At 39.2% G+C, this 72,089-nt stretch overlaps 1 protein-coding gene and 1 pseudogene across 1 annotated transcript; both read left to right on the plus strand.

Moving 5' to 3' along the window:
- Positions 1-4,270: 4,270 nt before the first annotated feature.
- On the plus strand, positions 4,271-23,168 carry LOC134483081 (zinc finger protein 665-like). The gene is made up of 3 exons (XM_063277721.1): positions 4,271-4,285; positions 5,065-5,191; positions 21,148-23,168. Exons 1-3 carry the CDS (start codon positions 4,271-4,273, stop codon positions 23,166-23,168), a joined length of 2,163 nt encoding a protein of 720 aa, XP_063133791.1.
- A 7,352-nt stretch (positions 23,169-30,520) lies between these two features.
- Positions 30,521-42,416, plus strand: LOC134483082 (zinc finger protein 501-like; annotated as a pseudogene).
- Positions 42,417-72,089: the final 29,673 nt, after the last annotated feature.

A 72,089-nucleotide genomic window follows, 5' to 3' on the forward strand; every position in this document is an offset into this window, starting at 1 on the left:
GGCTTAGTCCCTGGAAGCTCTGGTTGCTTGGCATTGTTGTTCATATGGGGTCTCGAGCCCTTTCAAGGTCTTCCAGTTCTTTCTCTGATTCCTTCAACGGGGGTCCTTTTCTCAGTTCAGTGGATTGCTGCTGGTATTCGCATCTGTATTTGCTGTATTCTGGCTGTGTCTCTCAGGAGAGATCTACATCCGGCTCTTGTCTGCCTGCACTTCTTTGCTTCATCCATCTTGTCTACTTGGGTGGCTGTATATGTATGGGCCACATATAGGGCAGGCTGTGAATGGGTGTTTCTTCTGTCTCTGTTTTAATATTTTCCTCTCTATTCCCTGCCAATGGTATTCTTGTTCCCCTTTTAAAGAAGGAGTGAAGCATTCACATTTTGATCATCCGTCTTGAGTTTCATGTGTTCTAGGCATCTTGGGTAATTCAGGAATTTGGGCTAATAGCCACTTATCAATGAGTGCATACCATGTGTGTTTCTCTGTGATTGGGTTACCTCACTCAGGATGATATTTTCCAGTTCCAACCATTTGCCTACGAATTTCATAAAGTCATTGTTTTTGATAGCCAAGTAATATTCCATTGTGTAGATGTACCATATTTTCTGTATGCATTCCTCTGTTGAAGGGCATCTGGGTTCTTTCCAGCTTCTGGCTATTATAAATAAGGCTGCTATGAACATAGTGGAGCACGTGTCTTTTTACATGTTGGGGCATCTTTTGGGTATATGCCCAAGAGAGGTAGAGATGGATCCTCAGGCAGTTCAATGTTGGCCCAGAAACTGGGAAGGGGAATAACAATTGAAATGTAAATAAGAAATACTCAAGTTAATAAAGAAAAAAAAGAGTACAGAGCTAAACAATGAATTCGTACCTGAGGAATATAGAATGGCTGAGAAGTAACTAAAGAAATGGTCAACATACTTAGTCTTCTGGGAAATGCAAATCAAAACAACCTGGGAGTTTGCACCTCACACCAGTCAGAATGACTAAGATAAAAACTCAGGTGACAGTAGATAAAGGCGAGGATGTGGAGAAAGAGGCACATTCCTCCATTGTTGGTGGGAATGCAAGTTGGAAAAACCACGGTGGGAATCTATCTGGTGGTTCCTCAGAAAATTGGCCATAGTGTTTCCTGAGGACTCAGCTATACTACTCCTGGGCATACACCAATAATTAGCTCCAAAAACATAACAAGGACACATGCTCCACTATGTTCATAGCAGCCTTATTTCTAATAGCCAAAAGATGGAAAGACCCCAGATGCCTTCAACAGAGGAAAGGATATAGAAAATATGGTGCACTTATACAATGGAGTACTACTCAGCGACTAAAAACAAAGACTTCATAAAAATCTTAGGGTAATGGATGGAACTAGAAAATATCATCCTGAGTGAGATGACCCAGGCACACACACACACAAAAAAAAAACACATGGTATACACTTACTGATACCATGAGTGGATCAACTGATACTGTTGATATTAGCCCTAAAGCTCAATCAGGCTACAACTTTAGTGAGAGCCTCCGTAACACTTTTTTTCTGGACTCGAAAGAAAATTAAGCTGCACACCCACAGCATATGTACCAGGGGACGTGTTTCAGTCCTTGTATGTTTCTTGGTTGGCGGTTCAGTCTCTGATAGGTCCCTGGATTCCAGGTCAGTAGAATCTCTTGGTCATGCCTCTGGGTTCCATTCCATTCATGGTCTCCCATCCTTCCCTCACACTTCCATAAGGGTCACTACTCACCATCACAAGTTTGGCTGTGTGTACCTGTACCTATTTCAGTCAGAGCCTCTTAGAGGACAGTTATGCTAGGTTCCTGTCTGCAAGCATAACAGAGTATCACTACTAATGTCAGGGATTGGTTGCTTGCATATGCGATGGCTTTCTAATTTAAGACAAGCATGATAGTCAATAAAACACACTGTATAAATAATGATGTGATACGACTGCTGACAATGGATGTGTGGTAGAAGCATAAAAGTAAAAAATGTAGAACAAAATATACTGAGAAAATTACTATGCCTCAAATAAAAAACACTCTTTTCAAAACAGAAAAAGAAAGATGAACAGCAGCAGGAGGCTGAGTATATAAAAGAGAAGAGCATGAACAAATAAAAATGCACGACAAGTTTTCAAGATCCTTTGTAGTTAGAGTAATAGAATATTCAGGGGTGCTTCTACATACATGTGTGAGATTTGTCCTATCAAATCAAAGATATCCACTTGTCTCTGACTCCTAAGAGCCAGAGTTAAAAGAATGTGTTAAAACATGCAGAATCAGAGCTGAGTATTTATTGGAGGCAAGTGCAAACAAAGATAGTGTTCAATTATTAAACCAATGTGTTTCTATTTTAGAATGTTTACAATACAATACAATACATTTTAAGAGATAACAACTTCCATCTTCCTAGAACTGAAAGCTTCTTGGGCAGTATATTTTCATCGGGCGATATTGTGCCATGCATCTAGATATTCTTAGGTACAGCATTTTTCTTTATATTTTTAAAATCAGATATTTTACGAATTTAGATTTCAAATATTATCCCCCTTCTCTCATCCCTCCTCCACCCTCTCCCTGCTTCTATGAAGAAGATCCCACTTCAACCCACCCATTACCAACTCAACTGGCATTCCCCTATACTGAGAAAGGGAGTCTTCTCAGGAAGATGTGCTTCTCCTCCTATTTATGCCAGACAATGATATCATCTGCTACATATGTTTCTGGAGCCAGGGGTCTCTGCATGTGCACTCTTTGGTTGGTGGTTTAGTCCCCATGAGCTCTGGGGTGTCTGGTTAGTTGATCTTGTTTTTCTTCCTATGGTTTTAGAAACCCCTTCAGCTCCTTCAGTCCTTTCTCTATCTCCTCCAGTGGGGTCTGTGTGCTCAGTCTGATGTTTCGCTGCAAACATCCTTATCTTGAGCTTCATTTAGCCTGTGAATTGTATTTTATGCATTCTGAGATTTGGGGCTAATATCCAGTTATCAGTGATTCCATACCGTGTGTGTTGTATTGTGACTGGGGTACCTCACTCAGGATGATACGTTCTTGGTCCATCCATTTGCCTAAGAATTTCTAGTATAGTTCCAACTACTAGATTGTACTAATTTAAAGGTACACAATAAAACTGGAAATCTCCTCTTGGACTAGTTCTACATCTTGCATTCCTGAAACATCTGAATCTTCAAATACATGGTATATAGGTGTAAAGTATTAAAAATAATATGAGAATGATAGAGGAAAAAGAAATAAAGAAATATATAGAAAATTTCACAGAACCTTGAGGCACAATTTGTGTTTCTATTAGCATTTCCTCTAGTGTCTGTTGTTAATCCATTAGGGTGAGTTTTCCAGCAGAGAAAAACATGTCTCCTTGTGTTGTCTAGTATATTTTTTTGTAGAAATTAAATGCCCTTGGTTGGTAAAGCCATCTTTAATATAACTGTATTTTCAGCCTCTTATCAGCCAAAAGTGCCACCAGAGAAGATATTGTAGGAGCATGAAGTTCAGCTGCCTTCTGTGACAGCTGAAGATATTAAACAAGATGCAGAGGTATTGAGGTATGAATATATGAGTACTTAATTATTAATCCAAAACAAGAGATGTCACTGCTAAAAGGAAATTGGTGCGAAAATACAAGCATGTGTCTTCCTTTAAAACAACAACATCATGGCCTCTTAGAAGAGGACATAAACTCCAAAAGTACTATCTCTTTTCAGACTGGTGAGACAGGCACTGACTGACTTGCTTTTCTCAGCCTCAGGAAACTCTAATGCATACCCAGCATGAAAAATACCTTCAGCTGTGGACACCTCACAGATTCTGGCAATTATTGAAAAGAGATGCCTCCACTTGATTTTGAATAACCATCTGAGATAAATATTAAGGAAAGAAAAGGTGACCATCAACTTCAGCTGACGGCTCTGCTCAGCCTGCATTTAAAACTCTGATCTGTCTGAATTAGGTTTATAGCAGGTCACTGCAGCCGCATTTCCAGGTCAGTAGAGAATACACCATTTTCTAGAAAAACAGCACCTAAATTCAGAACAAGATAATCTTTTGTTTTATTTCTGCCTATAGAAATCATTTTTCCCCATCTCTTCTCTGAGACGAGTCACAGTGTGTGGTTAGTTTTGATTCCTGCTTTCTGCTCTTCAGTTTTGCAAGGAACAGGAGGACCTGCTCTCTCTAAGTACAGAGTGACTTTGTGGAATGTGAAATGTGAAGTTCTGTGAGATATTCCCTTCTGAAGGAGAAAGGAAAGATGGCTTCTTGTCAGGTAAATGTATGCAGGATTATGGGAAAGGTTGAGTATTCTTACAGAATCTTCATTGCCAAAACTTCCAAACTTTCCTATGCTGACTCACATTTACAGCACTATTTTTTCATATGACTCTCAGAATTAAGTTTTCAAAACTTATGTCAATGGTGTGCTAAAGACAGGTTTTTATTTATTGCAGGCTACTTATTTTTCAAGATATATATATGGAAATGTATTCTGAAAATCTTGTAAAGCTTCTGATAACAAAGCTGAATGTACATGATGGCAAAGGTGAATGTATAATTCTACAGAGTCGCTTGTGTCATTATTTACCTGAGATAAAGGCTCATGTTTCATGAATGTGGCATCTCAGTCCCAAGGCAGTAATTCTCTGCTTTCCTACTGCTGCAACCTTTTATTAGGGTTCCTCAAGTCATGGTGATCCCAACTATAATTTTATTTTTATTGCTACTTCATAATTGCAATTTTTCTAGTTTATGAGGCAGAAAGTAAATACCTCTGTTTTCTGGTACCATAGGCAACTACCATTAGATATACTAGAGGGTCATGCAGTTTCATTTCCAAAGGGGTCACCACCCATAGGTTGAGAACTGATAGCATATTGAATCTTTGCAAAATTTCTTTGCACAGCATTCTTTCATTCAGAGCATAATTTATCAAAAATGTATACTAGTTATTTATACCAGACCAAGTTCTATAATTAATGAATATTTCCTTGGGTGAAATATAGAACTTGGATAATGGATAAAAAGGGATACTGTTAATTTTAATTTCAGGGTCTATTGACTTTCATGGATGTGGCTATAGAGTTCTCTAGGGAGGAGTGGGAATGTCTGGATTATGCTCAGCGGACTTTGTACAGAGATGTCATGTTGGAGAATTATAACAACCTGGTTTCTGCAGGTGAGAAATATTTTTTTCGTAATTTCTACTTAAGGGATTTGTAAAACTCTACTTAGTGTTTTGGTCTGACTTACATTAGTCATTAGGTGTCTTAAATTGTTACAGATTGATTAGTATCTTCTTTATAGTTAACATGTTAAGTACCTTTATCTGGTATTACATTTTATATAAGGATTCTTCATTCTTATATGTCCTTGGAATAAGCATTTAGTAACATTTATATTTGAATGCACTGTGACTCACACATTCACTTTTTTTCTTTGATTGGATAGTTCTTTATTTACATTTCAAATGTTATACCCTTCTTGGTATCCCCTATCCCAACTCCCCTCCCACTGATTCTATGTGGGTGTACCTCTACCCAACCAAGCTATTCCTCCTTCCTGCCATGGCATTCCCCTACACTGGGTCATTGAGACTTCACAGGACCAAAGGCCTCTCCTCTCATTGATGCCTGACAAGTCCATCCTCTGCTACATATGTGCTGGAGACATAGATCTATCCCTTTATACTCTTGAGATGGTGGTCCAGTCCCTGGGAATTCTGGGGTATCTGGTTGGTTGATATTGTTGTTTTTCATATGGGATTGCACACTCCTTCAGCTCCTTCAGTCCTTTATCCACCTATACCATTGGGGACCCCATTCTTAGTGCAATGGTTAGATATGACTAATCATCTCTGTATTTGTAAGGCTTGGGCAGAGCCTCTCAGGTGACAGTTATATCAGGCTCCTGTCAGCATGTAGTTCTTGGCATCAGCAATAGTGACTGGTTTTGGTGACTGTATATGGGATACATCCCCAGGTGGGGCAGTCTCTAGATGGCCTTTCCTTCAGTCTCTAATCCACATTTTGTTTCCATATTTCTTCCTATGGGTATTTTGTTCCCCATTCTTGACAGGCTTGAAGCATCCACACTTAGGTCTTCCTTCATCTTGAGCTTCATGTGGTCTGTAATTTGTATTTTGGGTATTCCCAGCCTTTCGGCTAATATCCACGAATCAGTGAGTATATACCATGTGTCTTTTTTTATGATTGGGTTACTTCAATCATGGTCATATTTTCTAGTTCCATTCATTGCTTATGAAGTACACGAAGTCATTGTTTTTAACAGTTGAGTAGTACTCCATTGTGTAAATGTACCACATTTTATGTATCCAGTCCTCTGTCAAAGGACATCCGCATTGTTTCCAATTTCTGGGTATTATATATAAGGCCACTATGAACATAGTCGAGTATGTCTTCTTGTTATATGTTGGAGCATAGTTTGGGTATATGGCAAGGTGTCTTATAACTGGGTACTCATTAGTACTATGTATCTTAGTAAAGCTGCAATCTGTTGGTTACAGCTTGTCCTATTGACAGTGTCCTTTGCCTTTCAGAAGCTATGCATTTTTATTTGGTCACATTTGTCAATTCTTGATCTTAGAGCATAGGCCATTGATATTCTGTTCAGAAAACTTTCCCTTGTTCCCCTGTGATTAAGGCTTCTTACCACTTTCTTTTCTGTTAGTTGCAGTGTATCTGGTTTTATGAGAGGTCCTTAAGTCACTTGGATTTGAGCCTTGTACAAGGCAGTAAGAATGGAATGATTTGCATTCTGTTCCATGCTGACCTCCTGTTGAACCAGCACCATTTGTTGAGAACAGTGTATTTTTTCCATTTGCTGGTTTTTGCTCCTGTGATCAAGTGACAATAGGTATGTGGGTTCATTTCTGGGTCTACTGATCTATTCTGTTCCTCAACTAGCCTGTCTCTCTACCAATACCATGTTGGTTTGTTCATTGTTTGTTTGTTTGTTTGATCACAATTGCCCTGGAATATAGCTGGAGGTCAGGTATGGTGGTTTTTCTCAGAAGTTTGTTGTTGTTGTTGTTGTTGTTGTTGTTGTTATAATATTTTTTGCTATACTGGCTTTTTGGTTATTCCAAATGAATTTGCAAATTGCTCTTTATAAGTGTATGAAGAATTGAGTTGGGATTTTGATGCGATTGCATTTAATCTTTATATTGCTTTTGACAAAATGGCCATTTTAATATATCCATCTTGGGAATCCATGAGCAAAGGAGATCTTTTTATCTTCTGAGATCTTCTTCCATTTCTTTCCTCAGAGAAGTGAAGTTCTTGTCATACAGATCATTCACTTGCTTGGTTAAAGTCACACCAAGTTATTTCATATTATTTGTAACTATTGTAAAGGGTGTTGTTTCACTAATTTCGTTCTCAGCCTTTTTATCTTTTGAGTAAAGAGAGCCTATTGTTTTCTTTCCATTGTTTTGTTAATCCAACCCCTTTGATGTCTTTGTTCATCAGGGTTAAATGTTCTCTGGTGGAACCCTTGGGTCACTTAAGTTTACTATCATATCATCTGCAAATAGTGATATTTTGATTTCTTCCTTTCCAATTTGTATCCCTTTGACCTATTTTTGTTCTTTAGGGCTTCAAGTACTATCCTGAATAGATCGGGAGAGAGTGGGCAGTCTTTTCTATTCCCTGAATTTAGTGGGATTGCTTCAAATTTCTGTACTTTTATTTTGATGTTCGCTAAGGGTTTGTTGTATATTGCTTTTACTATGTTTAGTTGTGGGCGTTGAATTCCTGATCTTCCAAGACTTTTATCATGAAGGGATGTTGAGACCTTTAAATGCTTTCTCAGCATCTATAGATGATTATATTTTTTTTGAGATTGTTTCTACAGTAGATTAGGTTCATGGATATTTGTGTATTGAACCATCCTTGTATCCCTAATGAGTCGTACTTGATATTTTTAATAAGGGTTATCTGCCTCTGTCATCTACCTTCTTGATTTCTTTGTATATATTAGATATTAGCCCTCTATCTTATGTAGGATTGGTAAAGAACTTTTTTCTTTTTTCTTTTTTTTGTTTTTCCATCTTTATTAAATTGGATATTTCTTTTTTACATTTCTTTTTTTTATTGACTTGAGTATTTCTTATTTACATTTCGATTGTTATTCCCTTTCCCGGTTTAAGGGCCAACATACCCCTAACCCTTCCCACTCCCCTTCTTTATGGGAGTTCCCCTCCCCATCCTCCCCCCATTGCTGCCCTCCCCAAACCAATCACTTTCACTGCGGGTTCAGTCTTAGCAGGACCCAGGGCTTCCCCTTACACTGGTGATCTTATTAGCATATTCAATGCTACCTATGAGGTCAGAGTCCAGGGTCAGTCCATGAATAGTCTTTAGGTAGTGGCTTAGTCCCTGGAAGCTCTGGTTGCTTGGCATTGTTGTTCATATGGGGTCTCGAGCCCCTTCAAGCTCTTCCAGTTCTTTCTCTGATTCCTTCAGTGGGGGTCCCGTTCTCAGTTCAGTTGTTTGCTGCTGGCATTCGCCTCTGTATTTGCTGTACTCTGGCTGTGTCTCTCAGGAGAGATCTACATCCAGTTCCTGTCAGCCTGCACTTCTTTGCTTCATCCATCTTATCTAGTTTGGTGGCTGTATATGTATTGGCCACATGTGGGGCACACTCTGGATGGGTGTTACTTCTGTCTCTGTTTTAATCTTTGCTCTCTATTCCCTGCCAAGGGTATTCTTGTTCCGCTTTTAAAGAAGGAGTGAAGCATTCACATTTTGATCATTTGTCTTGAGTTTCATGTGTTCTAGGCATATAGGGTAATTCAAGGATTTGGGCTAATAGACACTTATCAATGAGTACATACCATTGTGTTTTTCTGTGATTGGGTTACCTCACTCAGGATGATATTTTCCATTTCCAACCATTTGCCTACGAATTTCATAAAGTCATTGTTTTTGATAGCTGAGTAATATTCCATTGTGTAGATGCACCATATTTTCTGTATCCATTCCTCTGTTGAAGGGCATCTGGGTTCTTTCCAGCTTCTGGCTATTATAAATAAGGCTGCTATGAACATAGTGGAGCACGTGTCTTTTTTATATGTTGGGGCATCTTTTGGGTATATGCCCAAGAGAGGTATAGCTGGATCCTCAGGCAGTTCAATGTCCAATTTTCTGAGGAACCTCCAGACTGATTTCCAGAATGGTTGTACCAGTCTGCAATCCCACCAAGAATGGAGGAGTGTTCCTCTTTCTCCACATCCTGACCAGCATTTGCTGTCACCTGAGTTTTTGATCTTGGCCATTCTCACTGGTGTGAGGTGAAATCTCAGGGGTTTTTTTTGATTTGCATTTCCCTTATGACTAAAGATGTTGAACATTTCTTTAGGTGTTTCTCAGCCATTTGGCATTCCTCAGGTGTGAATTCTTTTTTTTAGCTCTGAAACCCATTTTTTAATAGGGTTATTTGTCTCCCTGCATTCTAACTTCTTGAGTTCTTTGTATATTTTGGATATAAGGCCTCTATCTGTTGTAGGATTGGTAAAGATCTTTTCCCAATCTCTTGGTTGTCGTTTTGTCCTAAGCACAGTGTCCTTTGCCTTACAGAAGCTTTGCCGTTTTATGAGATCCCATTTGTCGATTCTTGATTTTAGAGCATAAGCCATTGGTGTTTTGTTCAGGAAATTTTTTGCAGTGCCCATGTGTTTGAGGTGCTGCCCTAGTTTTTCTTCTATTAGTTTGAGTGCATCTGGTTTGATGTGGAGGTCCTTGATCCACTTGGACTTAAGCTTTGTACAGGGTGATAAGCATGGATCGATCTGCATTCTTCTACATGTCGACCTCCAGTTGAACCAGCACCATTTGCTGAATATGCTATCTTTTTTCCATTGGATGGTTTAGATTCCTTTGTCAAAAATCAAGTACTTATAGGTGTGTGGGTTCATTTCTGGGTTTTCAATTCTCTTCCATTTGTCTATGTGGGTAAAGACCTTTTTTTCAATCTGTTGATTACTGATTTGTCCTAAAGGGAGTGTCCTTTGCCTTACACAAGCTTTGCAGTTTTATGAGGTCCCATTTGTTGATTTTTGATCTTAGAGCATAAGCCATTGGTGCTCTGTTCAGGAAATCTTCCCCAGTGCCCATGCAATCCAGGCTTTTCTTCATTTTTTTCTACTAGTTTTAGCGTATCTGGTTTCAAGTTGAAGTCCTGATTGACTTACACTTAAGTTTTATGCACGGCCATTAAGAATGCATCGATTTGTATTCCTCTGCATGCTGACCTCCATTTGAACTAGGACCATTTGTTGAAAATGCTATCCTTTTCCACTGGATAATTTTAGCTCCTTTGACGAAGATCAAGTGACCATAGGAGTGTGGGTTAAAAATCTTGGTCTTCAATTCTGTCCCAATGATCTATCTGCCTGTCTCTGTATGAATACCATACAGTTTTTATCACCATTTCTCTGTAATATTGCTTGAGGTAAGGGATGGTGATTCCCCCAGAAGTTCTTTTATTGTTGAGGATAGTTTTTGCTCTCCTGGGTTTTTTGTTATTTTAGATGAATTTACAAATTGCTCTTTCTAACTCTCTGAAGAATTGAATTGGGATTTTGATGGCGATTGCATTGAATCTGTAGGTTGCTTTTGGCAAAATGGCCATTTTTACTACATCTATCTGGCCAATCCACGAGTATGGGAAGTCTTTCTATCTGTTGGTATCTTCAATTTCTTTCTTCAGAGATTTCAAGTACTTGTCATACAGATCTTTAACTTGCTTGGTTAGAGTCACACTGAGGTATTTTATGTTATTTGTAACTTTTGTGAAGGGAATCATTCCCCAAATTGTTTTTTCAGGCTGTTTATCTTTTCAGGAAAGGAAGGCTACTGATTTGTTTTTAGGTAATTTTATACCCAGTCATTTTGCTGAAGTCATTTTATTAGGCTTAGTAGTTCTCTGGTGGAACTTTTGGGGTCACTTAAGTACACTATCATGTCATCTGCAAACCGTGCCATTTTAATTTTTTTCCCTTCCAACGTGTATCCCTTTAACCTCATTTTGCTGTCTGATTGCTCTGTCTAGGACTTCAAGTACTATTCAATAGGTAGGGAGAGAGTGGGCAGCCCTGTCTAGTCCCTGATTTCAGTGTGATTGCTTCAAGTTTCTCACTACTTAGTTTGATGTTAGCTACTTGTTTACATATATTGCTTTTAATACGTTTAGATATGAACCTTGAATTCTTGATCTTTCCAGGGATTTTATCATGAAGGGGTGTTAAATTTTTGTCAAATGCATTCTCGGCATCTAATGAAATGATCACGCGGTTCTTATATTTGAGTTTGTTTATAAAGTGGATTACACTGAAGGATTTTTGTATATTAAACATTCCTGCATCGCTGGGATGAATCCTACTTGATCATAATGGATGATCATATTGATGTGTTCTTGGAATCTGTTTACAAAAATTTTAATGAGTATTTTTGCATCAATATTAATAAATGAAATTAGTCTGAATTTCTCTTTCTTTGTTGGAGCTTTGGTTTTGGAGTAAGAGTAATTCTAGCTTCATGGATGGAATTTGGTAGTGTTCTGTCTGTTTTTATTTTGTGGAATAGTTTGGACAGTATTCATATGTGGTCTTCTATGAAGGTCTGATAGAATTCTGCACTGAACCCGTCTGGACTTGGGCTCTTTTTGGTTGAGAGTCCTTTAATGACTGCTTCTATTTCTGTAGGAGTTATGGGGTTGTTTAAATGGTTTATCTGTTCCTGATTTAACTTTGGTACCTGGTATCTGTCTAGGAAATTGTCCATTTCCTCCATATTTTCAAGTTTTGTTGAATATAGGCTTTTGTAATAGGATCTGATGATTTTTTAAAAATTTCTTCAGATTCTGTTGTTATTTCTGATTTTTTTTTCTTAATTTTCTTTTTTTTTTTAATTAACTTGAGTATTTCTTATATACATTTCAAGTGTTATTCCCTTTCCCGGTTTCCAGACAAACATCACCCTCCCCCCTCCCCTTCCTTATGGGTGTTCCCCTCCCAAACCTCCCCCCATTGCCACCCTCCCCGCATAGTCTAGTTCACTGGGGGTTCAGTCTTAGCAGGACCCAGGGCTTCCCCTTCCACTGGTGCTCTTACTAGGATATTCATTGCTACCTATGGGGACAGAGTCCAGGGTCAGTCCATGTATAGTCTTTAGGTAGTGGCTTAGTCCCTGGAAGCTCTGGTTGCTTGACATTGTTGTACTTTTGGGGTCTCGAGCACCTTCAAGCTCTTCCAGTTCTTTCTCTGATTCCTTCAACGGGAGACCTATTCTCAGTTCAGTGGTTTGCTGCTGGCATTCGCCTCTGTATTTGCTGTATTCTGGCTGTGTCTCTCAGGAGCGATCTACATCCGGCTCCTGTCGGTCTGCACTTCTTTGCTTCATCCATCTTGTCTAATTGGGTGGCTGTATATGTATGGGCCACCTGTGGGGCAGGCTCTGAATGGGTGTTCCTTCAGTCTCTGTTTTAATCTTTGCCTCTCCCTTCCCTGCCAAGGGTATTCTTTTTCCTCATTTAAAGAAGGAGTGAAGCATTCACATTTTGATCATTCGTCTTGAGTTTCCTTTGTTCTAGGGATCAGGGTAATTCAAGCATTTGGGCTAATAGCCACTTATCAATGAGTGCATACCATGTATGTCTTTCTGTGAGTGGGTTAGCTCACTCAGGATGATATTTTCCAGTTCCAACCATTTGCCTACGAATTTCATAAACTCGTTGTTTTTGATAGCTGAGTAATATTCCATTGTGTAGATGTACCACATTTTCTGTATCCATTCCTCTGTTGAAGGGCATCTGGGTTCTTTCCATTTTCTGGCTATTATAAATAAGGCTGCGATGAACATAGTGGAGCACGTGTCTCTTTTATATGTTGAGGCATCTTTTGGGTATATGCCCAAGAGAGGTATGGCTGGATCCTCAGGCAGTTCAATGTCCAATTTTCTGAGGAACCTCCAGACTGATTTCCAGAATGGTTTTACCAGTCTGCAATCCCACCAACAATGGAGGAGTGTTACTCTTTCTCCACATCCTCGCCAGCATCTGCTGTCACCTGAGTTTATGATCTTAGCCATTCTCACTGGTGTGAGGTGAAATCTCAGGGTTGTTTTGATTTGCATTTCCCTTATGACTAAAGATGTTGAACATTTCTTTAGGTGTTTCTCAGCCATTTGGCATTCCTCAGCTGTGAATTCTTTGTTTAGCTCTGAACCCCATTTTTTAATAGGGTTATTTGTTTCCCTGCGGTCTAACTTCTTGAGTTCTTTGTATATTTTGGATATAAGGCCTCTATCTGTTATAGGATTGGTAAAGATCTTTTCCCAATCTGTTGGTTGCCGTTTTGTCCTAACCACAGTGTCCTTTGCCTTACAGAAGCTTTGCAGTTTTATGAGATCCCATTTGTCGATTCTTGATCTTAGAGCATAAGCCATTGGTGTTTTGTTCAGGAAATTTTTTCCAGTGCCCATGTGTTCCAGATGCTTCCCTAGTTTTTCTTCTATTAGTTTGAGTGTGTCTGGTTTGATGTGGAGGTCCTTGATCCACTTGGACTTAAGCTTTGTACAGGGTGATAAGCATGGATCGATCTGCATTCTTCTACATGTTGCCCTCCAGTTGAACCAGCACCATTTGCTGAAAATGCTATCTTTTTTCCATTGGATGGTTTTGGCTCCTTTGTCAAAAATCAAGTGACCATAGGTGTGTGGGTTCATTTCTGGGTCTTCAATTCTATTCCATTGGTCTATCTGTCTGTCTCTGTACCAATACCATGCAGTTTTTATCACTATTGCTCTGTAATACTGCTTGAGTTCAGGGATAGTGATTCCCCCTGAAGTCCTCTTATTGTTGAGGATATCTTTAGCTATCCTGGGTTTTTTGTTATTCCAGATGAATTTGCAAATTGTTCTGTCTACCTCTTTGAAGAATTGGATTGGTATTTTGATGGGGATTGCATTGAATCTGTAGATTGCTTTTGGTAAAATGGCCATTTTTACTATATTAATCCTGCCAATCCATGAGCATGGGAGATCTTTCCATCTTCTCAGGTCTTCTTCAATTTCTTTCCTCAGTGTCTTGAAGTTCTTATTGTACAGATCTTTTACTTGCTTGGTTAAAGTCACACCGAGGTACTTTATATTATTTGTGTCTATTATGAAGGGTGTCGTTTCCCTAATTTCTTTCTCGGCTTGTTTCTCTTTTGTATAGAGGAAGGCAACTGATTTATTTGAGTTAATTTTATACCCAGCCACTTTGCTGAAGTTGTTTATCACCTTTAGTAGTTCTCTAGTGGAACTTTTGGGATCACTTAAATATACTATCATGTCGTCTGCAAATAGTGATATTTTGACCTCTTCTTTTCCGATCTGTATCCCCTTGATCTCCTTTTGTTGTCTGATTGCTCTGGCTAGAACTTCAAGAACTATATTGAATAAGTAGGGAGAGAGTGGGCAGCCTTGTCTAGTCCCTGATTTTAGTGGGATTGCTTCAAGTTTCTCTCCATTTAGTTTAATGTTAGCAACTGGTTTGCTGTATATGGCTTTTACTATGTTTTGGTATGGGCCTTGAATACCCATTCTTTCCAGGACTTTTATCATGAAGGGGTGTTGAATTTTGTCAAATGCTTTCTCAGCATCTAATGAAATGATCATGTGGTTCTGTTCTTTCAGTTTGTTTATATGATGGATCACGTTGATGGTTTTCCTTATATTAAACCATCCCTGCATGCCTGGGATGAAGCCTACTTGATCATGGTGGATGATTGTTTTGATGTGCTCTTGAATTCGGTTTGCCAGAATTTTATTGAGTATTTTTGCGTCGATATTCATAAGGGAAATTGGTCTGAAGTTCTCTTTCTTTGTTGGGTCTTTGTGTGGTTTAGGTATAAGAGTAATTGTGGCTTCATAGAAGGAATTCGGTAGGGCTCCATCTGTTTCAATTTTGTGGAATAGTTTGGATAATATTGGTATAAGGTCTTCTATGAAAGTTTGATAGAATTCTGCACTAAACCCGTCTGGACCTGGGCTCTTTTTGGTTGGGAGACCTTTAATGACTGCTTCTATTTCCTTAGGAGTTATGGGGTTGTTTAACTGGTTTATCTGTTCCTGATTTAACTTCGATACCTGGTATCTGTCTAGGAAATTGTCCATTTCCTGAAGATTTTCAAGTTTTGTTGAATATAGGTTTTTATAGTAAGATCTGATGATTTTTTGAATTTCCTCTGAATCTGTAGTTATGTCTCCCTTTTCATTTCTGATTTTGTTAATTTGGACGCACTCTCTGTGTCCTCTCCTTAGTCTGGCTAAGGGTTTATCTATCTTGTTGATTTTCTCAAAGAACCAACTTTTGGTTCTGTTTATTCTTTCTATGGTCCTTTTTGTTTCTACTTGGTTGATTTCAGCTCTGAGTTTGATTATTTCCTGCCTTCTACTCCTCCTGGGTGTATTTGCTTCTTTTTGTTCTAGAGCTTTTAGGTGTGCTGTCAAGCTGCTGACATATGCTCTTTCCTGTTTCTTTCTGCAGGCACTCAGCGCTATGAGTTTTCCTCTTAGCACAGCTTTCATTGTGTCCCATAAGTTTGGGTATGTTGTACCTTCATTTTCATTAAATTCTAAAAAGTTTTTAATTTCTTTCTTTATTTCTTCCTTGACCAGGTTATCATTGAGTAGAGCATTGTTCAATTTCCACGTATATGTGGTCATTCTTCCCTTATTGTTATTGAAGACCAGTTTTAGGCCGTGGTGGTCCGATAGCACGCATGGGATTATTTCTATCTTTCTGTACCTGTTGAGGCCCGATTTTTGACCAATTATATGGTCAATTTTGGAGAAAGTACCATGAGGAGCTGAGAAGAAGGTATATCCTTTTGCTTTAGGATAGAATGTTCTATAAATATCCGTTAAGTCCATTTGGCTCATGACTTCTCTTAGTCTGTCTACATCTCTGTTTAATTTCTGTTTCCATGATCTGTCCATTGATGAGAGTGGGGTGTTGAAATCTCCCACTATTATTGTGTGAGGTGCAATGTGTGTTTTGAGCTTTAGTAAGGTTTCTTTTACATATGTAGGTGCCCTTGTATTTGGGGCATAGATATTTAGGATTGAGACTTCATCTTGGTGGATTTTTCCTTTGATGAATATGAAGTGTCCTTCCTTATCTTTTTTGATGACTTTTAGTTGAAAATTGATTTTATTTGATATTAGAATGGCTACTCCAGCTTTCTTCTTCTGACCATTTGCTTGGAAAATTGTTTTCCTATTTCTGATTTTGTTAATTTGGATACATTCTCTATAACCTCTGGTTAATCTGGCTAAGGGTTTATCTATCTTGGTTATTTTTTCAAAGAACCAGCTCTTGCCTTTGTTGATTCTTTGTATAGTCCTTTTTGTTTCTACTTGGTTGATTTCATCCCTCAGTTTGATTTTTTTCCTGCCTTCTACTCCTCTTGGGTTTATTTATTTCTTTTTGTTCTAGATCTTGTAGGTGTGCTGCCAAGCTGCTGATATATATTCTCTCCTGTTTCTTTTTGTAGGCACTCAGAGCTATGAATTTTCCTCTTAGTACTGCTTTCATTGTGTCCTATAAGTTTGGGAATGTTGTATCTTCATTTTCATTAAGTTCTAAGAAGTTTTTAATTTCTTCATTTTTTCTTCCTTGACCAAGTTGTCATTCAGTAGAGCATTGTTAAACTTCCATGTATATGTGGGCTTTCTGTCATTATTGTTGTTATTAAAGACTAGTCTTAGTTCGTGGTGATCTGATAGGATGCACAGGATTATTTCTTTTTTTTTTTCTTTTTCTTTTTTTCGGAGCTGGGGACCGAACCCAGGGCCTTGCGCTCGCTAGGCAAGCGCTCTCCCACTGAGCTAAATCCCCAACCCCCACACAGGATTATTTCTATGTTCATGTATCTGTTGAGGCCTGTTTTTGACCAATTATATCGTCAATTTTGGAGAAGGTTCCATGAGGTACTGAGAAGAAGGTATATCCTTTTGATTTAGGATGGAATGTTCTATAAATATCTGTTAAAACCATTTGTTTCATAACTATTGTTAGTTTCTCTATGTCTCTGGGTTTTTTTTTTTCTGTTTTTATGATTTGTCCTTTGATGAGAATGGGGTGTTGAAATCTCCTACTATTATCGTCTGAGTGGCAATGTGTTTTTTGAGCTTTAGTAAGGTTTCTTTTATAAATGTAGGTACTCTTGCAATCAGAGCATACATATTTAGGAATGAGAGTTCATCTTGGTGGATTTTTCCTTTATGGATATGAAGTGTCCTTCCTTATCTTTTTTAATGACTTTTGGTTGAACGTCAATTTCATTTGATATTAGAATGGCAACTCCAGCTTATTTCTTTGGGCCATTTGCTTGGAAAATTATTTTCCAGCCATTTACTCTGAGAATAGTGTCTGTCTTTGTCTCTGAGGTGTATTTCTTGCATGCAGAAAAATGCTGGGTCTCCATGTCCTCATCAGCATTTGTTTTCACTTGTGTTTTTGATCTTAGCCATTCTGACTGGTGTGAGATGGAATCTCAGGGTTGTTTTGATTTGCATTTCCCTGATGACTAAGGATGTTGACCATTTCTTTAGTTACTTCTCAGCCATTCTATATTCCTCAGGTAAGAATTCATTGTTTAGCTCTGTACTCCAGTTTTCTATAGAGTTATTTGTCTCTCTAGAGTCTAAGTTCATGCATCTCTAAGAGATGGAGGATTGGGAAAGATCTTTTCCCAGTCTGTTCCTTGCCATTTTCATCTAATGATAGTGTTTGTTGCCTTATGAAAGGTTTGCAGTTTTCTTAGGTTCCATTTGTCAATTCTTTTTTTTTTTCAGCTGTGTTTTTTCTTCATTTTTTCTTGGATATTTTTTATTTACATTTCAAATGTCATTCCTTTTCCTGGTTTCCAGGACGTAAACCCCCTACCCCATCCCTCTCCCCATCTTCTATAAGAGTGTTCCCCTTCCAATCCACCACCTCTTATTGACCCCTTGACATTTCCATAAATTGGGGATATAACCTTGATAAGACCAAGGGATTATTCTTCCATTGTTGCCTGACAAGGCCTTTCTCTGCTACATATTTAGTTGGAGCCATTGGTCATTCCATGTATATAGTCCTTAGGTAGTAATTTACTCCCTGGTTGGCATTCCTGTTCTTGTGGTGTGGCAGTCCCCTTTAGCTCTTTCAATCCCTTCTCTAATTCCTCCTACATGTGTCCTGTTCACAGTTCAGTGGTTTGCTGCTACCCTTCATGTCAATATTTGACATGATCTAGCTGTGTCTCTCAGGAGACATTCATATTTGGTTTCTGTCAGCATGCTTTTCTTAGCTTCATCAATTTTGCCTAGTCTTGGTGACTGTACATATATGGGGCATATGTGGGGCAGACTTTGAATGGCTATTCCTTCACTCGTTGTTCCAAACTTTGCCCCCACTTCCCCTTTATGAATATTTTTGTTCCCCCTTTTAAGAAGGAGTGAAGCATCTGCACTTTGGACATCCTTCTTCATGAGCTTAATATGGTCTGGGTATTGTACCTTGGGTGATTAGAGCTTTTGGGCTAATACCCACTTATAAGTGAGTGCATACCTTGTGTGTTTTTCTGGAATTTGGTTACTTCACTCAGGATGATATTTTCTAGTTCATTCCATTTGCCTATGAATTTCATGAAGTCATTGTTTTTGATAGCTGATTAGTACTCCAGTGTGTAGATATATGACATTTTCTGTGTCCATTCCTCTGTTGAAGGGCATCTGTTTTATTTCCAGCTTCTGGCTATTATAAATAAGGCTACTATGAACATAGTGGAGCATGTGTCTTTGTTGTATGTTGGTGCATCTTATGGGTTTATGCCCACAGAGGTATAGCTGGGTCCTCAGGTATTGCAATATGAAATTTTCTGAGGAACCTCCAGACTGATTTCCAGAGTGGTTGTACCAGTTTGCAATCCCACCAACAATGGAGGAGTGTTCCTCTATCTCCACATTCTCACCAACATCTGTTGTCATCTGAGTTTTTACTCTTAGCCATTTTCACTGGTGTGAGTTGGAATTTCACATTTTTGGTTTGTTTGTTTTTGTTTGTTTGTTTATATTTGTTTGTTTATTTGCATTTCTTTAGGTATTTCTCAGCCAGTGGATATTCCTTAGCTGAGAATTCTTTTGTTAGATCTTTACCCCATTTCTTAATACTGTTATTTGCCTCTCTAGAGTCTATTTTTTTTATATTAGTACTCCCTCTGATGTAGGTTTTCTTTTCCCAATTTGTTGGTTGCTCTTTTGTACTAATGACAATGTCCTTTGCCTTTCAGAAGCTTTGCAGTTTTATTAGGTCTCATTCGTCAATTATTGATCTTAGAGCATAAGTCATTTGTGTTTCTTTCATGAAATTTTCCAAAGTGTCCACGTGATCGTGACTCTTCCCTACTTTTTCTTCTATTAGATTAAGTGTATCTGGTTTGATTTGGAGGTACTTGTCTACTTGGACATAAGTTCTGTACAGAGTGATAAGAATGGGTCAAATTGTGTTTTTCTTCATGCTGACCTCCAGCTGAACCAGAACCATTTTTTGAAAACGCTATCCTTTTCCATTGGATTGTTTTACCTCCTTTGTCCAAGATCAAATGACCATAGGTGTGTGGATTCATTTCTGGGTCTTAATTCTATTCCACTGATTTACTTGCCTTTCTTTGTACCAATACCATATAATTTTTTAATACTATTGCTCTATAATACTGCTTGAGGTCAGAGATGGTGATTCCCCCAGAAGTTCTTTTATTGTTGAGTATATTTTTCGCTACCCTGGGTTTTTGTCCTTCCAAAGTAATTTGCAAATAGCTCTTTCTAACTGTATGAGGAAATCAGGTGGAATTTTGATAGGGATTGCATTGAATCTGTAGATTGCTTTTGTCAAATTGCCATTTTTAGGAATTTTTGTGTTTCCTCCTTAAGGGTTTCTATTTTTGTACTTGTGTTATATTTCTTTAAGGGAATTATTTATGTCCTTATTAAAGTCCTCCATCATCACCATAAATTTGGTTTTAAATCCAAATCTTGCTTTACCAGCATGTTTGTATATCCAGTATTTGCTTTTTTGGGAGAACTGGGCTCTGATGATGCCAAGTAGTCTTGGTTTCTAATGCTTATAATCCCGTGCTTGCCTCTCACCAACAGGGTGTCTTTGGCGTTGGCTTGTCTTGCTGACTGTAAAAGTGGCTTGTCCTTCCAGTAGGCCTCTGTGACAGCACTCCTGTTGACCTGCTTTCTTTCAGCTGGATCTCATAGGGTCCTGCCCCTGACTCTTGCTATACCCCTGTGCCTAGGCGATGTCCCCTAGGGTCAGGAATGAGGGCAGAATGTTTTTGTCGACTATGGATTCTCAGGAGTGTCTGTACTTCTGAGGGTCCAGCTCTCTCCTCCACAGGATTTCTACCCCTGTTTTTGAATTAAGGAAATACTTAAAGAAAATGAGGAGCAGGACAACCCTATAGGAAGTGTGTAAGTCTCAACTAACCTGGACCCATGACATCTGTCTGATACTGAGCCACCAACCGGCCAACATTCACCAGTGGATATGAGGCTCCCAACACTTTATAGTAGAGCACTGCAGGGCCTGACTTCAGCCATAGAAGATATATCTAATCCTCAAGAAACTTGAGGCCTCAAGGAATGGGGTGATCTGGTAGAGTGGTTTTTGTGTGGGTTGGGATATCTTCTTGGTGTTGGGAGTGTCTCAACTTGTATTTGATGTGCAACAGTTATAGGGTGGAACTTGATGTGGTATAATTTGTCTTGTAGAAAAAATAAAGAATAAATAAAAAGTCATATAAAGAAAAATACCTTGTTGATGTATTTGCCATTGAGTTATTATTGATGAAGTTCACTTATATAAAATATATCATAGATTTCATGAAATATCTCCTAATGTACATTATATCTATGATATTTGTTTCTTTGGACAAAATTTGTGCAGTTTGGTGTTGCATGTTTCTGCCATGATGCGATATATATATATATATATATATATATATATATATATATATATATATATGATTTTCAACCATTTGCAAAGTGTCATATAATGACATATTCTCGTTAATTTCAGGTCTGTGTTGTGATTCTACAAAGAAGCTATTCTCAAAGGCATTTACACAGGATTATTTTCTCAAGAAAATAATACAAAGATTTGCATGTAATGACGTTTCAGATCTACATAGAGAGAAATTCTGGGAATGTAGATATGAGAATGAAGACCATGAAATAGATGAGTATGGAAATGATTTCTTTGCAAAAGTCATCTGTTTCATTCCTCAAGCAGCTCAGGAATCTCCAGATTATCTTCCTGAGAGAATTCAGTCCTCAAATCTTAAGGGTCACTACAGAATTTCTACTCAAGAGACAACTTTCATGTGTAATGAATGTGGAAAAATCTTTACACAGTTCCTAAGACTTAAAGCTCATCACAGAATCCATACCAGAGACAAACCTTACAAATATAACGAATGGGAAGAATCCTTAACAGGTCTCTCAAATCTTCATATTCATCACAGATTTCATACTGGAGACAAACCTTACAAATGTAATAAGTGTGGGAAATCTTTTACATGCTCCTCAAGTCTTAAAATTCACCACAGAATCCATATAGGAGAAAAACCTTACAGATGTAATGAATGTGGGAAATCTTTTACACAGTCTTCAGGTCTTAAAATTCACCACAGAATCCATACGGGAGAAAAACCTTACAAATGTCATGAATGTGGTAAATCTTTTATCATGTACTCAAAACTCAGAACTCACCACAGAACCCATACTGGAGACAAACCTTACAAATGTAATGAATGTGGGAAATCTTTTACAGAGTCTTCAAGTCTTAAAATTCACCACAGAATCCATACAAGAGAAAAACCTTACAAATGTAATGAATGTGGGAAATCTTTTACCCAGTCTTCAAATCTTAAAACTCACCACAGAATCCATGCTGGAGAAAAACCTTACAAATGTAATGAATGTGGGAAATCTTTTACACAGTCTTCAGCTCTTAAAGTTCACCATAGAATCCATACTGGAAACAAACCTTACAAATGTAATGGATGTGGAAAATCTTTTACAAACTCCTTAAGTCTTCAAAATCACCACAGAATCCATACAGGAGAAAAACCTTACAAATGTAATGAGTGTGGGAAATCTTTTACATGGTCTTCAGGTCTTAAAATTCACCACAGAATACATACTGGAGACAAACCTTACAAATGTAATGAATGTGGGAAATCTTTTACAGAGTCTTCAAGCCTTAAAATTCACCACAGAATCCATACGGGAGAAAAACCTTACAAATGTGTTGAATGTGGCAAATCTTTTATCAAGTACTCAAAACTCAGAACTCACCACAGAACCCATACTGGAGACAAACCATACAAATGTAATGAATGTGGGAAATCTTTTACACAGTCTTCAAATCTTAAAACTCACCACAGAATCCATACAGGAGAAAAACCTTACAAATGTAATGAATGTGGCAAATCTTTTATCAAATACTCAAAACTCAGATCTCACCACAGAACCCATACTGGAGACAAACCTTACAAATGTAATGAATGTGGGAAATCTTTTACACAGTCTTCAAGTCTTAAAATTCACCACAGAATCCATACAGGAGAAAAACCTTACAAATGTAATGAATGTGGCAAATCTTTTACACAGTCTTCAAATCTTAAAACTCACCACAGAATCCATGCTGGAGAAAAACCTTACAAATGTAATGAATGTGGCAAATCTTTTACAAAGTCTTCAGGTCTTAAAGTTCACCATAGAATCCATACTGGAAACAAACCTTACAAATGTAATGGATGTGGGAAATCCTTTACACAGTCTTCAAATCTTAAAACTCACCACAAAATCCATGGGGGAGACAAACCTTATAAATGTAATGAATGTGGGAAATCTTTTACACAGTCTTCAGCTCTTAAAGTTCACCATATAATCCATACTGGAAACAAATCTTACAAATGTAATGGATGTGGAAAATCTTTTACAAACTCCTTAAGTCTTCAAATTCACCACAGAATCCATACAGGAGAAAAACCTTGCAAGTGTAATGAATGTGGGGAATCTTTTACAGACTACTGAAGTCATAAAAGTCACAACAGGTTACATACTGGAGAAAAAACATTTAAATGAAATCACTGTAGAATATCATTTACCCAGTACTCAAATCTTTAAGTTCAGTATAGAATCTAGAGAAGAGATAATCTTCACTAATGAAAAAAGTTGGCAAGTCTTTTCCTGGTTCTCAACTCTTCAAATTCATCAAAGAATCCATCCTGGAAAGCAGCCTTATAAGTATAATGAATGTGAGAAATACTTTTCCTGTTCCTCACCTCTTCAAGGTCCCCACAGAATCCGTTAAGTAGAAAAAACATTACTAATGTAATGGATGTAAATATTTGTTCAAAGGAATCATATCTTCAAATACAGCACACCATGCATACTGGTGAGAAACCTTACAAATGTAAACAGTATGGCTAATCATTTAGAACAAGTTCAAACCTTGAATCAACTCTCCATGCATAAGACTAACTTAATAGGTAATTACTTTATGCATATTTATATAGAAATATTTATTTAAAAATATTATTGAAACCTAAAGCATTATAAATAATCCCCATAGGGTAGGCATATACTTGATAGTAGTTGGAAATATTTTATTCAGAAATGACCCTTTCAACATTTTAAGTTGTTTTATTCGCTATAAACTATGAAAAAATTCACCCAGCATTAATCTGACACCATTGATTAGTGATAGTATAGATTTCATTTTCAAACTCATTAAATAACAGTATTTTAAAATTTAAGCATTTAAGCCAAAATAATATTAATAACTATTCTTATACAAACCTGTTGTTTAAAGTTCTATATAGTTTAGTTTGGTAGAATATTTGGATTTGTGATATATATTCTCTGTAGATTTTATTGTGGTGTTTGTCTTTAAGCTTTTATAGAGTAATTTTTAATCTGAAACTAATCCCCTCTTTGTCACAATTATTAATAAATATATTACAAGTTTTTCTTTACTACTACCTTAGTGTGATTAGTATCTATTTTGTGCAAGGATGAAGTCATTCATATACTCCATTTCCTGATTGATGATGCCAAGAGAAACCTGTCCCAAAAGCATAAATTTGATTGCTTTAGACAAATTCCAGACAGTAATTATGAAGCATATATATGGTGATCCAAGGACACCATAAGGCTATCTGAGTTTGTGTGCCTGTGTGTGTATGTGTTTGTGTGTGTATGTGTGAGTGAGCATGCATGTGTAAGTTTTAGGCATAAATTCACTGACATTTCAAAGAACCTGTTCTAGTGAAAAATCCTATGTGGACCCATTTGTGGAGGAGAGGGTTGAAGCTTTAACATAACAACTTCTCCATTGGCCAAAATATTCATATTCATGGAGTGTGCTTTATATTGTATATCATACAACTCTTGCTCATAGAAGTTTTGTCCTAAGAATTACTCCCATAAAGAAACTTTATCTACAAAGATAAAGAAAGTACTTAGTCACACACACACACACACACACACACACACACACACACACACACTCACACTAACCTTGAGTCTCTTCTGGTTTGTTGGTATAAACTGGCTTCCTTGTTAATCTGTTAAATCTGTGTGTAATGATCCTGCTGAGCTTCCTGGGTGCAGGTGTCAACACTGCAGATCAATCACTAGAACACTAGTAGGTCCTATCTTTGAAACAGGTCCCTTTGTTTGTTTTTTTCTGTTTTAAATATTGCCTCGACACAGCATCAGTTCCATTGCTGGAGATATTCTGCCATTGACACGTTTAGGACAACAATTTTTGGTTTAAAGAAGTATTTTCAGTCTTCCAAATGAAATTTATTCATACTTTCTTATTAATGTGGAAAATTATAGTTCATTAAACAAAAATTATTACATCAGCAAGTCTTTACAGATAACATCTTATGGACATAAATTCACAGAAAGAATCTTTTCTAAATAAACCCAATTCTTAGAATTGTTTTCTTTAATATATTCATAAACTAAGCTATGACATTGGTACAAGTCTTAAAATTCAGAAATGATTACTTTCCTGGAAGCCCAGAAAATATTGTTTCTTCAGTTCTTTTTTTTCTCCGTCTTTATTAACTTGGGTATTTCTTATTTACATTTCGATTTTTATTCCCTTTCCCGGGTTTCCAGGCCAACATCCCCCTAACCCCTCCTCCTCCCCTTCTATATGGGTGTTCCCCTCCACATCCTTCCCACATTACCGCCATCCCCCCAACAATCAGGTTCACTGGGGGTTCAGTCTTGGCAGGACCAAGGGCTTCCCCTTCCACTGGTGCTCTTACTAGGCTATTCATTGCTACCTATGAGGTTGGAGCCCAGGGTCAGTCCATGTATAGTCTTTTGATAGTGGTTTAGTCCCTGGAAGCTCTGGTTGGTTGGCATTGTTGTTCATATGAGGTTCCAAGTTCCTTCAAGCTCTTTCAGTCCTTTCTCTGATTCCTTCAACGGGGGTCCCATTCTCAGTTCAGTGGGTTACTGCTGGCATTCGCCTATGTATTTGCTGTATTCTGGCTGTGTCTCTCAGGAGAGATCTACATCCAGTTCCTGTCAGCCTGCACTTCTTTCCTTCATCCATCTTATCTCGTTTGGTGGCTGTATATGTATGGGCCACATGTGGGGCAGGCTCTGAATGGGTGTTCCTTCTGCCTCTGTTCTGCACTTTGCCTCCCAAGGGTATTCTTGTTCCCCTTTTAAAGAGGGATGGAAGCATTTGAACTTTGGTCATCCTTCTTGAGTTTCATGTGTTCTGTGCATCTAGGGTAATTCGAGCCTTTGGGCTAATATCCACTTACCAGTGAGTGCATATCATGTATGTTTTTCGGTGATTGTGTTATTTCACTCAGGATGATATTTTCCAGTTCCAACCATTTGCCTATGAACTTCATAAAGTCATTGTTTTTGAAAGCTGAGTAGTACTCCATTGTGTAGATGTACCACAATTTCTGTATCCATTCCCCGGTCGAAGGGCATCTGGGTTCTTTCCATCTTCTGGTTATTATAAATAAGGCTGCTATGAACATAGTGGTGCATGTGTATTTGTTGTATGTTGGAGCATCTTTTGGGTATATGCCCAAGAGAGGTATAGCTGGATCCTCAGGCAGTTCAATGTTGGCCCAGAAACAGGGAAGGGGAATAACAATTGAAATGTAAATAAGAAATACTCAAGTTAATAAAGAAAAAAAAGAGTACAGAGCTAAACAATGAATTCTTACCTGAGGATCATAGAATGGCTGAGTAGTAACTAAAGAAATGGTCAACATACTTAGTCTTCCGGGAAATGCAAATCAAAACAACCTGGGAGTGTGCACCTCACACCAGTCAGAATGACTAAGATAAAAACTCAGGTGACAGTAGATAAAGGCGAGGATGTGGAGAAAGAGGCACACTCCTCCATTGTTGGTGGGAATGCAAGTTGGAAAAACCACGGTGGGAATCTATCTGGTGGTTCCTCAGAAAATTGGCCATAGTGTTTCCTGAGGACTCAGCTATACTACTCCTGGGCATACACCCATAATTAGCTCCAAAAACATAACAAGGACACATGCTCCACTATGTTCATAGCAGCCTTATTTCTAATAGCCAAAAGATGGAAAGACCCCAGATGCCTTCAACAGAGGAAAGGATATAGAAAATATGGTGCACTTATACAATGGAGTACTACTCAGCTACTAAAAACAAAGACTTCATAAAAATCTTAGGGTAATGGATGGAACTAGAAAATATTATCCTCAGTGAGATAACCACATGGTATACACTTACTGATACCATGAGTGGATCAACTGATACTGTTGATATTAGCCCTAAAGCTCAATCAGGCTACAACTTTAGTGAGAGCCTCCGTAACACTTTTTTCTGGACTCGAACGATAATTAATCTGCACACCCACAGCATATGTACCAGGGGATATGTTTCAGTCCTTGTATGTTTCTTGGTTGGTGGTTCAGTCTCTGATAGGTCCCTGGATTCCAGGTCAGTAGAATCTCTTGGTCATACCTCTGGGTTCCATTCCATTCATGGTCTCCCATCCTTCCCTCACACTTCCATAAGGGTCACTACTCACCATCACAAGTTTGGCTGTGTGTATCTGTACCTATTTCAGTCAGAGCCTCTTAGAGGACAGTTATGCTAGGTTCCTGTCTGCAAGCATAACAGAGTATCACTACTAATGTCAGGGATTGGTTGCTTGAATATGCGATGGCTTTCTAATTTAAGACAAGCATGATAGTCAATAAAACACACTGTATAAATAATGATGTGATACGACTGCTGACAATGGATGTGTGGTAGAAGCATAAAAGTAAAAAAATGTAGAACAAAATATACTGAGAAAATTATTATGCCTCAAATAAAAAACACTCTTTTCATAACAGAAAAAGAAAGATGAACAGCAGCAGGAGGCTGAGTATATAAACAAGAAGAGCATGAACAAATAAAAACGCACGACAAGTTTTCAAGATCCTTTGTAGTTAGAGTAATAGAATATTCAGGGGTGCTTCTACATACATGTGTGAGACTTGTCCTATCACATCACAGATATTCACTTGTCTCTGACTCCTAAGAGCCAGAGTTAAAAGAATGTGTTAAAACATGCAGAATCGAGCTAACCCACTCACAGAAAGACATACATGGTATGCACTCATTAATAAGTGGCTATTAGCCCAAATGCTTGAATTACCCTAGATCCCTAGAACAAAGGAAACTCAAGACGGATGATCAAAATGTGAATGCTTCACTCCTTCTTTAAATGAGGAAAAAGAATACCCTTGGCAGGGAAGGGAGAGGCAAAGATTAAAACAGAGACTGAAGGAACACCCATTCAGAGCCTGCCCCACAGGTGGCCCATACATATACAGCCACCCAATTAGACAAGATGGATGAAGCAAAGAAGTGCAGACCGACAGGAGCCGGATGTAGATCGCTCCTGAGAGACACAGCCAGAATACAGCAAATACAGAGGCGAATGCCAGCAGCAAACCACTGAACTGAGAATAGGTCCCCTATTGAAGGAATCAGAGAAAGAACTGGAAGAGCTTGAAGGTGCTCGAGACCCCAAAAGTACAACAATGTCAAGCAACCAGAGCTTCCAGGGACTAAGCCACTACCTAAAGACTATACATGGACTGACCCTGGACTCTGTCCCCATAGGTAGCAATGAATATCCTAGTAAGAGCACCAGTGGAAGGGGAAGCCCTGGGTCCTGCTAAGACTGAACCCCCAGTGAACTAGACTATGCGGGGAGGGTGGCAATGGGGGGAGGTTTGGGAGGGGAACACCCACAAGGAAGGGGAGGGTGGAGGGTGATGTCTGTCCGGAAACCGGGAAAGGGAATAACACTTGAAATGTATATAAGAAATACTCAAGATAATAAAAAAAATAAAATAAAATAAAAAACATGCAGAATCAGAGCTGAGTATTTATTGGAGGCAAGAGCATACAAAGATAGTGTTCAATTATTAAACCAATGTGTTTCTATTTTAGAATGTTTACAATACAATACAATACATTTTAAGACATAACAACTTCCATCTTCCTAGAACTGAAAGCTTCTTAGGCAGTTTATTTTCATCTGGCGATATTGTGATATGCCTCTAGATATTCTTAGGTACAGCATTTTTCTTTATATTTTTAAAATCAGATATTTTACGAATTTAGATTTCAAATATTATCCCCCTTCTCTCATCCCTCCTCCACCCTCTCCCTGCTTCTATGAAGAAGATCCCACTTCAACCCACCCATTACCAACTCAACTGCCATTCCCCTATACTGAGGAAGGGAGTCTTCTCAGGAAGATGTACTTCTCCTCCTATTTATGCCAGACAATGATATCATCTGCTACATCTGTGTCTGGAGCCAGGGGTCTCTGCATGTGCACTCTTTGGTTGGTGGTTTAGTCCCCATGAGCTGTGTGGTGTCTGGTTAGTTGATCTTGTTTTTCTTCCTATGGTTTTAGAAACCCCTTCAGCTCCTTCAGTCCTTTCTCTATCTCCTCCAGTGGGGTCTGTGTGCTCAGTCTGATGTTTTGCTGCAAGCATCCTTATCTTGAGCTTCATTTAGCCTGTGAATTGTATTTTAGGCATTCTGAGATTTGGGGCTAATATCCAGTTATCAGTGATTCCATACCGTGTGTGTTGTATTGTGACTGGGGTACCTCACTCAGGATGATACGTTCTTGGTCCATCCATTTGCCTAAGAATTTCTAGTATAGTTCTAACTACTAGATTGTACTAATTTAAAGGTACACAATAAAACTGGAAATCTCCTCTTGGACTAGTTCTACATCTTGCATTCCTGAAACATCTGAATCTTCAAATACATGGTATATAGGTGTAAAGTATTAAAAATAATATGAGAATGATAGAGGAAAAAGAAATAAAGAAATATATAGAAAATTTCACAGAACCTTGAGGCACAATTTGTGTTTCTATTAGCCTTTCCTCTAGTGTCTGTTGTTAATCCATTAGGGTGAGTTTTCCAGCAGAGAAAAACATGTCTCCTTGTGTTGTCTAGTATATTTTTTGTAGAAATAAAATACCCTTGGTTGGTAAAGCCATCTTTAATATAACTGTATTTTCAGCCTCTTATCAGCCAAAAGTGCCACCAGAGAAGATATTGTAGGAGCATGAAGTTCAGCTGCCTTCTGTGACAGCTGAAGGTATTAAACAAGATGCAGAGGTATTGAGGTATGAATATATGAGTACTTAATTATTAATCCAAAACAAGAGATGTCACTGCTAAAAGGAAATTGGTGCGAAAATACAAGCATGTGTCTTCCTTTAAAACAACAACATCATGGCCTCTTAGAAGAGGACATAAACTCCAAAAGTACTATCTCTTTTCAGACTGGTGAGACAGGCACTGACTGACTTGCTTTTCTCAGCCTCAGGAAACTCTAATGCATACCCAGCATGAAAAATACCTTCAGCTGTGGACACCTCACAGATTCTGGGATTATTGAAAAGAGATGCCTCCACTTGATTTTGAATAACCATCTGAGATAAATATTAAGGAAAGAAAAGGTGACCATCAACTTCAGCTGACGGCTCTGCTCAGCCTGCATTTAAAACTCTGATCTGTCTGAATTAGGTTTATAGCAGGTCACTGCAGCCGCATTTCCAGGTCAGTAGAGAATACACCATTTTCTAGAAAAACAGCACCTAAATTCAGAACAAGATAATCTTTTGTTTTATTTCTGCCTATAGAAATCATTTTTCCCATCTCTTCTCTGAGACGAGTCACAGTGTGTGGTTAGTTTTGATTCCTGCTTTCTGCTCTTCAGTTTTGCAAGGAACAGGAGGACCTGCTCTCTCTAAGTACAGAGTGACTTTGTGGAATGTGAAATGTGAAGTTCTATGAGATATTCCCTTCTGAAGGAGAAAGGAAAGATGGCTTCTTGTCAGGTAAATGTATGCAGGATTATGGGAAAGGTTGAGTATTCTTACAGAATCTTCATTGCCAAAACTTCCAAACTTTCCTATGCTGACTCACATTTACAGCACTATTTTTTCATATGACTCTCAGAATTAAGTTTTCAAAACTTATGTCAATGGTGTGCTAAAGACAGGTTTTTACTTATTGCAGGCTACTTATTTTTCAATATATATATGGAAATGTATTCTGAAAATCTTGTAAAGCTTCTGCTAAGAAAGCTGAATGTACGTGATGGCAAAGGGGAATGTATAATTCTACAGAGTCGCTTGTGTCATTATTTACCTGAGATAAAGGCTCATGTTTCATGAATGTTGCATCTCAGTCCCAAGGCAGTAATTCTCTGCTATCCTACTCCTGCAACCTTTTATTAGGGTTCCTCAAGTCATGGTGATCCCAACTATAATTTTATTTTTATTGCTACTTCATAGTTGCAATTTTTCTAGTGTATGAGGCAGAAAGTAAATACCCCTGTTTTCTGGTACCATAGGCAACTACCATTACATATACTAGAGGGTCATGCAGTTTCATTTCCAAAGGGGTCACCACCCACAGGTTGAGAACTGATAGCATATTGAATCTTTGCAAATATTCTTTGCACAGCATTCTTTCATTCAGAGCACAATTTATCAAAAATGTATACTAGTTATTTATACCAGACCAAGTTCTATAATTAATGAATCTTTCCTTGGGTGAAATATAGAACTTGGATAATGGATAAAAAGGGATACTGTTAATTTTAATTTCAGGGTCTATTGACTTTCATGGATGTGGCTATAGAGTTCTCTAGGGAGGAGTGGGAATGTCTGGATTCTGCTCAGCCGACTTTGTACAGAGATGTCATGTTGGAGAATTATAACAACCTGGTTTCTGCAGGTGAGAAATATTTTTTTCGTAATTTCTACTTAAGGGATTTGTAAAACTCTACTCAGTGTTTTGGTCTGACTTACATTAATCATTAGGTGTCTTAAATTGTTACAGATTGATTAGTATCTTCTTTACAGTTAACATGTTCAGTACCTTTATCTTGGTTTTACATTTTATATAAGGATTCTTCATTCTTATATGTCCTTGGAATAAGCATTTAGTAACATTTATATTTGAATGCACTGTGACTCACACATTCACTTTTTTTCTTTGATTGGATAGGTCTTTATTTACATTTCAAATGTTATACCATTCTTGGTATCCCCTATCCCAACTCCCCTCCCACTGATTCTATGTGGGTGTACCTCTATCCAACCAAGCTATTCCTCCTCCCTGCCATGGCATTCCCCTAAACTGGGTCATTGAGACTTCACAGGACCAAAGGCCTCTCTTCTCATTGATGCCTGACAAGTCCATCCTCTGTTACATATGTGCTGGAGACATAGATCTATCCCTTTATACTCTTGAGATGGTGGTCTAGTCCCTGGGAATTCTGGGGTATCTGGTTGGTTGATATTGTTGTTCTTCCTATGGGATTGCAAACTCCTTCAGCTCCTTCAGTCCTTTATCCACCTACACCATTGGGGACCCCATTCTTAGTGCAATGGTTAGATATGACTAATCATCTCTGTATTTGTAAGGCTTGGGCAAGCCTCTCAGGTGACAGTTATATCAGGCTCCTGTCAGCATGTAGTTCTTGGCATCAGCAATAGTGACTGGTTTTGGTGACTGTATATGGGATACATCCCCAGGTGGGGCACTCTCTAGATGGCCTTTCCTTCAGTCTCTAATCCACATTTTGTTTCTATATTTCTTCCTATGGGTATTTTGTTCCCCATTCTTGACAGGCTTGAAGCATCCACACTTAGGTCTTCCTTCATCTTGAGCTTCATGTGGTCTGTAATTTGTATTTTGGGTATTCCCAGCCTTTCGGCTAATATCCACGAATCAGTGAGTATATACCATGTGTCTTTTTTTGTGATTGCGTTACTTCAATCATGATCATATTTTCTAGTTCCATTCATTGCTTATGAATTACACGAAGTCATTGTTTTTAATAGTTGAGTAGTACTCCATTGTGTAAATGTACCACATTTTATGTATCCAGTCTTCTGTCTAAGGACATCCGCATTGTTTCCAATTTCTGGGTATTATATATAAGGCCACTATGAACATAGTCGAGTATGTGTTCTTGTTATATGTTGGAGCATAGTTTGGGTATATTGCAAGGTGTCTTGTAACTGGGTACTCATTAGTACTATGTATCTTAGTAAAGCTGCAATCTGTTGGTTGCAGCTTTGTCCTATTGACAGTGTCCTTTGTCTTTCAGAAGCTATGCACTTTTATTTGGTCACATTTGTCAATTCTTGATCTTAGAGCATAGGCCATTGGTATTCTGTTCAGAAAACTTTCCCCTGTTCCCCTGTGATTAAGGCTTCTTACCACTTTCTTTTCTGTTAGTTGCAGTGTATCTGGTTTTATGAGAGGTCCTTAAGTCACTTGGATTTGAGCCTTGTACAAGGCAGTAAGAATGGAATGATTTGCATTCTGTTCCATGCTGACCTCCTGTTGAACCAGCACCATTTGTTGAGAACAGTGTATTTTTTCCATTTGCTGGTTTTTGCTCCTGTGATCAAGTGACAATAGGTATGTGGGTTCATTTCTGGGTCTACTGATCTATTCTGTTCCTCAACTAGCCTGTCTCTCTACCAATACCATGTTGGTTTGTTCATTGTTTGTTTGTTTGATCACAATTGCCCTGGAATATAGCTGGAGGTCAGGTATGGTGGTTTTTCTCAGAAGTTCGTTGTTGTTGTTGTAAAAATATTTTTTGCTATCCTGGCTTTTTGGTTATTCCAAAATGAATTTGCAAATTGCTCTTTATAAGTTATGAAGAATTGAGTTGGGATTTTGATGCGATTGCATTTAATCTTTATATTGCTTTTGACAAAATGGCCATTGTAATATATCCATCTTGGCAATCCATGAGCAAAGGAGATCTTTCTATCTTCTGAGTTCTTTTTCCATTTCTTTCCTCAGAGAAGTGAAGTTCTTGTCATACAAATCATTCACTTGCTTGGTTAAAGTCACACCAAGTTATTTCATATTATTTGTAACTATTGTAAAGGGTGTTGTTTCACTAATTTCGTTCTCAGCCTTTTTATCTTTTAAGTAGAGACAGCCTATAGTTTTCTTTCCATTATTTTGTTGATCCAACCCCTTTGATGTCTTTGTTCATCAGGTTTAAATGTTCTGTGGTGGAACTTTTGGGTCACTTAAGTTTACTATCATATCATCTGCAAATAGTGATATTTTGATTTCTTCCTTTCCAATTTGTATCCCTTTGACCTATTTTTGTTCTTTAGGGCTTCAAGTACTATCCTGAATAGATCGGGAGAGAGTGGGCAGTCTTGTCTATTCCCTGAATTTAGTGGGATTGCTTCAAATTTCTGTACTTTCATATTTATGTTCGCTAAGGGTTTGTTGTATATTGCTTTTACTATGTTTAGTTGTGGGCATTGAATTCCTGATCTTCCAAGACTTTTATCATGAAGGGATGTTGAGATCTTTCAAATGCTTTCTCAGCATCTAATTAGATGATTATATATTTTCTTTGAGATTGTTTCTACAGTAGATTAGGTTCATAGATATTTGTGTATTGAACCATCCCTGTATCCCTGTGATGAGTCCTACTTGATATTTTTAATAGGGTTATTTGTCTCTCTGTGGTCTACCTTCTTGATTTCTTTGTATATATTTCTTTGTATATATTTCTATCTTACGTAGGATTGGTAAAGACCTTTTTTCAATCTGTTGGTTACTGATTTGTCCTAAAGGGAGTTTCCTTTGCCTTACAGAAGCTTTGCAGTTTTATGAGGTCCCATTTGTTGATTTTTGATCTTAGAGCATAAGCCATTGGTGTTCTGTTCAGGAAATCTTCCCCAGTGCCCATACAATCCAGGCTTTTCTCCATTTTTTTCTATTAGTTTTAGCATGTCTGGTTTCAAGTTGAATTCCTTGATTAACTTACACTTAAGTTTTATGCACAGCCATTAAGAATGCATCGATTTGTATTCCTCTGCATGCTGACCTCCATTTGAACTAGGACCGTTTGTTGAAAATGCTATCCTTTTTCCACTGGATAATTTTAGCTGTTTGACAAAGATCAAGTGACCATAGGAGTGTGGGTTAAAATCTTGGTCTTCAATTCTATCCCAATGATCTATCTGCCTGTCTTTGTATGAATACCATACAGTTTTTATCACCATTTCTCTGTAATATTGCTTGAGGTAAGGGATGGTGATTCCCCCAGAAGTTCTTTTATTGTTGAGGATAGTTTTTGCTCTCCTGGGTTTTTTTGTTATTTTAGATGAATTTACAAATTGCTCTTTCTAACTCTCTGAAGAATTGAATTGGGATTTTGATGGGGAATGCATTGAATCTGTAGGTTGCTTTTGGCAAAATGGCCATTTTTACTACATCTATCTGGACAATCCACGAGTATGGGAGCTCTTTCCATCTGCTGGTATCTTCAATTTCTTTCTTCAGAGATTTCAAGTACTTGTCATACAGATCTTTAACTTGCTTGGTTAGAGTCACACTGAGGTATTTTATGTTATTTGTAACTTTTGTGAAGGGGATCATTCCCCAAATTTCTTTTTCAGGCTGTTTATCTTTTCAGGAAAGGAAGGCTACTGATTTGTTTTTAGGTAGTTTTATACCCAGTCATTTTGCTGAAGTCATTTTATTAGGCTTAGTAGTTCTCTGGTGGAACTCTTGGGGTCACTTAAGTACACTATCATGTCATCTGCAAACAGTGACATTTTAATTTTTTTCCCTTCCAACTTGTATCCCTTTAACCTCATTTTGCTGTCTGATTGCTCTGTCTAGGACTTCAAGTACTATTCAATAGGTAGGGAGAGAGTGGGCAGCCCTGTCTCGTCCCTGATTTCAGTGTGATTGCTTCAAGTTTCTCGCCACTTAGTTTGATGTTAGCTACTGGTTTTCCATATATTGCTTTTAATATGTTTAGATATGGACCTTGAATTCCTGATCTTTCCAGGGCTTTTATCATGAAGGGGTGTTAAATTTTGTCAAATGCATTCTCGGCATCTAATGAAATGATCATGTGGTTCTTATCTTTGAATTTGTTTATATAGTGGATTACACTGATGGATTTTTGTATATTAAACATTCCTGCATCCCTGGAATGAATCCTACTTGATCATGATGGATGATCATTTTGATGTGTTCTTGGATTCGGTTTGCAACAATTTTAATGAGTATTTTTGCATCAATATTAATAAATGGTCTGAAGTTCTCTTTCTTTGTTGGGTCTTTGGTTTTGGAATAACAGTAATTCTAGCTTCATGGAAGAAATTTGGTAGTGTTCTGTCTGTTTTTATTTTGTGGAATAGTTTGGACAGTATTCATATGTGGTCTTCTATGAAGGTCTGATAGAATTCTGCACTGAACCTGTCTGGACCTGGGCTCTTTTTGGTTGAGAGACCTTTAATGACTGCTTCTATTTCTGTAGGAGTTATGGGGTTGTTTAAATGGTTTATCTCTTCCTGATTTAACTTTGGTACCTGGTATCTGTCTAGGACATTGTCCATTTCCTCCAGATTTTTAAGTTTTGTTGAATATAGGCTTTTGTAATAGAATCTGATGATTTTTTAATAATTTCTTCAGATTCTGTTGTTATTTCTGATTTTGTTAATTTGGATACATTCTCTGTAACCTCTGGATAATCTGGCTAAGGGTTTATCTATCTTGTTTATTTTCTCAAAGAAACAGCTCTTGCTTTTGTTGATTCTTTGTATAGTCCTTTTTGTTTCTACTTGGTTGATTTCATCCCTCAGTTTGATTTTTTTCCTGCCTCCTACTCCTCTTGGGTTTATTTATTTCTTTTTGTTCTAGATCTTGTAGGTGTGCTGCCAAGCTGCTGATATATATTCTCTCCTGTTTCTTTTTCTAGGCACTCAGAGCTATGAGTTTTCCTCTTAGTACTGCTTTCATTGTGTCCTATAAGTTTGGGAATGTTGTATCTTCATTTTCATTAAGTCCTTAGAAGTTTTTAATGTATTCATTTATTTCTTCCTTGACCAAGTTGTCATTGAGTAGAGCATTGTTAAACTTCCATGTTATGTGGACTTTCTCTCATTACTGTTGTTATTAAAGACCAGTCTTAGTTCGAGGTGATCTGACAGGATGCACAGGATTATTTCTATCTTCATGTATATGTTGAGTCCTCTTTTTTGACCAAATATATCATCAATTTTGAAGAAGGTTCCATGAGGTACTGAGAATAAGGTATATCCTTGTGATTTAGGATGGAATGTTCTATAAATATCTGTTAAAACCATTTGTTTCATAACTTCTGTTAGTTTCTCTATGTCTCTGTTTTTTTTTTCTGATTTTATGATTTGTCCATTGATGAGAGTGGGGTGTTGAAATCTCCTAGTATTATCGACTGAGGGGCAATATGTTCTTTGAGCTTTAGTAAGGTTTCTTTTATAAATGTAGGTGCTCTTGCAATCAGAGCATAGATATTTAGGAATGTCATCTTGGTGGATTTTTCCTTTAATGGATATGAAGTGTCCTTCCTTATCTTTTTTAATGACTTTTGGTTAAACGTCAATTTTATTTGATATTAGAATGGCAGCTCCAGCTTGTTTCTTCGGGCCTTTTGTTGGAAAATTGTTTTCCAGCCATTTCCTCTGAGTAGAGTGTCTGTCTTTCTCTCTGAGGTGTATTTCTTGCATGCAGCAAAATGCTGGGTGTCCATGTCCTCATCAGCATCTCTTTTCACTTGTGTTTTTGATCTTAGCCATTCTGACTGGTGTGAGGTGGATTCTCAGGGTTTTTTTGATTTGCATTTCCCTGATGACTAAGGATGTTGACCATTTCTTTAGTTACTTCTCAGCCATTCTATATTCCTCAGGTAAGAATTCATTGTTTAGCTCTGTACTCCAGTTTTCTATAGAGTTATTTATCTCTCTAGAATATAAGTTCTTGCATTCTTTGTATATATTGGATATAATCTCCAATGGAGGATTGGGAAAGATCTTTTCCCAATCTGTTCCTTGCCATTTTCATCTAATGATAGTGCTTGTTGCCTTATGAAAGCTTTGCAGTTTTCTCAGGTTCCATTTGTCAATTCTTTTTTTTTTTCAGCCTTGTTTTTTCTTCATTTTTTCTAGGATATTTTTTATTTACATTTCAAATGTCGTTCCTTTCCTGGTTTCCAGGACATAATCCCCCTGCCTCATCCCTCTCCCCATCTTCTATAAGAGTGTTCCCCTTCCCATCCACCTGCTCTTACTGACTCCTTGTCATTTCCATAAATTGGGGATACAACCTTAATAAGACCAAGGGATTATTCTTCCATTGTTGCCAAACAAGGCCTTTCTCTGCTCCATATTTAGTGGGAGCCATGTGTCATTCCATGTATATAGTCCTTAGGTAGGAATTTACTCCCTGGTTGGCATTCCTATTCTTGTGGTGTGGCAGTCCCCTTCAGTTCTTTCAATCCCTTCTCTAATTCCTCTTACATGTGTCCTGTTCACAGTTCAGTGGTTTGCTGCTACCCTTCATGTCTGTATTTGACATGATCTAGCTGTGTCTCTCAGGAGACATTCATATTTAGTTCCTGTCAGCATGCCTTTCTTACCTTCATCAATTTTGCCTAGTCTTGGTGACTGTACATATATGGGGCATATGTGGGGCAGACTTTGAATGGCTATTCCTTCATTCGTTGTTCCAAACTTTGCCCCCACTTCCCCTTTATGAATATTTTTGTTCCCCCTTTTAAGAAGGAGTGAAGCATCTGCACTTTGGACATCCTTCTTCATGAGTTTAATATGGTCTGGGTATTGTACCTTGGGTGTTTAGAGCTTTTGGGCTAATACCCACTTATAAGTGAGTGCATACCTTGTGTGTTTTTCTGGAATTTGGTTACTTCACTCAGGATGATATTTTCTAGTTCATTCCATTTGCCTATGAATTTCATGAAGTCATTGTTTTTGATAGCTGATTAGTACTCCAGTGTGTAGATATATGACATTTTCTGTGTCCATTCCTCTGTTGAAGGGCATCTGTTTTATTTCCAGCTTCTGGCTCTTATAAATAAGGCTACTATGAACATAGTGGAGCATGTGTCTTATTGTATGTTGGAGCATCTTATGGGTTTATGCCCAGCAGAGGTATAGCTGGGTCCTCAGGTATTGCAATATGAAATTGTCTGAGGAACCTCCAGACTGTTTTCCAGAGTCGTTGTACCAGTTTGCAATCCCACCAACAATGGAGGAGTGTTCCTCTTTCTCCACATTCTCACCAACATCTGTTGTCATCTGAGTTTTTAATCTTAGCCATTTTCACTGGTGTGAGTTGGAATTTCACATTTTTTGTTTGTTTGTTTTTGTTTGTTTTTATTTGTTTGTTTGTTTGCATTTCTTTAGGTATTTCTCCGCCATTGGATATTCCTTAGCTGAGAATTCTTTTGTTATATCTTTACCCCATTTCTTAATACTGTTATTTGCCTCTGTAGAGTCTATTTTTTGATATTAGCACTCCCTCTGATGTAGGTTTTCTTTTCCCAATTTGTTGGTTGTTCTTTTGTACTAATGACAATGTCCTTTCCCTTTCAGAAGCTTTGCAGCTTTATGAGGTCTCATTTGTCAATTACTGACCTTAGAGCATAAGTCATTTGTGTTTCTTTCATGAAATTTTCCAAAGTGTCCACGTGATCAAGACTCTTCCCTACTTTTTCTTCTATTAATTTGAGTGTATCTGGTTTGATTTGGAGGTACTTGTCTATTTGGACATAAGTTCTGTACAGGGTGATATGAGTGGGTCAAATTGTGTTTTTCTTCATGCTGACCTCCAGCTGAACCAGAACCATTTTTTGAAAATGCTATCCTTTTTCCATTGGATTGTTTTACCTCCTTTGTCCAAGATCAAATGACCATAGATGTGTGGATTCATTTCTGGGTCTTAATTCTATTCCACTGATCTACTTGCCTGTCTTTGTACCAATACCATACAATTTTTTAACACTATTGCTCTGTAATACTGCTTGAGGTCAGAGATGGTGATTCCCCCAGAAGTTCTTCTATTGTTGAGTATATTTTTCGCTATTCTGGGTTTTTGTTATTCCAACGTAATTTGCAAATAGCTCTTTCTAACTCTATGAGGAAATCAGGTGATATTTTGATGGGGATTGCATTGAATCTGTAGATTGCTTTTGGCAAAACTGCCATTTTTATGGAATTTTTGTGTTTCCTCCTTAAGGGTTTCTGTTTTTGTACTTGTGTTGTATTTCTTTAAGGGAATTATTTATGTCCTTATTAAAGTCCTCCATCATCACCATAAATTTGGTTTTAAATCCAAATCTTGCTTTACCAGCATGTTTGTATATCCAGTATTTGCTTTTTTGGGAGAACTGGGCTCTGATGATGCCAAGTAGTCTTGGTTTCTAATGCTTATGTTCCCATGCTTGCCTCTCACGAACAGGTTGACTTTGGCGTTGGCTTGTCTTGCTGACTGTAAAAGTGGCTTGTCCTTCCAGTAGGCCTCTGTGACAGAACTCTTGTTGACCTGTTTTCTTTCATCTGGATCTCATAGGATCCTGTCCCTGACTCTTGCTATATCCCTGTGCCTAGGCGATGTCCCCTAGGGTCAGGAATGAGGGCAGAATGTTTTTGTCGACTATGGATTCTCAGGAGTGTCTGTACTTCTGAGGGTCCAGCTCTCTCCTCCACAGGATTTCTACCCCTGTTTTTGAATTAAGGAAATACTTGAAGAAAATGAGGAGCAGGACAACCCTATAGGAAGTGTATAAGTCTCAACTAATCTGGACCCATGAGATCTGTCCGATACTGAGCCACCAACCGGCCAACATTCACCAGTGGATATGAGGTTCCCAACACTTTATAGTAGAGCACTGCAGGGTCTGACTTCAGCCATAGAAGATATATCTAATCCTCAAGAAACTTGAGGCCTCAAGGATTGGGGTTATCTGGTAGAGTGGTTTTTGTGTGGGTTGGGATATCTTCTTGGTGTTGGGAGTGTCTCAACTGGTATTTGATGTGCAACAGTTATAGGGTGGAAGTTGATGTAGTACATTTTGTTCTGTAAAAAAATAAAGAATAAATAAAAAGACATATAAATAAAAATACCTTGTTGATGTATTTGCCATTGAGTTATTATTGATGAAGTTCACTTATATAAAATATATCATAGATTTCATGAAATATCTCCTAATGTACATTATATCTATGATATTTGTTTCTTTGGACAAAATTTGAGCAGGTTGGTATTGCATATTTCTGTCATGATTATATATATATATATGATTTTCAACCAATTGCAATGTGTCACATAATGACATATTCTTGTTAATTTCAGGTCTGTGTTGTGATTCTACAAAGAAGCTATTCTCAAAGACATTTACACAGGATTATTTTCTCAAGAAAATAATACAAAGATTTGCATGTAATGACGTTTCAGATCTACATAGAGAGAAATTCTGGGAATGTAGATATGAGAATGAAGAACATGAAATAGATGAGTATGGAAATGATTTCTTTGCAAAAGTCATCTGTTTCATTCCTGAAGAAGCTCAGGAATCTCCAGATTCTCCTCCTGAGAGAATTCAGTCCTCAACTCTTAAGGGTCACTACAGAATTTCTACTCAAGAGACAGCTTTCAAGTGTAATGAATGTGGAAAAATCTTTACACAGTTCCTAAGACTTAAAGCTCATCACAGAATCCATGCCAGAGACAAACCTTACAAATTTAACGAATGGGAGTAATCCTTAACAGGTCTCTCAAATCTTCATATTCATCACAGATTTCATACTGGAGACAAACCTTACAAATGTAATAAGTATGGGAAATCTTTTACATGCTCCTCGAGTCTTAAAATTCACCACAGAATCCATACAGGAGAAAAACCTTACAAATGTAATGAATGTGGGAAATCTTTTACATGGTCTTCAGGTCTTAAAATTCACCACAGAATACATACTGGAGACAAACCTTACAAATGTAATGAATGTGGGAAATCTTTTACACAGTCTTCAAATCTTAAAACTCACCACAGAATCCATACAGGAGAAAAACCTTACAAATGTAATGAATGTGGCAAATCTTTTATCAAATACTCAAAACTCAGATCTCACCACAGAACCCATACTGGAGACAAACCTTACAAATGTAATGAATGTGGGAAATCTTTTACACAGTCTTCAAGTCTTAAAACTCACCACAGAATCCATACTGGAAACAAACCTTACAAATGTAATGGATGTGGAAAATCTTTTACAAACTCCTTAAGTCTTCAAAATCACCACAGAATCCATACAGGAGAAAAACCTTACAAATGTAATGAATGTGGGAAATCTTATATATGGTCTTCAGGTCTTAAAATTCACCACAGAATACATACTGGAGACAAACCTTACAAATGTAATGAATGTGGGAAATCTTTTACAGAGTCTTCAAGCCTTAAAATTCACCACAGAATCCATACAGGAGAAAAACCTTACAAATGTAATGAATGTGGCAAATCTTTTATCAAGTACTCAAAACTCAGAACTCACCACAAAACCCATACTGGAGACAAACCATACAAATGTAATGAATGTGGGAAGTCCTTTACACAGTCTTCACATCTTAAAACTCACCACAAAATCCATGGGGGGACAAACCTTATAAATGTAATGAATGTGGGAAATCTTCTATACACAGACTTCAGCTCTTTAAGTTGACCATATAATCCATACTGGAAACAAATCTTACAAATGTAATGGATGTGGGAAATCTTTTACAAACTCATTAAGTCTTCAAATTCACCACACAATCCATACAGGAGAAAAGCCTTGCAAGTGTAATGAATGTGGGGAATCTTTTACAGGTTACTGAAGTCATAAAAGTCACAACAGGTTACATACTGGAGAAAAAACATTTAAATGAAATCACTGTAGAATATCATTTACCCAGTCCTCAAATCTTTAAGTTCAGTATAGAATCTAGAGAAGAGATAATCTTCACTAATGAAAAAAGTTGGCAAGTCTTTTCCTGGTTCTCAACTCTTCAAATTCATCAAAGAATCCATCCTGGAAAGCAGCCTTATAAGTATAATGAATGTGAGAAATACTTTTCCTGTTCCTCACCTCTTCAAGGTCCCCACAGATTCCATTAAGTAGAAAAAACATTACTAATGTAATGGATGTAAATATTTGTTCAAAGGAATCATATCTTCAAATACAGCACACCATGCATACTGGTGAGAAACCAAACAAATGTAAACAGTATGGCTAATCATTTAGAACAAGTTCAAACCTTGAATCAACTTTCTCCATGCATAAGACTAACTTAATAGGTAATTACTTTATGCATATTTATATAGAAATATTTATTTAAAAATATTATTGAAACCTAAAGCATTATAAATAATTCCCATAGGGTAGTCATATACTTGATAGTAGTTGGAAATATTTTATTCAGAAATGACCCTTTCAACATTTTAAGTTGTTTTATTAGCTATAAACTATGAAAAAATTCACCCAGCATTAATCTGACACCATTGATTAATGATAGTATAGATTTCATTTTCAAATTCATTAAATAACAGTATTTTAAAATTTAAGCATTTAAGCCAAAATAATATTAATAACTATTCTTATACAAACCTGTTGTTTAAAGTTCTATATAGTTTAGTTTGGTAGAATAATTGGATTTGTGATATATATTCTCTGTAGATTTTATTGTGGTGTTTTTCTTTAAGCTTTTATAGAGTAATTTTTAATCTGAAACTAAACCCTTCTTTGTCACAATTATTAATAAATATATTACAAGTTTTTCATTACTACTACCTTAGTGTGATTAGTATCTATTTTGTGCAAGGATGAAGTCATTCATATACTCCATTTCCTGATTGATGATGCCAAGAGAAACCTGTCCCAAAAGCATAAATTTGATTGCTTTAGACAAATTCCAGACAGTAATTATGAAGCATATATATGGTGATCCAAGGACACCATAAGGCTATCTGAGTTTGTGTGCCTGTGTGTGTATGTGTTTGTGTGTGTATGTGTGAGTGTGCATGCATGTGTAAGTTTTAGGCATAAATTCACTGACATTTCAAAGAACCTAGTCTCTGTTCTAGTGAAAAATCCTATGTGGACCCATTTGTGGAGGAGAGGGTTGAAGCTTTAACATAACAACTTCTCCATTGGCCAAAATATTCATATTCATGGAGTGTGCTTTATATTGTGTATCATACAACTGTTGCTCATAGAAGTTTTGTCCTGAGTATTGCTCCCATAAGGAAACTTTATCTACAAAGATGAAGAAAGTACTTAGTCACACACACACACACACACACACACACACACACACACTAACCTTGAGTCTCTTCTGGTTTGTTGGTATAAACTGGCTTCCTTGTTAATCTGTTAATCTGTGTGTAATGATCCTGCTGAGCTTCCTGGGTGCAGTGTGTCAACACTGCAGATCAATCACTAGAACACTAGTAGGTCCTATCTTTGAAACAGGTCCCTTTGTTTGTTTTTTTCTGTTTTAAATATTGCCTCGACACAGCATCAGTTCCATTGCTGGAGATATTCTGCCACTGACACGTTTAGGACAACAATTTTTTGTTTAAAGAAGTATTTTCAGTCTTTCAAATGAAATTCATTCATACTTTCTTATTAAGGTGGAAAATTATAGTTCATTAAACAAAAGTTATTACATCAGCAAGTCTTTACAGATAACATCTTATGGACATAAATTCACAGAAAGAACCTTTTCTAAATAAACCCAATTCTTAGAATTGTTTTCTTTAATATATTCATAAACTAAGCTATGACATTGGTACAAGTCTTAAAATTCAGAAATGATTACGTTCCTGGAAGCCCAGAAAATATTGTTTCTTCAGTTCTTTTTTTTTTTTTTTTTTGTTCTCCGTCTTTATTAACTTGGGTATTTCTTATTTACATTTCGATTGTTATTCCCTTTCTGAGTTTCCAGGCCAACATCCCCCTAACCCCTCCCCCTCCCCTTTTATATGGGTGTTCCCCTCCACATCCTTCCCACATTACCGCCATCCCCCCCAAAAATCACGTTTACTGGGGGTTCAGTCTCGGCAGGACCAAGGGCTTCCCCTTCCACTGGTGCTCTTACTAGGCTATTCATTGCTACCTATGATGTTGGAGCCCAGGGTCAGTCCATGTATAGTCTTTTGGTAGTGGCTTAGTCCCTGGAAGCTCTGGTTGCTTGGCATTGTTGTTCATATGAGGTCCCAAGTTCCTTCAAGCTCTTTCAGTCCTTTCTCTGATTCCTTCAACGAGGGTCCCATTCTCAGTTCAGTGGTTTACTGCTGGCATTCGCCTATGTATTTGCTGTATTCTGGCTGTGTCTCTCAGGAGAGATCTACATCCAGTTCCTTTCAGCCTGCACTTCTTTCTTCATCCATCTTATCTAGTTTGGTGGCTGTATATATATATGGGCCACATGGGGCAGACTCTGAATGGGTGTTCCTTCTGCCTCTGTTCTGCACTTTGCCTCCCAAGGGTATTCTCGTTCCCTTTATAAAGAAGGAGTGAAGCATTTGAACTTTGGTCATCCTTCTTGAGTTTCATGTGTTCTGTGCATCTAGGGTAATTCGAGCCTTTGGGCTAATATCCACTTATCAATGAGTGCATACCATGTATGTTTTTCGAGTATTGAGTTACCACACTCAGGATAATATTTTCCAGTTCCAACCATTTGCCTATGAACTTCATAAAGTCATTGTTTTTGAAAGCTGAGTAGTACTCCATTGTGTAGATGTACCACATTTTCTGTATCCATTCCTCTCTTGAAGGGCATCTGGGTTCTTTCCAGCTTCTGGTTATTATAAATAAGGCTGCTATTGAAAGACCCCCAAACTTGGGGAGACTCTCGCTCCATTCACAGGTTGAGGAGCCCCCAAGAAACGCGAGTAGCTGGTCTTGATGTAACAGCAAGAGGTAGCGTTTATTAACGAGATCCCGGACCGACACGTATCTCACACAGGAGACAGAGGAATCGGCCCCGAGCCTCTTCAGGCAGGGGTTTATATAGGAGAAGCCAGGGGGTTTTGCGTGGTTATCACCAAGGGAAATGGGTACAAGGTCTCATCTGCAAGCAGTACGTGTGGGCTGCGGTGTTCTCAATATAGGAGAATGTCTTATCTTTATCTGTAGAGCAGAGAGTCATCTGTCCAGATGGCCCCCTTCCTGGAACAATTCCTTGACCTTGTTTTGAGGCTTGGCCGGGCACATCTCAGGCCAGCTCTGTCCTGCCCCCTTATCTGCTGTTCTTTTGCAGTTTTTATGAAGTTTTTATTTTAACTCTTCAGCTCCAAATGTCCGGCAAGCCCTATAGTCTCCCTTAGGTAGACCGGACCTTGTTTATGACTAACTTTTTTAAATTTAACTCTTCATTCCTCTCTACTTGTTGTGAGTAGTTCTAATCTTAGAACTACATGATGAGTTCAGCATCTAGAGGCTCTTCACCCCGTACAGCCTGATACTGTTGTCTTAACATGAGGACATGTATAGCACTAATCCGTTCCCTGGCAAATGTTAAAAGGCGATTGATGATGTAGGTCCAAAAGTGAGCAAAAGGAGGAGGATAATCAAGGGACCGGCTAAGGCCGACAACAGGGTGGTAAGCCATGGGGACCTATTGAACCAGCTTTGAAACCAGCTATAAGTGGCTTCTCATTCTCGTCGTCTCTTGTCTAGCCTCTCTCTAAGTTTAGCCATAGAATCTTTAATGGTCCCTGAGTGATCGAGGTAAAAACAACATTTTTTTTCAAAGCAGCACATAGCCCTCCTTCTTTAAGGAATATCAGGTCTAATCTTCTCCTATTTTGAAGGACTACCTCTGAGAGGAAAGTTAGATATTCTTGGAGGTCAGAGTCAATGACAGTTCTGAATTCTCTATAAGCCTTGTATTGTAGGGCAACATCAGATGTCCTTGTGCTGTCCTTGTAGCACCTAGATAGCCTTAAATAATTTTTAACTCTCTTTTGTGTCTTATTAAGTTTTTAGCATCAGGATTCTAACCTGGACACTATCTAAACCTATACACCAAGGTCATGACCAGCTTTCAGAACTTTTAAACTTATACAGATTGTGATTCCTGAGGCACAGTCTCAAGAAGTGTTAGGAGTACTAACATATGTAATGTTAAATCAAGCCTATCTCCTCACCTATCCCGATGGAACCCAGGGCAAACATGAAATTCTTGTTGCATTTTAGCAACCTCCCAGTCACTTAAGTCTAGGGAGCTTTTTGAAGATCTGAGTGTCCCTCTAGGTCCCAGCTCTCAGCCCCAACAGCTAGTACGCTGTTGGTGAGGGCTGGGACTTGATGGCTGTCAGGGTGGTCAGTAGCACCAGGTACAGTCCTTTCTAGTGAGGCTCGAGTGTCTGGGCTCAGTGTAGCTGCAGTCTCTGACCTGGAACTGGTGAAATGTCTCAGGGGTCCCCGGGGCATAGGCTGCTGTCAGCTGTGAGCAGATTTCTTTCCATATCACCTGTAGGTCTTTTAGCCTGGCATACAAATCATTATTACTATGACATGTTGGTTCAGTAACATCATCTGATACAGTCGAGGAGCTGAGGCCCAATATAAGATCTCAAAGGGGGTAAAGTTGAGTCTGGAATGGGTATTTCTTGCTCTGAAGAGAGCAAGAGGGAAGGAGTGTCACCCAGTCTGTGCCAGTCTCCATGGTCAATTTGAATAGGGTCTCTTTTAGAGTCTTATTTTTTTTATTCTACCTGTCCTGAACTTTGAGGTCTGTAAATATAATGTAATTTCTAATCGACCTCTAAATACTTGGCCACACCCTGGCTTACCTTGGCAACGAAAGTAGGGCCGTTGTCTGACCAGATTACCTTGGGCATTCCAGACCTGGGGAAGATTTCTTCTAGTATCTTCTTGATGATTGTAGAGGCCATCTCTCATTTGGTGAGGAAAGCTTCTATCTATTCCTGAAAAAGTGTCTACAAGCACTAGGAGATACTTGTGATCATATTTTTCGGTTTTTGTCTCAGTGAAGTTCACTTCAACTTTTCACTAAACTCTTTAGGTCTCTTTGCCCTGTTTGCTTGTTAAGTATTCACTTATTGACATACCTTATATTTTTACTGTCTCTCTGGCTAAAATATTAAAGTCTATTACATATACTTAACTACTTGGACAAACTTTTTATCTCTTAAATGAGTCCATTTCTGTATTTGGTAAAGTGAGTTTTTTTCTTTGCTCTCTGAGGAGTATAGCTTTCTCAAGTGTGCCATTGTCTTTTTGTTTGTTTGTTTGTTTGTTTGTTTGTTTGTTTAAGCAATTTGGGCCTTTTCTTCTGTTGTACATTCTAAGTGAGGCCATCCCTTAGTCCAATCCCAGTTCCCAGTGGCTGTCTCTTGTAGTCCTGTAACCAGGATAGGCTCCTGTATAGCCATTTCCTGAGCCACTTTATCTGCTTTGTTACTGCCCCATGCCACTGAATCTCTTCCTTCTGATATCCTGAGCAATGAATAGTACTCACAGTTGTTGGCTTCACCAAGGCATCCAAGAGATGGCAAAGGCATCTGCGGCACTGATGTGCTGGGGGGTTGAGGTTCAGCCATCCCAGATGACATTGTGTTGTCCACCATGGCAGCACCCACTTATCTCTGACCTTCATAAAGAGAACTGTTCCCATCTGTAGACAAGGTAGCCTCGGCTTTCAGCAGGGGTCAATCAACCAGTCGCAGAGGTCTTTTCTCCACCCATGGGCTTCTGCCAGTGCTTGACACTCATGTTACAGTGGCTCCAGGTCAGGATTGGGCAGCAAGGTGACCAGATTGTCTCCATGGCAGCTGACCAGTGGTCCCATCTTCTGGGACATTTCATTTAAAGGCAAAACATCAGCCACTCTACCACAGTTTAAGTCCTGGATTGGGTGATAATTGTTAGTGCCCGGCTGGCAGGAGTGATGTGTTCCAGGCAGAACAGGACTAAGCCACACATCTCTCACCATCAGGTACTGGTGCACTGAGACAGGTCTTAAGCTCCACATACACAGTCTGTAGATATGCATATACATGGCCTCACCCAGCCATTTCAGTCCACGCAAGCCATTTTGGAGTGCGAATTTCTCAGGATAGGGGCAGTCAGGGATGACCATGAACAAGTGGGTTACCCAGCCCACGCCAAGGTCCACTGTTCTCGGGAAGTCCATAAGTATTGTTTGTTGTCAGTAGCCCCTTGTACTCAAGGTCTTTGGATATTGGCCCACTGGGGGGGGCATAGGAGCACAGAGCATTGGGTCCCTCTATTCACACTTCTCTTCTCTCTCTGTACATAGCCAGCACTCTAGGACCAAGAAGCTCTCCAGTGGCCCCTCTTGTTCTTTCATGGGCAGTCCCTGACCCAGTGTCCTTTTTCTTTGTATTAGGCACATTGATCTTTAGTCAGGAATTCTCTTCAGTTGCCAGGTACTATCTTCCTAGGTTCCCTAACTACTGTGGCCAGTATACGTTTCTCTCTTGTCTCTTATCTCTCTTTAGCTCTTTAATCTCCTCTTTTTGTCTCTTTTCTTCCCTTGCTTCCTGTTCTTTTTACCTTTTTTTTCCTCTTTCTCTTCCACAGTCTCTCTCATATCTTCTGTATCTTCTTTTACAGCTATTAGATGCTGTCCACGTAACCACACTTTAACTTTACTTTTTCTGTAACTTACACTAACTCTCAGCAACTTAGCTTAACCCTTCAAGTTTCTGTAACTTTTTCTTCATATCTTTTCCTTATCTTAGCCAGATTGGTGGGGCATTTTCCAGCCCCTCAGAGACCCACCCTTGGAGCCTGGTGGCAGACCTGGCACTCCCTACCTTTAGGTGTATTGAAGTCAACAGGCAGAAGTGCGGGCCTTCCATCTATGTCTGGAACATTCTTTCTGGCCTCCAGTAGGATTCCGTCTTTCCTCAGTGGTAAAGAAGGCCTGTAATAGTTACTAACAAGCATCTCAAATGGGATGGTGAGAAAACAAGAGAATCTTGAGAATAGAGGTCTACTGAAGAGGGCAAACAGCATTTAGTCACACAGCTAAACCAGGAGGCCTTCTTGGACAAAAAGTCCATTGTACAAATAAGCACAAGCTTTGTCTATGAACCAGAAAGGCGAGCAGAGAGGCAGCCGATCTGTTATCGACTATCTCTCTAGACTTAGATTTTCTCTCAAGGAATGTCTCTCTTCAGTGTCCGCTTGGTGGCTTTGCCTCTCAAGAGAACCGGCCTCCAAAAGACACTAGGCTTCCAGTAAGAACTAATAACAAAAGGATGGAGGGACGTTAGAACCTGGGTGTTAGATGACAGGTGGCTGACAAAAGAATTGTAACCAGTTTACCTGGGGCTATCAGGACCTCAGTAGTAGCCCTGTACCAAACTGTCTCACTGGGTTAAAGGCCCATGGAAAAGAAAACATTAATCCTGACCTTGGCCACCGCCACAGCCTGAATTCTAAATCTTGACTGGCAAAACAAAGTTGTTTTTTTTTTTCAGTTTGTTGTAGATTCTTTGAAACTATTTTAGGGGCTCTTTTTGTCCCCCAACCTGGGGCATTTTGACCACAGGGGCAGGAACTGGCTGCTGTGGGAATAGGATCAAAGACACTCTCCATGTTAATGATGACCAACGAAAACGTAATTTAATGCTGGAGACTGACTCCTCTCTTGGAATAGGGCCAGCAGATAAGGCAGGCTTCCTTAAAGAACTTCTCTTAATGAGCGCTCTCCTTCTGTGAGAAAATGTCAGAAATTCCTTTCTTGTTCTTGTTTTCCTTAGAGTCCTCTCCCACCTCGCTCTCAGTCTTTTCAGATAGTTCCTCCTGTAGCATTTCTAATGTAGCCTGTCCCTTTAAGGTTCTTTGCTCCCAAGCAAAATTTAAATATTTTCCGCTTATCACAGATGTCTACCGTGAGATTTCCAGAGATAGCGAACCAAGATGTAGCAATTCACTATAGTGTTTCTTTTTACCTTAAGCCTTTTTCTTTAAACAGCTCTTGAAGAGCCAGAAAAATTGGGTGAGACTTGAGAAGTTCCCATGCTCGCTGCAGCAGCTCCACAGCTAGTTTCCCTTTCCCCTATTGTGTGGGCTGCGAGCACAAGCACAGATAAAACACTATGTTTTTTTTAAAAAATTAACGTTGGCTATCAACCAACACACTGCCACTAGAGCGGGATCCACAAAACTAAGTTTTTTTACTCACTATATTTGTTCCACGCTGGATTCTAGTACTGGCCACGGGGTCCTCAGATTTGTTATGTTGATAAGGGGGTGGGGGAGGACTGGGCACCCATGGTGTGGGTTCAGGTGTGGGTTCATCTTCATCTGGAAGACCTTCGATGTCAGGATAAATTCCAGGAGTCGTCTTCTTCTCTGTCTGCAGCTCCTGGGCTACCAATATGTGTGAGGACAGGGATGGGGATGCCCAAGACCAGGGCTTCAGCCATGGGGAGGGTCGGAGGCGAGGTTCTCCCATATCACGATGTAGGGGACCTGATCCGGGTGAGATCCAGGTACGGACTGAAAAACAATCTTTTTAATTGACAAAATAATAGCATTGTCTAGGGTGCCCTCTGTGGCCAGCCTGCTCCAAACCTTGGCCATTCAGATGTGCAGTAAGTCTGCCAGCATCCCTTTCTCACTTCCACAGATAAATTTCGAGCTCTACCTTTAACCTCTGACCAATGATTCAAAGTTTGACTCAATGGGGTGGACACAGACTGTCCCATGGTGAAGAAAAATAGGACCGCCTTGGTAGGAGGAGCTCTCCGTCCCCCTGGTTCCGGAAAGTCACAGTCAGATCTCCTTGGCTATCCTCCCGACTATGTTCGGCTCTTGGAACGTCTTCCAGAGCCTGTAGCACCGGGGCGTCCCCCTGTCCGCAGTCAAAAAAATTTAAGAAGGGTGGTTGTTTGGAGCAGGAATCCTGCATCTGCTCTCGGAGCAGGAATCCTGCATCTGCTCCCAGAGCAGGAATCCTGCATCTACTCCCAGAGTAGGAATCCTGCATCTACTCTCCAAGCAGGAATCCTGCATCTGCTCTCAGAATAGGAATCCTGCATCTACTCTCTCTCAGAGTAGGAATCCTGCATCTACTCTCAGGCGCCTATACGGGTGGGAATCCTTCATCCACCCGAGTGCACTCAAACTTAAAACCGGTACCGAAAAAGACACAATTTACGGCACAAAAACCATGTACACACACACACACACACACACACACACACACACACACACACACACACACACACAGAGGCCACTTCTCAACACACATACCAACGTACCTACAAGGGGCATTTGAGTCTCGGGGGGGGGGGGTCACGCTCCCATCCCGGACGAGCCCCCAAATGATAGACCACCAAACTTGGGGAGACTCTCGCTCCAGTCACAGGTTGAGGTGCCCCCAAGAAACGCGTGTAGCCGGTCTTGATGTAACAGCAAGAGGTAGCGTTTATTAACGAGATCCTGGACCGACACGTATCTCACACAGGAGACAGAGGAATCGGCCCCGAGCCTCTTCAGGCCGGGGTTTATATAGGAGAAGCCAGGGGGTTTTGCGTGGTTATCACCAAGGGAAATGGGTACAAGGTCTCATCTGCAAGCAGTACGTGCGGGCTGGGGTGTTCTCGATATAGGAGAATGTCTTATCTTTATCTGTAGAGCAGGGAGTCATCCGTCCAGATGGCCCCCTTCCTGGAACAATCCCTTGACCTTGTTTTTGGGCTTGGCCGGGCACATCTCAGGCCAGCTCTGTCCTGCCCCCTTATCTGCTGTTCTTTTGCAGTTTTTATGAAGTTTTTATTTTAACTCTTCAGCTCCAAATGGTCCGGGAAGCCCTATATTCTCCCTCAGGTACTTCGGACCTTGTTTATGACTAACTTTTTGAAATTGAACTCTTCACTATGAACATAGTGGAGCATGTGGCTTTGTTATATGTTGGGGCATCTTTTGGCTATATGTCCAAGAGAGGTATAGCTGTGTCCTCAATTAGTTCATGTGCAATTTGCTGAGGAACCTCCAGACTGATTTCCAGAATGGTTGTACCAGTCTGCAACCCCACCAACAATGGAGGAGTGTTCCTCTTTCTCCACATCCTCGCAGCATTTGCTGTCACCTGAGTTTTTGATCATAGCCATTCTCACTGGTGTGAGGTGAAATCTCAGGGTTGTTTTGATTTACATTTCCCTTATGACTAAAGATATTGACCATTTCTTTAGGTGTTTCTCAGCCACTCGGCATTCCTCAGCTGTGAATTCTTTGTTTACCTCCAAACCCCATTTTTTAATAGGTTTATTTGTCTCCCTGCAGTCTAGCTTCTTGAGTACTTTGTATATTTTGGATATAAGCCCCCTATTGTAGGATTGGTAAAGATCTTTTCACAATCTGTTGGTTGCCGTTTTGTTCTAACAACGATGTCCTTTGCATTACAGAAGCTTTGCAGTTTTATGAGATCCCATTTGTCAATTCTTGATGTTAGAGCATAAGCCATTGGTGTTTTGTTCAGGAAGTTATCTCCCGTAGCCATGTGTTTGAGATTCTTCCCCACTTTTTCTTCTATTAGTTTGAGTGTATCTGGTTTGATGTGGAGGTCCTTGATCCACTTGCACTTAAGCTTTGTACAGGGTGATAAGCATGGATCGATTTGCATTCTTCTACATGTTGACCTCCAGTTGAACCAGCACCATTTGCTGAAAATGCTATCTTTTTTCCATTGGATGGCTTTGGCTCCTTTGTCAAAAATCAGGTGCCCATAGGTGTGTGGGTTCATTTCTAGTTCTTCAATTCTGCTCCATTGGTCTATCTGTCTGTCTCTGTACCAATACCATGCAGTTTTTATCACTATTGCTCTGTAATACTTCTTGAGTTCAGGGATAGTGATTCCCCCGGAAGTCCTTTTATTATTGTTTTAGCTATCCTGGGTTTTTTGTTATTCCAGATGAATTTGCCAATTGTTCTGTCTAACTCTCTGAAGAATTGGGTTGGTATTTTGATGGGGATTATTTTTTCAGTTCTTAAAATGTTCTTTGTCCATGTTAATGAAAATTTACCATCTCTTTAAGTTAATACATTTTTAACTGTACTGAAATTAAATTTGCTTTAAGAAATGGATGTATACTATATTTAATTATATAAAATCTTAGTCTGTGAACTAGAAAATATCTTCTTGAGTGAGGGAAACCAGACCACAAAAGACACATACAGTATATATTAACAGATAAGGGGATGGCCCTGGATTTGGGCATGAATGGTAGTTGAGTTGCTTTGCCCACCAGCTCTCCACAACCATTACTACTCGGGTCAGCCCTTGGCACTGCCTAGACTTGCTCACCCAATGCCTCAGCTGGCAAGTTCTACCTCTCTCATGCTGTAAAGGCTCGATTATACGTGAGTTCACTATCAGGAACAGATATAATTTACAGATCAGTTGAGGTTTGGATACCTCTCTCCTGCATGTTGCATGTAGCATCAGAGAGGGGCCAGCACTCCTGTTCTCACACCCTCAGTCTGCTCCATGGTGCCATTACAATCAAGGCCAGATCCACTTTGGTATCCAGTTGAAGTACAGCATTGTGTTTCCCAAATGCTGCAACCAGCAAAGTATATGCTTAGCTCTCATCAATGTTACAGCCAGTGAGTGGTGGGGTCCACACAGCCATTGGGTATTGAAAGGAAAATTATACAGATTTAGGGTTTAAAAATATGAAGTTAAAAGAATAAGTTTCAAAATTCACAGACTCAGGGCTAAACATTGTGAAAAGCAAGTCCAGGCAGCCCCGCCCGGACTAACAGACCATAAAGATAAAGAAAAGGAATGCAAAAACCAGCCTGAGTTATCAGGTCTGACTCATAAACCATTTGGCAGGAGGGCACCTCCCCCAGCTTACTCAGAGTCACACTTTAACCAGATGTCCTTCAAACACAGATAAGCCCCTAGCTTCTAAAACCCTGAATGCCCCAGTCAACATGTACTCTTCTGCTGTGCTGTAATCTCACTGCTATGTTTAAATGAGCCAATCACTTACAGCCATGCCAAAAATTAGCCGCCACTGTTTGAAACAGCCAATTATGTGAAAATGCGCCAAAACCCCTAGCCTTCCCTATATAAACCCCTTGAGTTTCGGGGTCTACACCTCTGTCTCCTGCACTAGATACGTTTCGGCCTGGAGATTTCCGTAATAGATCTCTGTAATAAACCTCACCTTTGCTTATTACATGCAAAATGGTCTCTCTGTGTCTGGGGTCCGCAATTTCCCGAGACTTGAGTAAGGGTCTCTCTTCGGGGATCTTTCAATTTGGGGCTCATCCGAAATTGGTGTTTCCTGGGGTGCGCCATCCCGAGACTCGAGCTAGGTTCTTTCAGTATCACATATTATTCCAGATGGCAGTTCAGACCAAGGACAACCACATGGTCCTAAGTGGTAATATGAGCCATTGTCATTCACATAATCCCTTGCTGCTTCATGGGCATAGACACAGGCATGACCATCAGTTGTAGCATGGACTTGGAATTCACCATGGCCTGAGGGGTCAGGGCAGGCTATCCATACCAGTCTGTTCTTCTCGATCCTTGACTCTGTAGTTCTGTCTTTATTCACATTGCTGAAACTATTCCACTTTCATTTTTCTACCATCTGTCTATCACGCACTTGCACATTCTAACAGTTCCCAATGTGAGGAGCAGTGGGCTGACCTCTGGCTATATTCCTCTTATCTGTGCCACATGGTGTGGCTGCAGACAGGACTCTGGTTGTCCCTACCTGTTCTATGTGTTCTGGCTCTTCTTTTCTTTCTTTTTAAAGGAAAATATCTTTAATCGTTTTCTACATTCCAGTCATTATCTCCCTCTTGTTCTTCCCTCTAACAGTTTCTAATCCAATTACTGTTCCCAAACTCCAAAGGCATGTCTCACCCACCCCACCAGACCTCCCCACTCCCTGGTGCCTCAAGTCTATATAGCTATATAATAGATATATTTGTATATAGAGACCTTTTGTATAAAGGAATATATGAAAACGTGTCTATTATATCTATTTAAATGCCAATTTACATATGTACATATGCAATATATACATATATTTTCTAAGTTGGACTCCATTTTCTCCAAGATTAAGATCAACAATTGACAATGGGAATTTATATGAATATACATACATATGTAATATATTTATCTCTATGTTTACCTATATTAACATGTATAATTATCTATATGTGTATCTGAATCATATATACCTGTAACATCAATGTTAATTCATATAAACATGTATCTTTTATCTGTAATTGTACTGATAAATGTAGAGGCATAAATTATGTAATTATATGATATAGTATAGGTATGCATAGATAAAAAGTTACAGACACACATATAAAGCATAATTTATGATTTATTCCTACTGTTTCTAGGTTTTTATTTCAGGTTTATGTGTTTAATCCATCTTTAGATAGTTTTGTTAAAAGGTGAAAATCAAAGTGATAAACCTGCCTGCCATTTGTAGAAGGTTTTTAGTTGATTTTTTTGATTTAGCTAATAAGATGTAATCTGCAGAGAAGGCTAGCTTTACTTTACCCTTTTAAGGCTTTTTAGAGCCAGTATCTCACCATGTACCTCCTGCTATCTTGTAACCTACTATGTAGACCACCTTGATCTCAAACTCAGAGACACATCTGCCTCTGTGAGTGCCAGGATAAAAGTTGTGCACAATTGTACCTGTCCCTCTCCTGTTTCTATAGAAAGAAGAAATCTGCCATCTCTTCTATAATCACAAATAGACATCTCTCTTAATTTTAGATACAAGAGCAATATTTGTTCTAACATAAAATTATAATTTATAACTTCAATGTGTTCTTAGAAAGCAGAAGCATCATTTTATTTTGGAGAGGAAAGGGTTTATTTGACTTATACTTCTGTATCACTGTTCTTCATTGGAAGAATTCGGGGCAGGAGCTCATGGTAAGGACCTGAAAGGAGGAACTGATGCAGAGCACTGAATTGTACTGCTTACCAGATTGCTCAACCTGCTTTCTTATATATTCCAGGATCATCTGCTTAGAGGTATCACTGACCATGGTGATGTAAGCCCTCCCACATGAAGAGAATACCCTAGAACCTTGCCTACAAGCCAATTATTCAGAGACATCTTATCAATCAAAATTCCTCTTTTCCAGATGCCCATGGCTATGTCAAGTCGATATAAAACCAGCAAGTACATCCAACTTCCAAAATTTAATTTTAAAAATCCCAAATTTTTGAGGGAGAAAAAAACAGAAAGAAATACTGGGAACCATGGGAAAATATTTTAGTATATTTTTTCAGAACTTTTGCTCTTCAAACATATTTCTTCTTTAAGATGAGACAATATGCTTACTCATATTATGAAAATTGTCCTAACATATCTCTGTTTTCTTATTTTTTGCTTTTTAAAAATTTTTATTTTTCTTGGATATTTTATGTATTTACCTTTCAAATGTTATCCCCTTCCTCCATTCTTGAGTATGCCTCCCTCCTCTCCCTTCTTTTTTTTTTGATTTTAATCATAGTTATTATTTTAATAACATTATAGTTCACATTTTTTTATTTTAAGTTTTTTTTTTTATTAACTTGAGGATTTCTTATATACATTTCGAGTGTTATTCCCTTTCCCGGTTTCCGGGTAAACATCCCCCTCCCCCCTCCCCTTCCTTATGGGTGTTCCCCTCCCAACCCTCCCCCCATTGCTGCCCTCTCCCCATAGACTAGTTCACTGGCGGTTCAGTCTTAGCAGGACCCAGGGCTTCCCCTTCCACTGGTGCTCTTACTAGGATATTCATTGCTACCTATGGGGTCAGAGTCCAGGGTCAGTCCATGTATAGTCTTTAGGTAGTGGCTTAGTCCCTGGAAGCTCTGGTTGCTTGGCATTGTTGTACTTTTGGGGTCTCGAGCCCCTTCAAGCTCTTCCAGTTCTTTCTCTGATTCCTTCAATAGGGGACCTATTCTCAGTTCAGTGGTTTGCTGCTGGCATTCGCCTCTGTATTTGCTGTAGTCTGGCTGTGTCTCTCAGGAGAGATCTACATCCGGCTCCTGTCGGTCTGCACTTCTTTGCTTCATCCATCTTGTCTAATTGGGTGGCTGTATATGTATGGGCCACATGTGGGGCAGGCTCTGAATGGGTGTTCCTTCAGTCTCTGTTTTAATCTTTGCTTCTCCCTTCCCTGCCAAGGGTATTCTTTTTCCTCATTTAAAGAAGGTGTGAAGCATTCACATTTTGATCATCCGTCTTGAGTTTCGTTTGTTCTAGGGATCTAGGGTAATTCAAGCATTTGGGCTAATAGCCACTTATCAATGAGTGCATACCATGTATGTCTTTCTGTGATTGGGTTAGCTCACTCAGGATGATATTTTCCAGTTCCAACCATTTGCCTACGAATTTCATAAACTCGTTGTTTTTGATAGCTGAGTAATATTCCATTGTGTAGATGTACCACATTTTCTGTATCTATTCCTCTGTTGAAGGGCATCTGGGTTCTTTCCATTTTCTGGCTATTATAAATAAGGCTGCGATGAACATAGTGGAGCACGTATCTCTTTTATATGTTGAGGCATCTTTTGGGTATATGCCCAAGAGAGGTATAGCTGGATCCTCAGGTAATTCAATGTCCAATTTTCTGAGGAACCTCCAGACTGATTTCCAGAATGGTTTTACCAGTCTACAATCCCACCAACAATGGAGGAGTGTTCCTCTTTCTTCACATCCTCGCCAGCATCTGCTGTCACCTGAGTTTTTGATCTTAGCCATTCTCACTGGTGTGAGGTGAAATCTCAGGGTTGTTTTGATTTGCATTTCCCTTATGACTAAAGATGTTGAACATTTCTTTAGGTGTTTCTCAGCCATTCGGCATTCCTCAGCTGTGAATTCTTTGTTTAGCTCTGAACCCCATTTTTAATAGGGTTATTTGTTTCCCAGCAGTCTAACTTCTTCAGTTCTTTGTATATTATGGATATAAGGCCTCTATCTGTTGTAGGATTGGTAAAGATCTTTTCCCAATCTGTTGGTTGCCGTTTTGTCCTAACCACAGTGTCCTTTGCCTTACAGAAGCTTTGCAGTTTTATGAGATCCCATTTGTCGATTCTTGATCTTAGAGCATAAGCCATTGGTGTTTTGTTCAGGAAATTTTTTCCAGTGCCCATGTGTTCCAGATGCTTCCCTAGTTTTTCTTCTATTAGTTTGAGTGTGTCTGGTTTGATGTGGAGGTCCTTGATCCACTTGGACTTAAGCTTTGTACAGGGTGATAAGCATGGATCGATCTGCATTCTTCTACATGTTGCCCTCCAGTTGAACCAGCACCATTTGCTGAAAATGCTATCTTTTTTCCATTGGATGGTTTTGGCTCTTTGTCAAAAATCAAGTGACCATAGGTGTGTGGGTTCATTTCTGGGTCTTCAGTTCTATTCCATTGGTCTATCTGTCTGTCTCTGTACCAATACCATGCAGTTTTTATCACTATTGCTCCGTAATACTGCTTGAGTTCAGGAATAGTGATTCCCCCTGAAGTCCTTTTATTGTTTTTTTTTTTTTGGTTCTTTTTTTCGGAGCTGGGGACCGAACCCAGGGCCTTGCGCTTACTAGGTAAGCGCTCTACCACTGAGCTAAATCCCCAGCCCCGAAGTCCTTTTATTGTTGAGGATAGCTTTAGCTATCCTGGGTTTTTTGTTATTCCAGATGAATTTGCAAATTGTTCTGTCTAACTCTTTGAAGAATTGGATTGGTATTTTGATGGGGATTGCATTGAATCTGTAGATTGCTTTTGGTAAAATGGCCATTTTTACTATATTAATCCTGCCAATCCATGAGCATGGGAGATCTTTCCATCTTCTCAGGTCTTCTTCAATTTCTTTCCTCAGTGTCTTGAAGTTCTTATTGTACAGATCTTTTACTTGCTTGGTTAAAGTCACACCGAGGTACTTTATATTATTTGGGTCTATTATGAAGGGTGTCGTTTCCCTAATTTCTTTCTCGGCTTGTTTCTCTTTTGTATAGAAGAAGGCAACTGCTTTATTTGAGTTAATTTTATACCCAGCCACTTTGCTGAAGTTGTTTATCAGCTTTAGTAGTTCTCTGGTGGAACTTTTGGGATCACTTAAATATACTATCATGTCATCTGCAAATAGTGATATTTTGACCTCTTCTTTTCCGATCTGTATCCCCTTGATCTCCTTTTGTTGTCTGATTGCTCTGGCTAGAACTTCAAGAACTATATTGAATAAGTAGGGAGAGAGTGGGCAGCCTTGTCTAGTCCCTGATTTTAGTGGGATTGCTTCAAGTTTCTCTCCATTTAGTTTAATGTTAGCAACTGGTTTGCTGTATATGGCTTTTACTATGTTTAGGTATGGGCCTTGAATTCCTATTCTTTCCAGGACTTTTACCATGAAGGGGTGTTGAATTTTGTCAAATGCTTTCTCAGCATCTAATGAAATGATCATGTGGTTCTATTCTTTCAGTTTGTTTATATAATGGATCACGTTGATGGTTTTCCATATATTAAACCATCCCTGCATGCCTGGGATGAAGCCTACTTGATCATGGTGGATGATTGTTTTGATGTGCTCTTGAATTCGGTTTGCCAGAATTTATTGAGTATTTTTGCGTCGATATTCATTAGGGAAATTGGTCTGAAGTTCTCTTTCTTTGTTGTGTCTTTGTGTGGTTTAGGTATAAGAGTAATTGTGGCTTCGTGGAAGGAATTCTGTAGGGCTCCATCTGTTTCAATTTTGTGGAATAGTTTGGATAATATTGGTATGAGGTCTTCTATGAATGTTTGATAGAATTCTGCACTAAACCCGTCTGGACATGGGCTCTTTTTGGTTGGGAGACCTTTAATGACTGCTTCTATTTCCTTAGGAGTTATGGGGTTGTTTAACTGGTTTATCTGTTCCTGATTTAACTTCGATACCTGGTATCTGTCTAGGAAATTGTCCATTTCCTGAAGATTTTCAAATTTTGTTGAATATAGGTTTTTATAGTAAGATCTGATGATTTTTTGAATTTCCTCTGAATCTGTAGTTATGTCTCCCTTTTCATTTCTGATTTTGTTAATTTGGACGCACTCTCTGTGTCCTCTCGTTAGTCTGGCTAAGGGTTTATCTATCTTGTTGATTTTCTCAAAGAACCAACTTTTGGTTCTGTTGATTCTTTCTATGGTCCTTTTTGTTTCTACTTGGTTGATTTCAGCTCTGAGTTTGATTATTTCCTGCCTTCTACTCCTCCTGGGTGTATTTGCTTCTTTTTGTTCTAGAGCTTTTAGGTGTGCTGTCAAGCTGCTGACATATGCTCTTTCCTGTTTCTTTCTGCAGGCACTCAGCGCTATGAGTTTTCCTCTTAGCACAGCTTTCATTGTGTCCCATAAGTTTGAGTATGTTGTATCTTCATTTTCATTAAATTCTAAAAAGTTTTTAATTTCTTTCTTTATTTCTTCCTTGACCAGGTTATCATTGAGTAGAGCATTGTTCAATTTCCACGTATATGTGGGCATTCTTCCCTTACTGTTATTGAAGACCAGTTTTAGGCCGTGGTGGTCCGATAGCACGCATGGAATTATTTCTATCTTTCTGTACCTGTTGAGGCCCGTTTTTTGACCAATTATATGGTCAATTTTGGAGGAAGTACCATGAGGAGCTGAGAAGAAGGTATATCCTTTTGCTTTAGGATAGAATGTTCTATAAATATCCGTTAAGTCCATTTGGCTCATGACTTCTCTTAGTCTGTCGACATCACTGTTTAATTTCTGTTTCCATGATCTGTCCATTGATGAGAGTGGGGTGTTGAAATCTCCCACTATTATTGTGTGAGGTGCAATGTGTGTTTTGAGCTTTAGTAAGGTTTCTTTTACGTATGTAGGTGCCCTTGTATTTGGGGCATAGATATTTAGGATTGAGAGTTCATCTTGGTGGATTTTTCCTTTGATGAATATGAAGTGTCCTTCCTTATCTTTTTTGATGACTTTTAGTTGGAAATTGATTTTATTTGATATTAGAATGGCTACTCCAGCTTGCTTCTTCTGACCATTTGCTTGGAAAGTTGTTTTCCAGCCTTTCACTCTGAGGTAGTGTCTGTCTTTGTCTCTGAGGTGTGTTTCCTGTAGGCAGCAGAATGCAGGGTCCTCGTTGCGTATCCAGTTTGTTAATCTATGTCTTTTTATTGGGGAGTTGAGGCCATTGATATTGAGAGATATTAAGGAATAGTGATTATTGTTTCCCTTTATATTCATATTTGGATGTGAGGTTATGTTTGTGTGCTTTCATTCTCTTTGTTTTGTTGCCAAGACGATTAGTTTCTTGCTTCTTCTAGGGTATAGCTTGCCTCCTTATGTTGGGCTTTACCATTTACTATCCTTTGTAGTGCTGGATTTGTACAAAGATATTGTGTAAATTTGGTTTTGTCATGGAATATCTTGGTTTCTCCATCAATGTTAATTGAGAGTTTTGCTGGATACAGTAACCTGGGCTGGCATTTGTGTTCTCTTAGGGTCTGTATGACATCAGTCCAGGATCTTCTGGCCTTCATAGTTTCTGGCGAGAAGTCTGGTGTGATTCTGATAGGTCTCTCTTTATATGTTACTTGACCTTTTTCCCTACTGCTTTTAATATTCTTTCTTTATTTTGTGCATTTGGTGTTTTGACAATTATGTGACGGGAGGTGTTTCTTTTTTGGTCCAATATATTTGGAGTTCTGCAGGCTTCTTGTATGTCTATGGGTATCTCTTTTTTTAGGTTAGGGAAGTTTTCTTCTATGATTTTGTTGAAGATATTTACTGGTCCTTTGAGCTGGGAGTCTTCACTCTCTTCTATGCCTATTATCCTTAGGTTTGATCTTCTCATTGAGTCCTGGATTTCCTGAATGTTTTGGACCAGTAGCTTTTTCCGCTTTACATTATCTTTGACAGTTGAGTCAATGATTTCTATGGAATCTTCTGCTCCTGAGATTCTCTCTTCCATCTCTTGTATTCTGTTGGTGAAGCTTGTATCTACAGCTCCTTGTCTCTTCTTTTGGTTTTCTATATCCAGGGTTGTTTCCATGTGTTCTTTCTTGATTGCTTCTATTTCCATTTTTAATTCATTCAACTGTTTGATTGTGTTTTCCTGGAATTCTTTCAGGGATTTTTGTGTCTCTTCTCTATGGGCTTCTACTTGTTTATTTATGTTTTCCTGGAATTCTTTCAGGGATTTTTGCGATTCTTTCAGGCATTTTTGCGATTCCTCTCTGTAGGCTTCTACTTGTTCTCTAAGGGAGTTCTTCATGTCTTTCTTGAAGTCCTCCAGCATCATGATCAAAAATGATTTTGGAACTAGATCTTGCTTTTCTGGTGTGTTTGGATATTCCATGTTTGTTTTGATGGGAGAATTGGGCTCCGATCGTGCCATGTAGTCTTGGTTTCTGTTGCTTGGGTTCCTGCGCTTGCCTCTCGCCATCAGATTATCTCTAGTGTTACTTTGTTCTGCTATTTCTGACAGTGGCTAGACTGTCCTATAAGCCTGTGTGTCAGGAGTGCTGTAGACCTGTTTTCCTCTCTTTCAGTCAGTTATGGGGACAGAGTGTTCTGCTTTCGGGCGTGTAGTTTTTCCTCTCTCCAGGTCTTCAGCTGTTCCTGTGGGCCTGTGTCTTGAGTTCACCAGGCAGCTTTCTTGCAGCAGAAAATTTGGTCTTACCTGTGGTGCCGAGGCTCAAGTTCGCTCGTGGGGTGCTGCCCAGGGGCTCTCTGCAACGGCAGCAACCAGGAAGACCTGTGCCTCCCCTTCCGGGAGCTTCAGTGCCCCATGTGTTCTTTCTTGATTGCTTCTATTTCCATTTTTAATTCCTTCAACTGTTTGATTGTGTTTTCCTGGAATTCTTTCAGGGATTTTTGTGTCTCCTCTCTATGGGCTTCTATTTGTTTATTTATGTTTTCCTGGAATTCTTTCAGGGATTTTTGCGATTCTTTCAGGCATTTTTGCGATTCCTCTCTGTAGGCTTCTACTTGTTCTCTAAGGGAGTTCTTCATGTCTTTCTTGAAGTCCTCCAGCATCATGATCAAAAATGGTTTTGGAACTAGATCTTGCTTTTCTGGTGTGTTTGGATATTCCGTGTTTGCTTTGGTGGGAGAATTGGGCTCCGATGATGCCATGTAGTCTTGGTTTCTGTTGCTTGTGTTCCTGAGCTTGCCTCTCGCCATCAGATTATCTCTAGTGTTACTTTGTTCTGCTATTTCTGACAGTGGCTAGACTGTCCTATAAGCCTGTGTGTCAGGAGTGCTGTAGACCTGTTTTCCTCTCTTTCAGTCAGTTATGGGGACAGAGTGTTCTGCTTTCGGGCGTGTAGTTTTTCCTCTCTCCAGGTCTTCAGCTGTTCATGTGGGCCTGTGACTTGAGTTCACCAGGCAGCTTTCTTGCAGCAGAAAATTTGGTCTTACCTGTGGTCCTGAGGCTCAAGTTCGCTCGTGGGGTGCTGCCCACGGGCTCTCTGCAGCGGCAGCAACCAGGAAGACCTGTGCCACCCCTTCCGGGAGCTTCAGTGCACCAGGGTTCCAGATGGTTTTTGGCTTTTTCCTCTGGCGTCCGAGATGTGTGTGCAGGGAGCAGTCTCTTCTGGTTTCCCAGGCTTGTCTGCCTCTCTGAAGGTTTAGCTCTCCCTCCCACGGGATTTGGGTGCAGAGAACTGTTTATCCGGTCTGTTTCTTTCAGGTTCCGGCGGTGTCTCAGGCAGGGGTCCTGCCGCTCCTGGGCCCTCCCCCACGGGAGCCCAGAGGCCTTATACAGTTTCCTCTTGGGCCAGGGATGTGGGCAGGGGTGAGCAGTGTTGGTGGTCTCTTCCGCTCTGCAGCCTCAGGAGTGCCCACCTGACCAGGCGGTTGGGTCTCTCTCTCACTGGGTCTGGGAGCAGAGAGCTGCTGCGGGCCAGGCTCCCTTCTTCTATGAGGAAGCACTCCCAGTCCCCTTCAATACCCTGGCATTGCTCTACACTGTAGAAGTAAGTCATCACAGAACCAAAGGCTTTTCTTCCTATTGATTCAGCTCCTGCAGTCTTTCCTCTAACTCCTCCATTGGGATCCCCTTTTCAGTCAAATGTTTAGCTGCAAGCATCCTCATCTGTATCAGTAGTACTCTGGCAGATCCTCTCAGGAGGCTTCTGTCAGCAAGCACTTCTTGGCATCAGCAATAGTTTCAGGGTTTGGTGGCTGGATATGGGATGGATCCCCAAGTTATGCAGTTTCTGAATGACCTTTTCTTTAGTCCTTGGTCTACTCTTTATCCCTGTATTTCCACCAGTGAATATTTTGTTCTTCCTTCTAAGATGTACTGAAGCACCCACACTTTGGACTTCTTCTTGAGCTTCACATGGTCTTTGAATTTTTTCCAAACCTTTGGGCTAATTTCCACTTATCAATAAGTGTTTACCATGTGGGTTCTTTTGTAACTGTGTTACCACACTTAAGATGATATCTTTTAGTTCCATCCATTTTACTAAGAATTTCATGTATTCATTGTTTTAGAAGTTGAGTAGTATTCCATTGTATACATTTAGTACATTTTGTATATACATTATTCTGATAAAGGACATTTGGGTTCTTTCCAGCTTCTTGCCTATTATAAATAAGGCTGTTATGAAGATATGGAAGCATGTATCCTTGTTATATGTTGAAGTATCTTCTTGTTGTATGCCCAGGGGTGGTATAGCTGGGTCCCCAGGTAGTACTATGTCCAAGATTTTTAGGAACTGCCATACTGATTTCCATTGGTTTTCTGTTTAGGAAAATTTCACCTAGTATCTATGTGTTCTTTAATTTCTATCTTTATTTCTTTCTTGACCAAGTTGTCATTGAATAGAACATTGTTCAGCTTCCATGCATTTGTGGGGTTCCTGTTGTTTTTGTTAATATTGAAGACCAGACTTAGCCCATGGTGATATTATAAGATGCATGGGATTATTTCAGTTCTTCCTTATAATTTTTGATATTTTTTGGTTGAAAATCAATTATGTTTGATATTGCAATGGCTACTCCAGCTTCTTTCTTGGGACCAAATGCTCAGAATTTTTTTTCCAGCCTTTTACCCCGAGGTAGTGTCTGTCTTTGTCACTGAGGTGCATTTCCTGTATCCAACAAAATGCTGGTTCCTGGTTATTTGTCCAATTTGTTAGTCCATGTCTTTTTATCGGGGAGTTGAGTCCATTGTTGTTAAGAGATATTAAGGAATAGTGGTTGTTGTTTCCTTTTATTTTTGTAGTTAGAGATGGAATTATATTTGTGTGGCTACCTTCGTTTGGGTGTGTTGTAAGATATCTTTCTTGCTTTTTCTAGGGTGGAGTTTCCCTCCTTGTGTTGGAGTTTTTCATCTATTAGGCTTTGTAGGACTGGATATGTTGAAAGATGTTGTGTAAATTTGGATTTGTCATGGAATATCTTGGTTTCTCCATCTATATTAATTGAGAATTTCGCTGGATATAGTAGTCTGTGCTAGCATTTATGTTCTCTCTGTATTACCTCTGCTTAGTACGTTCTGGATTTCACAGTCTCTGGTGGGAAGTCTGATATAATTTTCATAGATATGACTTTATAAATGATTTGACACTTTGTCTGTACTGCTTTTATTATTCTTAGTTTGGTGCATTTGAGGTTTTGACTATTATGGGATCAGAGGAATTTCTTTTCTATTCCGATCTATTTGTAGTTATGTAGGCTGCATGTATGATTATGGGTATCTTTCTTTAGGTAAGGAAAGTTTTCTTCTATAATTTTTTGAAGATATTTACTGGCCCTTTAATTTGGGCATTGTCACTTTCTTCTATTCCTATTATCTTTAGGTTTGGTCTTTTCATTGTAGGTTGATGCCTTTATGCAGGTGAAGGCAGGTACAGGATGGGGCCTGTCACTGGATAAGAAGGAACAATGGGCAGGAGCAACATTTTAGAGGAAGAGGAGACTGGAAGGAGATGAGAGGGAAACCGCTGAGAGAGTACATGGCAGGGAATGTTAAGATTTGTCTTTGCACATCTACAGGTTATTATGATTATTTTTAAGTCATGCTTGTGTACAGGGCTAGATGATCAAATTATATCTTATCAATTGGAACAGAGGTTATTGTGTTGTGTGTTTTTCATATGACGGTTTAATTGAGTTTAAGCCAGCATGTGGTGATTGGATACACTGGGATGCTACAGAATTGGGATGTGTGTGTGTGGCATGGTGGCAACCTTCCTTGGAAACTAGATGGGTAGAGAGATTGTTGCCAGGTTCTGAGAGTAGTCTTTGGCAGTGTGATATGGGATGGAGCTTAGCAGGCGAAACAGTTTGTTGACTGAGATGAAAATATCCAATAGATTCCATGTGGCACTATGGTTCCAGAAGTACTGGGGATAAAAAAATCCTCCTTTTTAATTTTACTGCAACATCTCTTTGTGTCCAGGAGTTCCTAGATGTGTTGGCTTGGGAGCCTTTTCCATTTTGCCTTTACTTTGATGGTTGTATCTATGTTTTCTATGGTATTTTCTTTCCCTGAAATTCTTTCTTCTATCTCTTGTATTATGTTGGTGATGCTTGTCTGTGTCTCTTGATCTCTTTCCTAGGTTTTATATCTCCAGTGTTGCCTCCCATTGTGATTACTTTCTTGTTTCTATTTTCATTTTTAGATCCTGGATTGTATTGTTCAATTCCTTCACCTGTTTGTGTTTTCCTGTAAGTTTTAAGGGATTTCTGTGTTTCTTCTTTAAGGACTTCTATTAGTTTTCCTGTGTTGTCATTTCTTACTTTCATTCATTCACTCTTTCTTTCTCTTTTTATTTCTTTCTAAACTTTAAAAAGAATTTTATTTTTCATTGAGATATATCTACTCTGTATGTCACTTGCTGTTTTGGAACTCTCTTTGTACATGAGTGTGGCCTCAAACTTATAGAGACCTACCTGCTTTGGGGCAGGGAGAGGGAGCTTGGATAAAAGGCATGTTCAGGCACCCCCCAGTTTTTTCATTTACTTTTCAAATGTTATCCACTTTCCCTGTTTCCCATCCCTAAACCCCAATCCCCTACCCTCTCACCCATCTTCTATAGTGTGTTCTGCTACCTGTCAACCCACACCTTCCTGCTTTCCCGCCTTGACATTCCCCTATACTTGAGGGGGGGGTCAGCCTTGGCAGGGCCAAGTGCTTCTCCTCACATTGGTGCCCAAGATGGTCATCCACTGCTACATATGCTTCTGGAGCCATGGGTCTGTCAATGTGTACTATTAGGGTTGTGGTTTGGTCCATGGGAGCACTGGTTGGTTGGTATTTTTGTTCTTGTGGGGTTCCAAAACACTTAATCTCCTTCAATCCTTTCTCTAACTCTTCCAATTCGGACCAAGTTTTCAGTTCAATGATTGACTGTGAGCTGTCACCTCTGTATTTGTCATGCTTTGACAGATATCTCAGGAGATAGCTATATCAGGCTCCTGTCAGCATGAATTTCTTGGCATCAGTAACATTGTCTGGGTTTGGTGGCTGTGTGTTTATGGATTAGATCTCTATTTGGGGCAGTCTATGAATCTCCATTCCTTCAGTCTCTGCTCCAAACTTTGTCTCCTTATCTCCTGCTATGAATAGTTTTGTTCCCCCTTTTAAGAAGGAATGAAGCATCTACATTCTCATTGTCCTTTTCCTTTAGCTTCATGTGATCTGTGTATTGTATGTTGGGTAATCCAAACTTTTGTGTTAACACCCACTTACCAGTGAGTGCATACTATATGTGATTTTTGTGATTGGGTTACCACACAAAGGAAGATATTTTCTAGTTCCATTCATTTGGCTATGAATTTTATGAAGTCATTTTTTTTACAGCTGTGAAGTCTCCCATTGTGTCAATGTGCTATATTTTCTGTATCCATCTGTCTGTTGAAGGAAATCTGTGTTCTTTCCAGCTTCTGGCTGTTATAAAAGGCTGCTCTGAACATAGGAGAGCATGTGTGCTTGCTATATGTTGGAACATATTTTGGGTATATGCCCAGGAGTTATATAGCTTGGTTCTCAGGTAGTCCTATGTCCAATTTTCTGGGCAACCTCCACACTGATACCCAGAGTGGTTGTACCAGCTTGGAATACCACCAACAATGGACTAGTTTTCTTCTTTCTCCACATCTTCACTAGCACCTGTTGTCATCTGAGGTTTTTAATCTCAGCCCTGCTGACTGGTGTGAGTTGGAATCTCAGGCTTGTCTTGATTTGCATTTCCCTGAAGACTAAGGATGTTGAACATTTTGTTAGACATGCAGCCATCAAATTATACACTCTTCTCTGCATGAGCCACCTTCAAGGAACAAAAGTACTGTCTCTATATGCTTGTGAGTTAAGTTCATGTTCCAGCATGGCATGGTAGCCAGCACTGAACAGGTTGAGACAGGGGTCCTGTCAGTTTGAATTCAGTCTAAATAACAAAGAGAGATCTACCAGAAACCCTGTTCCTGCATCTCACACCAGTTAGCAGGATGTCTAGAAGAGCTAAGTGACCCAAGCACACACCTGCACTCTAGTTAGAGTGATGCTCCATATCAGCTCATATCTTTCCATTTCTTATATATATTCTTTAGTCATATTAAGATTGTATCACCATTCCGGTGTTTCTATACATTAAAGTCATGTTCTCTCTGTAGAAATTTGTTCCCCTCATATTTGCCCAGCAATATTCATTGATAGGGAAAATGAAAGTGGCCAAGGCCTTCTAACACTTTTCTGAGAAATATTGACAAGTGGTCTGAGTCACATAAGCAAGCTGTGAGCATTATTCTACCTCCAACAGTACAGTCATTGGGGTAAGGTCAAGGCCCACCCTGCCCACATCCCTGGCCCAAAAGGAAACCATATAGGGCATCTGAGAACCGGAAGATAGGGGCATTCAAGCGGAAGGTCTTCTGCAGGCCAGACACCGCCCGGATCTGAAGGGACCCGATCAAAAACCCCCTGCACCCAAATCCCGTGAGAGGGAGAGCTAAACCTTCTGAGGGGCAAAAATGCCTGGGAAGCCAGAAGAGACTACACTCTGCCCACATTTCTGACTCCAGGGGAAAACAGCTAGTGCCACCTGGGACCCTGATGCACAGGGAACTCAGGAAAAGGCGGTGCCAGCCCTCCTGATTGCCACCCAAAAGAGAGCTCAAAAGCAGCCCCCCAGGAACGACTTCAGCCACGGGACCACAGGTAAGACCAACTTTTCTGCTTCAAGCCACCTGCCTGGTGGACTCCAGACACAAGCCCACAAGAACATCTTAAGACCAGTAGACAGGAAAGACTACATGCCTGAAAGCAGAACACTCTGTTCCCATAACTGGCTGAAAGAAAAGAGGAAAACCGGTCTAGAGCACTCCTGACACACAGGTCTGTAGGACGGTCCAGCCACTGTCAGAAATAGCAGAACAAGGTAACACCAGAGACAACCTGATGGCAAGAAGCAAGCACAGGAACCCAAGCAACAGAAAGCAACACTACATGGCATCATCGGAGCCCAATTCTCCAACCAAGGGAAACACTCTATATCCAAACACACCAGAAAAGCAAGATCTAGATGGAAAATCACATTTGATCATGATGATGGAGGACTTCAAGTAAGAAATAAAGAACTCCCTTCGCCAATGCAGGAAACATAAATAAACAAGTAGAAGCCTACAGAGAGGAATCACAAAAATCCCTGAAAGAATTCCAGGAAAACACAATGATACAGGTGAAGGAATTAAAAATGAAAATAGAAGCAATAAAGAAAGCACACAGGGAGACAACCCTGGATATAGAAAACTGAAGGAAGAGACAAGGAGCTGTAGATACCAGCATCACAAACAGAATGCAAGAGAAAGAAGAGAGAATCTCAGGAGCAGAAGATTCCATAGAAATCATTGAGACAACTGTTAAAGATAATGTAAAACAGAAAAAGATACTGGCCCAAAACATAGAGGAAATCCAGGACTCAATGAGAAGATCAAAGCTAAGGATAACAGGTAGAAGAGAGTAAAGACTCCCATTTCAAAGGACCAATAAATGTATTCGACAAAATCATAGAAGAAAATTTACCTAACCTAGAAAAAGAGAGTCCCATAAACATACAAGAAGCCTACAGAACTACAAATAGATTGGACCAGAAAAGAAACTCCTCCCATCACATAACAGTCAAAACACCAAATGCAAAAAAAAAAAAAAGAAAGAAAGAATATTAAAAGCAGTAAGGGAAAAAGGTCAAGTAATATATAAAGGCAGACCTATGAGAATCACACCAGACTTCTCACAAGAGACTATGAAAGCTGGAAGATCCTGGACAGATGTCATACAGACCCTAAGAGAACACAAATGACAGCCCAAGTTACTGTATCCAGCAAAACTCTCAATTAACATAGATGGAGAAACCAAGATATTCCATGCAAAACCAAATTTACACAATACCTTTCTACTAATCCTGCCCTACAAAGGATAATAAATAGCAAAGCCCAACACAAGGAGGCATGCTACAACCTAGAAAAAGCAAGAAACTAATCGTCTTAGCAACAAAACAAAGAGAAGAAAAGCACACAAGCATAATCTCACATCCAAATATGAATATAACAAGAAGCAACAATCACTATTCCTTAATATCTCTCAACATCAATGGTCTCAACTCCCCAATAAAAATACATTGATTAACAGACTAGATACGCAATGAGGACCCTGCATTCTGCTGCCTACAGGAGATACACCTCAGAGACAAAGGCAGACACTACTTCAGAGTGAAAGGCAAGTGATCTGAAGAAGCAAGCTGGAGTAGCCATTCTAATATCGAATTAAATTGATTTTCAACTAAAAGTCATCGAGAAAAATAAGGAAGAACACTTCATATTCATCAAAGGAACAATGCACCAAGATGAACTCTCAATCCTAAATATCTATGCTCCAAATAAAAGGGCACCTACCTACATAAATGAAACCTTATGAAAGCTCAAAGCACACATTGCGCCTCACACAATAATAGGAGGAGATTTCAACACCCCACTCTCAATGGACAGGTCATGGAAACAGAAATTAAACAGAGACGTAGACAGACTAAGAGAAGTCATGAACCGAATGGACTTAATAGATATTTATAGAACATTCTCTCCTAAAACAAAAGGATATAGCCTCTTCTCACCACCTCATGGTACTTTCTCCAAATTTGACCATATAACTGTTCATAAAACAGGCCTCAACAGATATGTAAAGATCGAAAAAATCCCATGTGTCCTATCAGACCGCCCTGGGCTAAAGCTGGTCTTCAACAAAAATAAGGGAAGAATGCCCACATATACATGGAAGTTGAACAATGCTCTATTCAACGATAACCTGGTCAAGGAAGAAATAAAGAAAGAAATTAAAGACTTCTTAGAATTTAATGAAAATGAAGGTACAACATATCCAAAATTATGGGACACAATGAAAGCTGAGTTAAGATGAAAACTCATAGCTCTGAGTGCCTGGAGAAAGAAATAGGAGAGAGCATACATCAGCAGCTTGACAGCAACCTAAAAGCTCTAGAACAACACGAAACAAATGCACCCAGGA

The sequence above is a fragment of the Rattus norvegicus genome, chromosome 18, assembly GCF_036323735.1.
Source record: "Rattus norvegicus strain BN/NHsdMcwi chromosome 18, GRCr8, whole genome shotgun sequence".
NCBI classification, from domain to species: Eukaryota; Metazoa; Chordata; class Mammalia; order Rodentia; family Muridae; genus Rattus; species Rattus norvegicus.

Coding starts and splice junctions, on each gene's coding strand:
- LOC134483081 (XM_063277721.1), top strand. Junction 5,192..21,147: donor TAACAACCTGGTTTCTGCAG/GTGAGAAATATT, acceptor CGTTAATTTCAG/GTCTGTGTTGTGATTCTACA.